This window comes from Cryptomeria japonica, chromosome 6, assembly GCF_030272615.1.
Source record: "Cryptomeria japonica chromosome 6, Sugi_1.0, whole genome shotgun sequence".
Classification (NCBI taxonomy): Eukaryota; Viridiplantae; Streptophyta; class Pinopsida; order Cupressales; family Cupressaceae; genus Cryptomeria; species Cryptomeria japonica.
This window is the reverse complement of record NC_081410.1, coordinates 619,579,745-619,651,833: the sequence shown is the minus strand read 5'-3', so window position 1 is coordinate 619,651,833 and position 72,089 is coordinate 619,579,745. Positions and strand designations below refer to the sequence as shown.

At 35.3% G+C, this 72,089-nt stretch overlaps 1 protein-coding gene across 1 annotated transcript; it reads left to right on the top strand.

Moving 5' to 3' along the window:
* The first annotated feature begins 58,963 nt into the window (after positions 1-58,963).
* LOC131037750 (cation transporter HKT1;3) lies at positions 58,964-61,495 on the top strand. The gene is made up of 3 exons (XM_057969946.2): positions 58,964-60,379; positions 60,820-61,053; positions 61,162-61,495. The coding sequence occupies exons 1-3, from the start codon at positions 59,055-59,057 to the stop codon at positions 61,382-61,384; spliced, it is 1,782 nt and encodes a 593-aa protein (XP_057825929.2). The 5' UTR covers positions 58,964-59,054; the 3' UTR covers positions 61,385-61,495.
* The last annotated feature ends 10,594 nt before the right edge of the window (positions 61,496-72,089 follow it).

Genomic DNA, 72,089 nt, shown 5'->3' with positions numbered 1-72,089 from the left:
CTTACGAACATACATAAGTCTAGGTTTGGTTCTCTGTAGATTTTCCATGTTCACATGGTTAATTTCCTGCACATCTCAATTTACACATTAGTACTTTCAAATATCCACATATAATATAATTCAAAGGAATAACAATACACATCATCACTTGCATACAATTTACATCTGAACAGATTAAATACATCTTTTATCAAGCAATTTCTCATAAGCAATTTCATCCTAATTCACGTAAACTAAACCATACATCATAGTTCTATTATCACAGTAAAGTCCTGCAAATTCAATAACGACATCTATCATCGCAATATCATCTTATATAACAATCATGTAGTGTTCTATCTCATAAAACATATAAGTAACTCATCAAAATATAGCAATGTTATCCAAATCCTGAAATCATATAAGTTCTAAGTTTCAAAATGCATCAAAATAAAGTATCCATAATAGTCAATATATAAAAATCACTGAAATGTCAGACTAAGTCGAGGTGAGGCCTCACAAATTCTTATACTTATTCTTAGTTTGTTCCCAAAGTTCCAAAACTCTACCACCATTGTTAATGTTCAAATTTCAATGCAATCATTGACATATTTTTAATGTTTATTGTAAAATTTACATAGTGTGGCAAAGTTTTATTTACAGTTGTTATACTTATTTTATACACATCCTTTTTATAATTAATTTTTTAAGTTGTATATATATTTGCATCCCACCCTGCCCCCTTCGTCATCCCCCTGTCGTCCCCAAACTTAAGCCCTTGGTATGTTAAGATATGAAAGCTCACAATAGTTTCATTTGATATGTTAATCAAGGAAAAACCTACAATATATAGCTTCCAAGATTCCAAATCCATGAGGATCATGAAGAGGTAGAAAACCAAAAAAAGAAATTGCTTATCCAAGTTTACAAATTTGTGACAAGGAAAAAGTAGAATCTCAATCAAAGAAGGAGAATGTGCAACTCATTATTTTATTCTACCTAAGTAAAAATATTACCTAATTAAGCTTTTTAATAGTGGAATATCACACTTAGGATAAAACATATCCAAGGTAAATAAAATATTACATTGATAGGCTTCTTTGGTTGCTCTAAAAGTGGTGCCTTATGAGTTATGTTCCTGGATACTAAAGTTTCCAAATTCCGGGCACTCTTGATAGCTTCTCGTAGAGATTGTGATTCAAAGGCTTTAACCAAACATTTCAATGGTTTCTGTTGATGTGTTTTTTATGCACTATGCAACACAAAATAAAATACTAAGTATTCTATCCTCTCTTGAACAAAATCCTCCCAAGCGCTAAACTACATGATCAAATGGGATGACTCCAAGATTCCAATAGTCAGGTCTTGACTTTATATTGCAGATAGACTCAATGATTGTGATGTGATATCTGCTGGAATCACAAGGGGGACTTACGTTGCTTGGGTCAAGACCTATCTATTCTCATGTTTCATGATTGATTTACACTCCATGATTTAGGTCATCCTTGAGCAACATCTCGACTTAGCCAAATTTAGTTTTTTGTACCCTAATTCTTTAATTTTGACCCCTTACTAGCATTGCCTTAGGTTTTATTGGAATTCTTGCTTCTCTAGCATGGGCACATTTCTAGGGTTCATTCGCACAAATTGCTCTTGATGAGCAAGCTAGTATCATGACCATGACTTAAACAAAATTTTAACTTAGTCAATTTATCTCCTCCAAACTTCTATGAGTTCATCGCCTTCATTCTTCATCATTTGGATGTCTTTTGTCATTGGAAGGTAATTCTTGACCACCATACCTCAATCTTGACCTATGCTATACCCTAAAACCCTAGAACCTAGTCATGTTTACAATTGAGATCTTGGTGACTTGATCACTTAATACAGCTTAATCATGCAGGTCTCATCTAACTCCAACTCCAACACTTAAGAAAATCAACCCTAGCAACCAAGTACTTTGGGAAATATCTTGCAACTTGACAACATGGGTAATGATTGAGGAATGGAAGGTGAGACCTATAGAGGTGAGAGAGAGAGAGAGGGTGAGAGGAAGAGATAATGACCTGGAGAGGGTAGAGAAAGAGAAGTAGAGAGGGAGAGAAGAAGAGAGGGATGGAGAAAGAGACATAGAGAGGGGAGAGAGAAGACAGATAGTAGAGAGGGATAGAGAAGAGAGATAGAAGAGAGATACCAATGTCAATCTTTTTCTATAAATTTTTTTTTTCGAAAAATCAGCGTATCGTCGGAATTCTGACTCGAAAGGATAAAATTCCAATAGAGGAGTGTCGTCAGATGCACAGCATCCTCATCGAAACTCTCCTGGAGGCCATCGATGTCCTCCAGGAGAGTTCCAATGAGGATGTTGTGCATCCGACGACACTCCTCTGTCGGAATTTTATCCTTTGGAGTCAGAATTCCAATGATAGGCTGAGATCGCGACGGTATTCTTTTGGGGTATGAGCATCCATGGCAGCCATCAGAAAGGTTGGAGATGATGTCAGAATTGCGATGACCACAAGGATAGTCGAAACTTCTGACACAAAGTTTTCGACAACTTTTTTTTGTCGGTAGTGCGACGAAATTGTGGCAGAATTCCGATGATTTGCCGTCAAAATTTTGACCCAAATGTACTAGTGTTTGATGAACCGATATGATGATATGATGATAATGTATGCTGTGATTGATGTCAATAACTACAAGTGAACTGGTATGAAGATTGGAAGAAATAGGTGAGCCGATATGAAGATATGCAGTGAATCGGTGTCTGGGTTTCACTAAGTGTGACTACTGGTTGGTAGTCTCAGCTCTAGGGTTTCCGGTTTGGCAATCCAGCTTGTGCGATGCAATCGGTGACATTCTGTGATGAGTTAGCTAAGAGATGAGGAAGAGATCGAGATGCCACATCAATTTTGTGCACATGAAGGATTTCCTTGAGGATCTTGCATATAAATATTGACTGCATTAAATGTATACCTCAGGAATGAACATTCTTCTTAGCAGTATGAGAAGAAAGTGTGATGGGTTACTAATTTCTATGTGCGGTGAAGAATGGATGATGCAGAATGACTTGTGATTTGTTTGAGATTGTTTCAATTTATGTAAAATGTTTAGATGGTCAGGATTGGACCACCTATAATTGTAAACCTAAGATGGTTAGGGTTTAGGGTTTATGCTACCGACCTAATTTTTGTCTATAAGGTCAATGATGTTTATTATTGTAAGTGGTTGGAAAATGTTGTGTGTGTATCTAAGTGATGATATACTTGCCAGACTAGTGAGAGAAAATTGTAGAGTGTGATTGGAGATTAGAGGAACTGAAAAGGATCTACCTTAGCATATAGTGCAGCTATTAGATCAGAGTTTTACTTGTTGTCTTCTAACCATTTCAACAGAAGGAAAATCCCTTTGCCGGGTAGATTTAATGGGCTTATTGTAAATGAGTTCTCTAAATCCTCTAGCAAGGTAACCTTTAATAGGGTTTCAACCTTTAATAGGGTATATAGCCATCCCTTAACCAGGTGATCTTTAACAGGATCGGTTCCTAGCAGAACCTTATTGTAATGTCTTTAACCGGACTAGGCTCCTAACAGAGTGAGCGTCAAGAGAGTTCAAAACAAGCTTGTGGGTTATCATCCCCACCGTGGTTTTTCACATTTGGGTTTCCAAGTGAAAAATCTATTTGTCATGAGTTGTGCATTTTTCATGTGATGATTAAGTATTCTTTGTTTGAGTGATTATGCATGCAGAGCTAATGGTTATGGTATTGCCGATATACCACATGCATATGTTTATGGGTGAAGTAGTTATCTAGTATTGATTGTAGGTGAAGTGTTCAGTTTTACTAGTTTATGTTGACTGAATTCTTATTGTGTTTAACTGGTATTTCCATAGTTAAGTTCAGTAATGAAGACAACCGGTTAGTATTGTTTTAACTTGATAAGTTACAGAGAAGTTTTTGTATGTACCGATTCACCCCCCCCCCTCTTTGTACCAGTTAGGGTATCCGTTGTTCATCATTATTCATCAATAGATTGCATTAATGATATGTTATCATTGATGTCAATTGAACCAGTAATGGTATTTATGTTATTGTTGATATTGTTGTTTTTGATATTGGCTAGTAACGGGTTGGAAGAGCTTTGTGGAAGTTGTTTGTAAAAGTTATTGGCAAAGTTGGAAAGATTTGTAGAAATGTATTGAGTGTGTAGTTTCCTAACTGGTGAATGGTTCTGCACTTTGAGTAAAGGCAGATTGAAGCTTAAAAGGATCTAATCAAGCAAATGTAGTGCTATTTAGACAGATCAAGAAAACCTATTGTTTTCTAACAATTACAGCAGAAATGAAATCCCTTAACCCGGTAAGCTCTAACAAGATTGGTTAGTTATTAAATCCTCTAACAAGGTGGTCCATTGGCTTGTATTCTTAAATCCTCCACCGAGGTTACTCGGAACAGGGTATTGTTCTTTTCATCAAGGCATATTTGTAAATCCCTTAAATGGGAGATTCCTAACCGGAATTAGTTCTTAACAGGACTTATTGTAAATCTTGAATAGGCTTGGGTCCTAATAGGGCAAACTTCAGGAAAGTTCAGATAGCTATCCTTGTGAGTCTCATCTCACCGTGGTTTTAACTATTTGGGTTTTCCATGTATAAACATTTGTATCAAGTGGTGAATGTTTTTGTGGTTATGATCTTATTTATTGATTTGATTAACTTATGGTAAGGCATGATAACTAGAAGCATTTAGAGATGAATATGTTGAGATATGATTAAGCATTGTTGATGTTTACTTGAAGTTGTTTACTGTTAAGTTGTCATAACAATCATACTGGTTAATGTCAAGTATTCTTATGAATATTGATCTTGATTGTGATAAGTTTACTTTGTGTGGTTGAGTTTGAGTTTGGGAACTTTGTATCAGTTTTTTAGTATACTAATTCACTCCCCCTCTTAGTATTCCACTGGATACTTATTCTTTCAGCATACCATCAACCAACAGCTAGTGCCTAACCACATGCGAGCATTGGTGAATAGTGGGATACATTTATTCTCATCCTTCTCTATAGTCGCACATTATCTAATGATAAAGATGTTGACGACAAGGTGGTGATAAGGTTGGACAAAGAATATTTTAATAGTATTTTCAAAGGGCCTAACCTTATAGAGTATGATGACATCACTATGGAGTCTATACAAGATTACTATGATCAAAATTTAGACAAATGTAAAAGGGACCTAAATACAATTTAGTTCACTACTTTTAGGCCCTCTACTTCAAGATGGCCTAAGACCTTGCACCACAATTATTTCAAGGAAGAGGTAAATGATATGTTAACTCTTCTTAGAAGAAATAAGGGCCCTCCAAATTCTCATGATTTTGATGAATGGATGTATCAATACATCCACATAATCAGGAAAAGAAACCATAAGACATTCTGGGGGAAATAAATCAGTGACAACATATGTGACAAGTTATCCAAGGTGACTACCAGTTTGAAATTCTACATGACATCCTATTTGGTGAATGTTGTCACCTCTATAAGGCATTTTCTAGGTCTAACCATAGAAAGGGATAGGAGGCATGTCCCTGTGTATTAGTAGTAATCCCAACTATATCACAAGAATAGCATCAAAAACTTCCATAGACTTAATGATGATTTATTTGGTACATAAAAGTTCATGCTTTATAAAAGCCTGGAGAAGGGAAGAGTGTTGGACAAGGATTGGGAGATAGTTAAGAATTCAGTTGCATATTTCTATAGTTTCCAACTTTCACCTACATTAGAGTCTACAAGTAGTTTTGATAATTGTCCCTACATGCACCCCTAGTATCCAAGCGATAAAATCATTTTGATAGAGCTATGCAAACAAATCATGGCGATACACAACAAGCATTTGGAATCACACAAATATGTTTCAAATTTTCCCTCTCCATTGGCTGCTATTCAGTAAAAGAATATTACAAGACCAAATCAATGGAGTTGAAAATATAGTGGGTAACTATGAAAAAGTTCAAGTGAAGAGATGAATTTGATTATAGAGGAGTGAAAGATGAGCTCAAGAGAGCTTATACACATGTCCATAGAATTTAAGATATTTAACATAAATGCAAGACATAAAGGATATCGAAAGATTGGATTACAATAGACTCACTCTTGAACAAATAGAGAATTTAGATCTTGCATATATTCTAGATACCATGGAAGATGATGGAGATATTCTTGATCCAATTTATGAGAATAACAAGATCAAAGAAACCCCTCTCTCTCAAATCCAATGGTCTTAGAAGGAATCTATATCCATTAGAGATAGGTTTTAGCCTATTCTAGTAAATACCAACATCTGGTTGTAGAAGAAAGGTATCAAATTGTTCAAACCTTTTAATATGGGTTGAGAAGAGAAGGACAATGCTGGGCCTAGAAGAAAGAAGTCCGAGCTTGTGACAAAACAAAAAATAAGATACTTAGACATAAAAAAAAATACCTGTCTAAATTTATAGTTGGTAAGAGAAAAGAGGGAAAACAAGGAGAAACATCAGCCCAACCTATAGAAGTAGAAGATATTGAGTGAGAGGTGAAGGAAGGAGAAGAAGAAGAGCAAGAGGAAGAGCAACCTAAGGAGGGAGAACTAAAAGATACTCAGGTAGAAACAATCAAAATAATTATGGGAGTATACATCCCTATTGCTATTATGGTATCTTCTTCTTTTGTTCCTATAGAGTAGACATTTCCTAGTTCTTCAGTTGTCCCAACCTCACTTGTTGTGTCTATCAAATCCATTCAATCCTCCACTAAAATTTCTTCTACTAAAAATGAGTCAGTTCGTGGTTCACGCTAGGACAACATCAATTTTTTTTGGTTCATTGTTCTCTTTTCCAAGTTTTTTTGAAGTTTCCACCACCATGCTTCATGCCACAATGTTTGATTTTAATAAATTCATTACTAAAACATTGCCAAGTGCATCCCTTATTTAAGTTCCTATAATAGTCATGACACATACCTCTCCCATCATAACCACAAATATTCAAGAACAACATGCTATCTCACAAGATTTGGTTATAAGTATAGGAGGAACAATCATCTACCCTTCCCCCTTGGCTAGACTCAGTGACCCCAAAGAAAGAAAAGCAAGCCATCTCCCTGTATAACTTTAAATGTGTTCAATTAGTTCCGGTGAAACTAAAGGTTGTGAAGAAGGCCAAAACTCTTTTGAGAGTAAGGGTAGATGAATCTAGAAACAAATATGCAGAGGTAGCTGTGCACCCCACAGATAATTCTATTGAGGAATTCCAAGCGTCTAACTATGTGATAAAGAGAATTGAACTGGGAAAATAGATCTATGAAAGCATAAAAGAGGATGCACAAGTTGCACTTGAAGCATTGACTGAAAGGTATGATAGAGATAAGGTTATCAAAGATAAACTCAAGCTTCATGTGGAATATCTCACTATTGTACCGATCAAAATCACTTAGTCTTCTGAAGTGATTGAGCTAATGTGGTCATTACTTGACGAAGAGGCCATACGTCAAGCTAAACAAATTAGATGATGGGGGAGGGTTGTTAGCAATTGAATTGTGTAGACACCTAAAAATGGTCAATGCTTGCGGAGTCATACTTTAACATTTGCACATTGCCTTATTTTAGGGTTTTTGCATCGCATTAACATTTCTCCTATGTCACACACTTGGTCTTTATCATTTGCGAGCATCAGGTCCTTCTTCTACATTCTTTAGTTGTCTCGCTTTCGAATTTGGTCTTGTCGATAACAATATTTGTCATGATTTTGGTCAATCTTATCATGTTGCATCAATGTGCGTATTCATTTGTCATCATTTTGGACATCGTCAATCCTAATTAGGGTTTTGTCCTCTTATCAATCTTGTCATCATGTGATCGATTTGTCATCGATTCTTGTCTTTTGATCAATTTGTCATCAATCTTGTCATCTTGTGATCTATTTTGTCATCGATCCTTGTCTTCTTGTCAATTTTGTCATTTTTGCGATCAATTTGTCATCAATTGTCATCTTTCTCAATCATGTCAATTTGGATCAATTAGTCATTGTTCCTTGTCAATTGGCGCATTTATCAATCACATCATTTATCAACATTGGTCTTTTATCAAGTCAGAATCATGATCAAATCAAATCAATATCAATTATCCTTTGTCAAGACCTAATTGTCATCCTTGCATTTCTAATTCATCTTTTAGGGTTTCATGATTTTATTCATTTAACCCTGTTTGTCATTTCTCCCTCTAGGTTAAATAATTTATTTATTTATCCTAGGTCTTCGTATCATGATTAAATGTTTAATTTAATTGGCTAACTAATTATTCCTCTTTTTGTGAATTAATTAATAAATGACAAATTATTAATTGATTTACCTAATTTCTCCTAATTCCTAATTTCCTAATTTTTCATCAATTTCTAAATTCCCTCTTTGTGAATTAATTAAGAAATGAAAAATTATTAATTAATTCACTAAATTCCTAATTTCCTCATTTTCTAATTTTCTAATTCCTATTTTCCAATTTTCTAATTTTCCTAATTTCTAATTCAATTTCCTCCTATTTTTCTCCTAATTTCATGGGAATGACATTTCAATTTGTCATAATTTGTCATAATTGACAATCAATCAATTTTGACATAGAAATTTGTCATAATCTTGTCATGAATTATCAATCAATCAATTTTGCATAGAAAGTGCAAATTTGTCATAATTTGTCATAATTGACATTCTTGATTTGCAATTTCCATTTGAATCTCTTCATGCTAATTTGATCTTTTCTCCAATTTGTCTATAAATTGGATGATTTTCTTCAATCCCAACTAATCACATTATCAACTAATCACTTTTTCGAATCACTTTGTCGAATCAATCACGCTTCGAGTATTCTTATGCTACTATCTTGTCTACTTGCTTTCATCTCATGTGTATGCACTTGTAGGTGAGATCCACAAACAAAGCTATTTGAAGAAGAAAGAAGGACAATGGAGTCACATGAAGGAGACATTCAAGTCTGCATTTGGTTTGCTTAAGTTTTCAATCTTGAATATCTTGTTTTCATATCTCTATTGGACGTAATTAGGATTGATCATTGCATTTGAGCTTTTGTGATTGAGCTATGACTAATATTGATATTTACTTTGATGATTTCCAATTTCCTAGCTACAAATTGATAGGATGATATCCTAGGGAACACATATATTGATCTCTTCAAACAAGTTGTTGGACAACTTGGAAAGTGTCAAATTCTAATTGGGCCAAACACTTGACCTTCTTATGCAGGAAATAAAAATACAAGAGAAAGCCCTTGAGGCTTGGACATTTAAAAGTAATGTAAAACTAAGGACATTTAAAATTACTAGTCAAACTTGCCCATATTTAGATACATACATTTTGGTTGAATCTTTTGAATAGAAATATTATTATCAAATCTATTTTATAAAAAATTGAATCAAACTAGATTGTATAATTGTCTATGTCCCAAACTATACTTAGAATGTGCCTTCATAGTTATTAGTTTCATAACAATAACGTTCTAGTGAGATTTTTCAGTTGGAACAAATTAAGTCACATAAATGATGTGGTAGAGTGATGAATAACTTTGTATAATTTATAAAAAAACCTTTTGTTAAGTGTGATAAAATTTTGGAATTTCACCCAATCATGAATCTTTATCAGTTTCTTCATATAATGATGAGTGTGACAATACAAACCTCCTACTTAGACTGTCTATTCAACATCCAAAACTTAGATTAGTTATTTTTCAATGTATATCATGATGAAATATCATATCTTAATTCTCTTAATTGATTATATATCTGAATTTTTATAATTATAAATAGAGGCAAGGATTGGGTGTCTTTCTGTAGTGTTATTGTTATTTATATAGATTATTTGGGGACTCTATTATCTTCCTAGGAAAGGAATATTATAAAGGTTACATTCATAAGACAATAAATCATCATAATAATCAGCTATAATGAACCTATACAAAAACATGAAGGAATTCTAAATGGACTTAACACACTCCTAATGGATTGAATGTTTGGGATTGGGTTTCTCTTTTTGCTAGGAAAGTTGTATCTACTTCATAATGATGTGGGCTAATCATTGTTCTTTGTCTTGATCCTTGTTGGGGTCATTTGTTTTTGGAAGTTTGATAGTTTGCTCAAAGATTTTTTGACTACTTTTTTTATTCTTGTTGTGGTAGCTATGACTATTTGAAAATCTTCTTCTATTATATTAAAGTCTTTTAATTAATATATTTTCAGCTTTTTTGCCAAAAAAAATATGAAGAAATGCTACATTATCATTACAAACATATAAACAAAAAATAGTAAAATAGATATAAAATAATAAATGTCACTCCCTACAAGCATCACAACCATAACCTACAACATCATAAATAACAAGAAAAACAACCTCCTAATACTAAAATATTGAACTCTCTACCCCATTGCAATCGACTAGATATTCAAACTTTATTGCATTAAGATTCTACTATACTTTTGTTAAGTTACTACCAACTATAAGATCAACTGATGGTAACCTACTTCATAAAATAAATCCTTACTATGCTAATTTGTATGATCAGACTTGCAAAAAAAAGATTAAAATTATAAAGTTGCTAGAAACCTATACGTAACACTGATCGTGAATAGACATGAAAATGGTCAACACCTTCCTACATCTACACAAAAATCATGAAAAATAGCAACTTACTAAAACACTAGTATCAATTCTTCATTGTCCATGAACATAACTCCAAAAGGAATTGAATGAATCAATCACTCGAACAGTTACAATTACCTTTCAGAAAATTCACCATTTTTTTATGCTTTGATATATGTTTGTACCTATTGGAAGTTATAATTTCTCCCTCCTCATTAGCCACCAAGGGCATGTAAATGCTAAACGAGAGAGAAATATTAAATGAATAAGAAAAAATGTAATTAGAAAATTTGAAAGGATAGAGATAAAGGTTAAAAGAGGAAAAATATTAAAGATGTGTTTTGAGACAAGTTGACATATCCTGTTAACACTTCTACTTAAAGAAGCAATTGAAATGTTTTTGAGTTTTGGGTATTAGCTGATCATGAATGGGTAGCATTCCTAGTCTATGTAATGGATTCAAGTGAATAATGGAAGGTGTGCTATAGTACACAAAGGAATTTGGTGAGTTATTTATGTGTTTGATATATCTTATAATTTTTGCCATTGAATGTTTGTTTTGTCTCCATCCACCCTAGGAGAGTGTTATCAGAGCTAGGTCAGAGGTGATAAAGCAGTCATTGTTAAGGAAGATCGCAAGGAGGAGGATTCCATGTGAAAAATGTGTTACCTGCATAGGATAATTGGAGCAAAAGATAGATTGTAATAAATTGTGATAAAGCTGCAAATGAAAAGGATTACCAAGGCCACTCGCAGGCATATATGGAATATCATAAAAAGTGATGAAAGTTGCAAACAAGGGAATGATAGAATCTACCATTATCCAAGATAAACCATAGCTCAAGAAGTGAAGATAAGGATGAATGATGAGCTGGAGAGTATGCTGCACTGCAGATTTCTTTTTGATTTCTTACAATAAAATAGCTTAAAACTAATTTTGTTTTTTTGTGAATCAGTAGTTCATATAACTGCTAGATAGAATAAGTTTTATAGTTTTTGTTATAAAACATTTTTTTTTAGTTTTATTATTTTTAGTTTTTGTTTTTCCTATTCTTAGGAAAATGATTGTCTATAAGGCAATTACTATTATTGTAATTTAGATATAGAGTTTTTCCAATATTAGTTTTATAATACAGTTTGCATATTCATTTTTAATTCTAAATTTGTGTTAATTCTCTTTTAGTTTGTGAGTGCAGTTTTAAAAATTATTTCAATCTTTCATTTGGTATCAGAGCGGGTTGCAAGAGTTCTAATTGTGCAGGTTGCAGGTTAGAACAACAATTATTTCTAGATGGCTAATGGAAAAGATTTAGCATTTCATCTTCCATTGTTTACTGGAGAAAACTAGATTATTGGAGTATCAAGATGAAGACCCTACTTTTATCCCAAGATCTTTGGGAATTTGTGGAAGGTGGATACACAAAACCTGTTGATTAGAATACATTCAATACATGGACAGCACAATAGAAAATTCAATTGAAAGAAGATAGAAAGAGGATAACAAAGCACCTTTCACCATTCAACTTGCCTTGGATATTTCAATTTTTCCTCGAATTGCCCGTTTGACAAAATCAAAGGATGCATGAGAGGCTCTACAAACTACATACCGAGGTACAGATAAAATCAAATTGGTAAGACTTCAAAATTTTTGAAGAGAATTTGAAAATTTGAGGATGAAAGAATTTGAGTGTATTCATGAATTTACTACTAGGACTCAAGGTATTGTGAATCATCTTAGGATTCAAGGTGAAACTATATCAAATTAGAGAATTGTAGAAAATATTTTGAGGTCTCTTCCTCTTAAATTTGATCTAGTAGTAATTGCTATTGAAGAAAGTAAAGATCTAACTACTTTCAAAGTTGTAGAATTAATTGGTTCTTTGAAGTCTCATGAAGAATGCATGCAACATTCTATGGAAATTTTTGTTCAATCTTTGCAGTCTTCTATGAATATTGAGGAAAAATCCAAATCTCCTCCCTCTCATACAACTAAATTTCAAGGTGAATCTTTTGGTAATAATAGAGGAAGAGGTAGAGGAAGAGGATGAGGAAATAACAGAGGAAGAGGTAGAAGTTTTGTTGATAGGAGTATACAATGCAAATATTGTAAAAGATATGAGCACTATGAATCTGAGTGTAGGAATAAGAAACCTGACTTGAATAAGTCAAGACCTAGTTATGCAGAAGAGTCTTCTGATGCAAAGAATTCTACATTCTTTGCATGCAATTTGGCAAAATAACCCCAAGAGGATGTCTGGTTCTTAAATAGTGGTTGTTCAAATCACATCACAGGTAAATATGATTTCTTTATCAAATTAGATGATTCAATGAGGAGTAAAATTAAATTTGGAGATGATAAGGAGGCTGATTTAATGGGAAAAGGTACCCTTGCATTCAAGACTAAGCAAGGAGACACTACAAATATCCATAATACTTTCTTTGTGCTAGAATTACAGCATAGTGTTTTGAGTATAGGACAACTTCTAGAAAAGAACTATAAACTTGTATATGAAGATAAATGCTGCAATATTTTTGATAAATCTAATAATCATTATCTTATAGCAAAGAACTATATGACAGAGAATAGATTGTTTCCTCTCAAATTGGTTTTTAGTAAGTTGCATGCACTAAAATCAACTATAGATGATTCATGGTTATGGCATCAATGATATAGTCATCTGAATTTTCAAGGGCTAACTTTGTTGAATAAGAAAAATATGGTACGAGGTCTTCCTCCAATCAAGGCAAAAAAAGAAGTTTGTTCTAGGTGTGCGCTTGGAAAGCATCATCGAGACAATTTTTTGGTGGGAAAATCATGGAGAGCCAAATCTCCTCTAGAGCTTGTGCATGCTGACATCTGTGGTGATATGTAAGAGCCATCATTGGGTAAGAACCTTTATTTTTTGACATTCATTGATGATTACTCTCGCCACACTTGGGTTTATTTTCTGAAGCAAAAATATGAAGCCTTTGCATGCTTCAAGAATTTTAAAGCACTAGCTGAAAAATAAAGCGGGTATCATGTCAAGATACTCAAAACAGATAGAGAGGGGGGAGTTTAGTTCTAATGATTATTCTAATTTTTGTGCTAAGAATGGCATCCAGAGACAACTTACTGCTACATATACACCTCAGCAAAATGGCATTGCTGAAAGAAAGAACCGTACCATTATGCAAATGGCACGAAGCATGTTGCAGACAAAAAATCTTCCAAATAGGTTTTGGGGAGAAGCAGTTGCCACTACAATATATATTCTCAACCATAGTCCCACAAAAGCAGTTCAAAATCTGACTCCAAAGGAAGCCTGGAGTGGTCACAAGCCTTCAGTGGCTCATCTTCGCATCTTTGGATGATTGACATATGTGCATATTCTAGATCAAAAGCAGAAGAAGTTGGATGCCAAATCCCAACTTTGTATCTTTGTGGGCTACTCTACTGCAACTAAAGGCTACAGATCGTATAATCCTAAGACAAAGAAATGGATAGTTAGTCAGGATTTGATTTTGATGAAGGGGGAGTATGCCAATGTAAGGATGACGTGCAGAAAAATCCATCAATAATCTTAAACATGGAAGATAGAAATGTTCCTCCTCCTCTCCCCACAAGCTCAAGTGGAAGTTCTAGCTCCATTTCCAGACCTCCAAGCTCATCTAGTTCTTCAAGTAGCACAAACTCGGGTGAAGATTCACCTCCACCATCACCTCTAGCATCTGTTCCATGAAAGGTACGAAATTTGGTTGATATTTATCAGAGGAGTACCAATATAAATCCAATTGTTAATTTTTCTTTGTTTAGTAAAATTAAAGTTGAACCCTCTGTGTATGAAGAAATGCTATAAATGATGAAATTATTTCCATTCAGAAGAATACTACTTGGGAATTAGTTCCACTTCTCTAAGGTAAGCAGGTGATTGGTGTGAAATGGACTTACAAAGTCAAATATCATGCAAATGGTTTAGTAGAACTTCATAAGGCCAGACTAGTTGCCAAAGGGTTTGCACAAACTTCTAGAGTGGATTATGTACAAACTTTTGCTCATGTGGCTCGACTTGATACAATCAAGATTGTATTGGCTATTGCAGCACAATACAAGTGGCCAATATTTCAGATGGATGTGAAATCAACATTTCTTAATGGTTACATAGATGAGGAAGTTTATGTAGAACAACCTATGGGTTATGAAGTTCTAGAAAAAGAACATTTAGTCTACAAGTTTAAGAAAGCCCTTTATGGGTTGAAGAAAGCTCCTCGTGCCTGGTATTCTAGGACTGACAGTTATTTCATGAAGAAATGATTTAATAGAAGCCGTTCAGAACCCACGTTGTATTTCCAACATATCGGTAATGATATTCTCATAGTTTGCCTATATGTTGATGATTTGATTTATACAGGTATTAGAAAAGCTCTCATGCAGAAGTTTCAAGAAGAAATGAAACAAGAGTTTGAAATGTCAGATCTAGGACATGCACTATTTTCTTGGTGTGGAAGTACAACAAACATCAAAAGGTATATTTATTTCTCAATCCAAGTATATAGCTGATTTATTGAAGAAGTTTAACATGGTGGCATGCAAAGCATTTGCAACCCCCATAACCCTTGGTGAAAAACTAACCAAAGAAGATGCTAGTCCCAAGGTTGATGCAACTCGGTATAGGAGTTTGGCTGGTAGCCTCATGTACCTTACAACCAATAGGCCTGATATTATGTATGTTGTGAGCCTTGTCTCTCAGTTCATACAGGATCCACATGAGTCACATTGGTGAGCTGCTAAAAGAATTTTGAGGTATGTGAGTGGTACACAAAATTTTGGCATTCAGTTTTCTCCCACTGACAAGTTTGAACTAGCTGGTTACACAGATTCAGATTGGGATGGTTCAGTGGATGATAGGAAATCTACATCTGGTTATGTTTTTTCATTTGGCTGTGGAGTTGTATCCTGGAGTAGTAAGAAACATGCAACAATGGCTCTTTCTTCAACAAAAGCGGAATACATGGCAGCTTCAACGACAAGTTTTCAAGCAGTATGGATAAGAAGGATATTGACAGATCTATATTTTGTTCCTGAGCATCCAACCACAATCTATTGTGATAACGGTAGAACTTTTGCCATGAGAAAGAATCATGTGTTTCATGCCAGAACGAAACACATCGAGATCCAACATCACTACATTCGTGACTTGGTTCAAGATGGACAAGTGGAGTTGCAGTTTTGTCCTTCATTTGAGAAATTTTCTGATATCTTCACCAAAGCGCTTCCATTAGCAGCTTTTGTTACTTTTAGAAATTAGTTAGGACTTACCTCCATTCATCATTTAGGGGGAGTTTGAAGATAAGGATGAACGATGAGCTGGAGAGTATGCTGCACTGGAGATTTCTTTTTGATTTCTTACAATAAAATAGCTTTAAAACTGATTTTGTTTTTTGTGAATCAGCCGTTCATATAACTGCTAGATAGAATAAGTTTTATAGTTTTAGTTATAAAACAGATTTTTTTAGTTTTATTGTTTTAAGTTTTTGTTTTTCCTTTTCTTAGGAAAATGATTGTCTATAAGGCAATTACTGTTATTATAGTTTAGATATAGAGTTTTTCCAATATCAGTTTTATAATACAAAACTTGCATATTCATTTTTAATTCTGAATTTGTAATTCTGAATTTGTGTTAATTCTCTTTTAATTTGTGAGTGTATTTTTGAAAATTATTTCAATCTTTCAAGAAGGAGATCGTGCATCTCAAAAGGATCCTAATTATCCATGAAAAAAGAAGTCACAACAAAAGATAGCAACGGAGAAATCATATGTCAGAGCATCAATTACAGAGGAGAATCTGCATGAAAGGCCCAGTCGCTTACAGAAAAGAAGTGTTTTGAATCCAAGACAACTGCTGGTCACCAGTAAAAGGTAAATTGCACCTTTTTTGTTTGTGAATAATTATAAGATAATTGCAAGAAATTGGGATCGTTGGTGTGAAGAAGGTAGAGATGGCAACATAAAAATTGTCTTTCTTGTTTGCTGATAGAAGTTTTGTTCAAGAGTTTAACGGTGTCAAAGTAAATAAATTTTGAAATTATATGTTTATTTTCTATAATGAATGGGGACTGCTCTTAATCAGTAGTTTATTTATGAAAAAAAAAGAAAATTTGTATCAAGCTCAAGCCAGAAAAGATAAAAGAAGGAATACAACCATATCAAGAAAGATTGTCAAAGAGAAAGAAAGGATAACAAGGAAGGGTAAAGGCACGTGAAGCTGACCAATAGCGAAATCCCAGTCAAACTGCACAAATGCACAAAGGAGATAAGCATAGATTATGTATGTCAATGGAAAAAGTTAGTGAAAGAATGGAGGAAGAGAAAAATAGTTTGGAAGAAGAATTAATGGAATTTAAGAAATGATAGCAATGATTAAAAAGATGTAAAAATATAAATATAAATTTTTGTATGATAATTATGATCTTCAAAAAGAAGAAAAAGTGAATTTTTATGATGAATATCTGAAGTAATTAAAAGAAGAGAATAGTTTAAAAGTGAAGGAAATCTTAAAATTGAAAGAAGAGAATGATCAATTAGTAGCATGCACTTAATGTATAAAGTCAAAGCTATTGGTTTGTGATATTTCATATGACACAAAATATTTGTTTTCTTCATTTGGTAAGTATGATTTTGCTAAGTTATTTATTATGAACAAGTTAATAAGTCTGCAAATCTTGTTAGATGTGATGAGAATAATAAAGGAAATTGTGAACAAAAAAGAAAAGTTTTAAAATCATAAAAAAAATGTAATGCAAAGGACAAGGATTATGGAAGCATGAACAAGGAACGAGAAAGCCTATCAAGCTATTAATGACGCCAAAGTATGAAGAACTTAGGTATGTCACAAGGAAATATGAATACAAATTTTATATGTTCAAACAAACTAGTTTAAGGAATGGGAAGTGTGCAGTGTTTACATTGTAATAGGAAAGGTCATACAAAAGATAAGTGTTGGGATAGATACATCTTTGTACCTTATGTGGATTGAATAATCATTATGAAAAATCATGTTGGAAAAAGAGTTAAATAAAGAATCTATGACAAAATACATGCAAGTGGAATTGCAAATTGAGTTTTGGATTAAATTGGAAAAACATTCAATGTATAGTCAAATTTTGTTGAAGTATAAATGATCATATGTGAAAAATAATAGAAATCATGAATGGTTTGAATGTTCAAGATGGATAAAAAATGTTTTAGGTCAAAAGAAATTATGGTCTTGCAATACATCTATAGAAAGTGAAGTTTTAGCAATTTCTAGAATAAAGTTTTGAAAGTTTGAAGGATTGTTGCAATAGTTAAATGAAACCAATAGAAAGGCATCATCCTTAAAGAAATGATCTATGGATCTTAGAGATGTTTTGTAGAAAGAACTTAAGTAAGTCTGAATACTTGGTTATGGTCACTAGAAAGAGATAGAAGGAGATTGTAGTTAATAGTAAAGAAATTTGAATGTTGAAGCATTTATGTTCAAAATTAAGGAGGAGCGTTGGAAGATGTAATTTCTACCAACTCATCAGCCACCAATGAAATGTAAGCATTAAATGAGAAATAAATATTAAATGAATAAGACAAATGATAATTAGAAAACTTTAGAGTAAAGCATAGAGAAAAGGTTAAAAAAGGAAAAACATTAAATATGTGTTTTAGACAAATTGACCTAAGTTCTGGAATCTTTTATGTAAGATCTAGAATTATCTATGTATCTTGCTAAGACCACTATTTAAAGGGGGTATTGTAATGAGTTTAAGTTTCAGGTATTTGCTAACATGAATGTCTTAGCATTTCAAGCATATGCTATGGATTCTACTGATTAATGGAAGATGTGTTGTAGCAAACAAAGCAATTTGGTGAGTTATTTATGTGTTTGATTTCTCTTGTAATTTCTAATATTCCTCTTAGTTTGTGTGTGAGTTATTTATTTCCATCCACCCCAAAAATACCTTGTTCCAAAGCTCCCATTTGACATAGGGTAAGAGGAATGGTTGTAGAGTCTATCTTTATCCTACCAGTTGCCTTTTGTTGGAAGTTTCTAAAACTTTCTTAACAAATCCATTTTGCTAATATCCTAAAATCAAGATATTGCATGAAAACATATTTCTTTTAAGACATTTTGTTAAATACTTCACGCACCTTGTCTATGCTTACACAGTTTGCACACATGATGTCTATTAGAACACTTGGAGTTACAACATCTGACAGAATTCCTCTATCGTTTATCCTATGATGGATCCCCATATATACTTTGTTCGAAAGCTTTTTCACACAGGCTATGCGAATGGTGGCAATGATTGCCTTGGGATATTTCCATTCATGAATATGCATTGTAATAACATGGTTAGTCATGGGGAAGCTTGGCAAGGCCTATAACTAATTCATAGGGCATTTTTACCTCTCACAGGCATTCGAAATCATGGCTAGGCCACTTTTTCTATTCGTTAGGGTGATTTAAACCTTGTCTAGATGTCATTCCTCCCTGCCTGGCTGTTCTTACTTGTGCGGGGCATTTTAGATATTCACAAGGCATTCTCCTTCATTAGTAGATATCTTAAACAACACACACCAATGAATGGACATGATATCAAATACTTATAGGATAGCCACCAAACTTGGGTGGGGAAATGTGTTCTAATTCAAATATTAATGACAAATTTTACTTGAATGAGAACTAATAGGAATGGGAGTTATGTGAGAAGAATGGGTCGACAGACACTTAAACACTCAAATCTTAGTGTGTTGTTTAAGTTTAGCCGTGAAACTAACATTGATGGTAGATTAAACTTTTCCAAAGAAACCCCAAACAGTGAATTTTGTTAAAAAAATTCTCCGGATCAGTGGACTGCCACTGTATTTCACTAAATCAGTTTTACTATTGCTGACAACACAAGACAAACATTAGTTACCACAAAATCTTCCAACAAGGGAACGTTCTACTGTCACGATATGTCTTTATATTCGATTAGCAAGACGAATCACATATTTGTACGGCTTGAGTTGTGGACAATAGCTTTCATCACCATCATCATTATTATACTAAATTCATTGTCGTTCAGAATATGGAATCATTTGAAAGGCCAACGTGCTGTCCTACAGTGCAACACTGAATGATTGTCTATAATGCTCATACCGTACTTCAGTTTTGCATAGTCATTCACACTTGCTATATTCTCCATCCCCACTCACACACGATTAGATGTATTACTTATCTAAATCAATATATTCCACGCCCTTATCCATGTAAAGAACAATACTGACAAAAACTCTGTATTCATTCAACGTGTTCTCCATTATAATGAAATCTTCCAAACCAGAAATTAAATTTTTTTATGATAATTATTTAGAGAAAAAGTCTTACAAACCATAATTAAAAACCGAAGAGGATTGCATTTTCTTGGAAGATGAGTGAAGTGCCAATCCCATCGATATGGTGGAATTTGTTACCTGCCTGCCATCAGATGCATTTGCTGATTGACGTAAAGAAGCACAACTCTTTATTGGAAAACTTCGATCTTCGTCGTTACTGGCCTTGTATTATATGCCTTTTGTGGTTCAATCATAGTCAAAAGATGATAAAATTCTATATACAATTGATGTGAACATCCACCTTTTTCCTAACACTGACTAAAGCTATAACTAGACTCCACTAAGAATTCTATAATGTTCATTCCACTATAACAACATCTCATAAAAGAAACCTGATTCTCCCAGATGTTGGCATGCTATTGATTTCTCATCAACTGAATTCACTTGGCTCTTCTCTTTCGCGAAAAGATGCAAGACATTTATTTCACTACAGAAACGGTGTACAAGGACAATGTGCAGGTTTTCAATCAAATGTCTGAAAAATATAGTTGATACGCTGGCTTTAATTCTCTCTGATCCCTAGTGGATCTACTTTAGCTATTTCGCTGTCATTTCTCTAGTGGATTGGATTCCTTTGAGACTTTCACCCACTAAAACAAAAAGACACTGAGTGTGCTTTATGCCTTTTACACTAGTGTCTGAACTGCAACTGTCAGCAGCTTGGGAATTGTTGCCATGGAAGATCTCTCACACTTCCACCTCGTAGAGATGATCGTACTCACGCTTCTAGGGGGAGAAGTATTGTCGTCCTTGTCCTCTGTCCAACTTGTTTGTAGATATTACTTCACTAATTTTTAAGTCTAAAAAAAATAATTAGTTCAAAATGAGATTAGTGCATCATTTATCAAGTAACACTAACCATGTAGACGTAATCAATTTTTATAAGACTGTACCCTTCAAAATAAGTTACAAATTTTAATGAAGGTTATGGATCAACTTACATTTCTTTACCCATATCAACACAATGGTTATTATTAATCAATTGAATTTCATTTAGTATTTTAGATGAACACCTACTACACAGAAAATAATACTTGTGATACTCTCATATGCATGTGTAAAAAAGGAAAACAATTATTTCAAAAGAAACGAAACCTTTCCCTTTGCAGCTAGTGGTGGTCAAAATAAGTTTGAATGAAATAAAAAAAATACATAATTTACGATGCCCCTACATAAATCTACCAGGATAAAAAAATTATGAGCCCCTACTCTAAGTGAGTAGAGATCTTTGATATTCTAAATCAAAATTAGTTGTTGTATGAACAATGTTTTTATTGCAGTTATTGCTTTGTTTTTCAAGGACGATGATCTTTTTGTTGTAGGTCAACAATCCTATTGTTATTGGTTGATTGAAATGACTCAAACTTTGTTGGGGTTAACCACATGGTATCCTCTATTGGAATGATCTTCCACTTTACCAAATATTCACTATATTACTTGCCCCTAGGCTTCCTAAATAGTCTTGATTCCAAAATGCATCTAATCTCCTGTCATTCTCTCTTTGGAAGTTGTTCCATCTAGTTCTTTGTTGATGTGATTTCCTCTTATTCCTACTTATATGATATATCTCCCTTATAGTAGATGTATAAATAAGAAACTTTAAAAGTTGGAGAGATATCCAAACCTTTATGTAGCTCCAATTCATAACCATTCGGTGAAAAATTCTTTACAATTTTGCATGGTCCAATCTTATTCCACTTGAGGCCATTCCTCTCATAGATGTGCCAACACCATGTATCCCACTTCAAAAAAACATTCTCTCCTTTTCAAATCTTCTTTCTCTTTATACTATTGTCTGCTCCCACTATGTTTGTCGCTTACTTGCTGGAATAAATATTGCATATGTTTAGCAGATTATTGTCCTTCAATGCTTCCGTTATATCCTTTAATGTTTTCTAGATCTATCAATTGTGAAATACCCCTAGGACTGTAACCATAAACAATTTAGGATGGGATCTTACCTATACTCTTTATTGACTAAATCATTGTATGCAAGCCCAACTTGAGGTAATATCAAATCCCATTGCTTTAAAGACTATCACCAACCAAACATCTTAGAAACTTAGCTAAGCTTTAATGAACAAATTTTGTTTTCCCATTCATTTTGTGATGATATGCTCAGTGAATCTCTAAATTAGTGCCTAATTTCATCTGAAGTGTCCTCCAAAAATGATCTACATACTTAGTGTATTTGTCTAAAATTATACTTTTTGGCAAGCAATGCCATTTAACAACATGCGTACAAAACAAAATTGCAATATGTGTCACATCATTGGTCTTTTTGGTAGATTCTTAAAAATGGTAATAACATATCCCAAGTAAACCAATTTTTGATTCACAAAACTATATTTCTTTAAGTTTATCAACAACTTCTCTTCATTGAGTAATTATAGTACTTTTCTAATATGTACTAAATTTTTTTGATAAAGATAAATAGGTTTTATAGGGAACTAAAACCCAAAGTTTTACAGACCAAGGCCAGTAGCCAAAAACACATTAAACATAAGCGAAATAGGGGATAAACTCCACATAGACCCCAACACCAAAAACAAAATGAAAAAGCCCCCCCAAAAAATAGGAAAAAATCACTCAACTGAGAGAGTGCACCAATTTAGTATTCTTCTGAGTAATCTTCTTGTTGATTTTCTCCAAATCCTCCATGATGAATCCGGAGGTACCATGGTCCTGGCTCTGGCTCCTGGTCCTAGTATAGGGACTCGAACTAGTCTTCCCTCTAACAGCACTCTAGCCACCCTCTGAAGCATTCTTTTTTTTTTTTTCCCCCAAGGAAGGATCACTCGCTATGGGTCTGGTTCTATAGTCGACCATCATGGAATTGGTTTTTTCCAAACCTTCAGCGCTATTAATCATCACCTCCCTACTGATTTCCACCAGATTATTTAGGCTATCTTTGATGTCATTCACACACTCTTCCATCTTTGCAATTTCGTGCTCGTGGAAGATCTTCATAGTTTTGACATCCTGAGATATCTTCTAAATCATGCTCATGATCTTCTCAATTTTGCTAGGCCCCGGGGATTCCATGAAGGTTTCAATAATTCCCTTAATCCCATCTTTCAGGGTTCCAATTTCCTTATCCACCCACTTCCAGTAGTTTTCGTGGTCCCTAGTGACCGCCAAAATCAGGTCCTCTAGCACCTTCTCCCCCTTTTTATCACCTTCATTATCCTTATTCATGGTCCCCTGTTTCTCGTTATCCACATTGATGGGGATGTCTAACCTAATCTTATGGTCCTTGTCTTCGGACTCACTTGACTTGGTCAATTTCTTTTTCTTCCTAATGGGGGTCTCCAAGTCTTGCATATTCCTGCTACTGGACTTAAATTTGCTTGTCGCCCACCTTGAAGGATTTCTTTTCATACTAATGTTAGTTCTCAAGGTTTCCATAGGCTCCCCTTCTTTCTTCGGTCTATACTCAAGGTCCTCTAAATCCTTGATATCATGCCAATCTAGGACAGTGCCACTGTCATCCTCTTCCATCTTTGTGTATGAAAAAAACTGCACCTTAGGGTAAGAAGAAGAAATGTGCATTTTATACGAAGGGGAGGGTTTCACTTCATTAGCTTTGGCATACTCCATGATTAACATGATAAGCCCCTCATGAAGCACCAGATTATCTTGGTTCTCGGTATGTTTTTCTAAACTATTTTCCAAGGACAAAACCAAGTAGAAAGGGATGGAAATAATTTTACCAAGCCTAAAATGGTTTAAAATTGTAAAATTATATGAGAAAATATTAGCATATCTACCATCAAGAGTGATATACCTCATGATGAATTCCACCATGTCAGCCTAGTGGAAATTCGGGTCTTTCTTGTTGTAGCCACCATCCACCATTTTAGTCACCCTTCGTCGTTCCTTTTCATTGTCAAAAAAAATAGCGATGGCCTCCTCACTCAACTTCCTCTCTCTATAAAATTTATTTCCCTTAATAGAAAGTCCAGTAACAGTGGCAATAAGGGTTTCATCAACATGAAATGCTGCCCCATAAATAGCCAACATACCCTTATTCCATCCTTTGACAAAGATTTCAATAACTAGGGGAGACTTACTGTGAAGTCTCTCTAGATAGGGAACCATCCCACCATTAGAGATTTCCTCCCTGGCCTCCTTATTCTTCTGCCACTTAACATAGGTCGTGGGTTCATGCCTATGCTTGTCACCACCCATTCTGTTATGCAGACAATCTAGACAAACTACAATCTAGATGCAAAACCAAGAAAAAACAGAACCAGAAACAAGGCGAGCTAAAGTTTCTAGAGCTTCTCAAAGTGGTAATCATTTGAATACCATCCCATCATAATCTTTCAGCATTAAATTCATTTGTAAGGCCATAGATATCAACATTATTTCTTGCCAAGTTGCACAGAGTTTTCGAGAAGGTTTCCTTTCCTCTCCACCATTTATCCACCACGTTTTCAATAGCTTGGTTGGCAACATGATCCGCCAATTTATTTCCTTCCCAGAAAACGTGCAAAATTGTGAACTCCTCTAGGCTGGCAATCATTTCAAGGCAATCCTTGATCAGGTTCAAAATAGTCTAGCTCGGCTCTGTACTACCCCTAAGGCATTTCACAATGTTAAGCGAGTCACTTTCCAACAAGACCTATCTAAAGCCTTCCTTGCCCGCCATGTGTAGCCCTATATAGGTGGTGTTGGCCTCTGCATAATGGTTAGTCTAGGTTCCCAAAAGGAGCACCACCACAAAGACCAGCAAACCCAAATGATTCCTCGCCACTTCTCCACAACCTATCGGCCTAGGATTTCCCTTGGCTGACCCATCAATATTGATTTTGATCAACCCTGGAAGGGGTAGATGTCATAACACATTCACTCTGCTATGTTTTATTTTATAGATTGGAACAAATATATTCCAGCAAATCTGCCATATTTTGATAGTATCCCATTTATCTTGGTTAGAGTCAAGTGGAGGGTCATTTTTCCTACAAGGGCAATAATTGAGAAAGTTTTCCTTAATACCATTTCTTGTTCTAATTGCCACCACTTGAGTTGTGGACTCCATATCTCTAAAAACCCTATTATTTCTTTCCTTCAATATACCCCATGCTATATGAGGCAAGGATATGTTCCACATAATACCAAGTGCATGGTTACCAAATGGACACTTCTGTTGGCACCAAAATTTCTGTATAGAATTAGGGGAGACCCAATTAATATTCCACATGTTGAGAAAGAAAGCCCAAATATCCCTAGCAAATGAATAATGTAAGAGCGGATGACCAACATTTCTAGCTTCTTCTTTACATAAAAATATCTATTAGTGATGAGGAGACCATGTTTACATAGATTATTAGTGGTAGAGATCTTGTTTTGCATCAACAGCCAGAAGAAGATATTAATTTTAGAAATTAAGAGTTTATTCCAAACTCTTGCCCAAAAGGGGGCAGGAGAATAGGACCTAGTAATGATCTTGAAAGTGTTCGCCACCATGAATTGCGCAGAAGTAGATCCATTCCAAATGACTAAGTTCTCCACTTGAGAGGAAGGGATGTGGTTCAGGTTAAGCAAAGATTGCAAAGGTTCCAGAGAAGCATTGAGCCTTCCGAGGTCCACCCAATCTTCATCACTGATATAATTCGCCACCCAGGCACCAATCGATCTAGTGCATTGTTCTATGAATTGGGAAGCCCATAGAAAATCAGACAGAGGACCCTCTCCCATCCACCAATCATCCCAAAACCCGATATTTCACCCATTCCCCAGAACCCATATGCATCCCTGATTGATTATGGGGTTCGAATTGAAGAAGTTGTTCCACAGATCAGAAGCCGAAGTCAGGAGGGTATAATTTTCCAGTGTCCTTTGAAAACCATGAATTTAGTATTTATCCTTGAAAATATCAATCCATTCATTGCTCTCCTTTAAACACATCCAAAGTTGTTTGGCCATTAAAGCCCTGTTGAAGTATTTCAAATGCCTAATATCCAAACCTCCCCTATTTCTGGGTAAGTAGACTTGATCCCACACAACTAAATGAATCCTACTCTTGGATTTAGTACCCAACCAAAGAAAATGCTTATGTCTTCTTTCCATTCTATCAACAAATTTGGCAAGGATTTTAAAGAGACTCATAGCATAGACCAGAAGGTTTTGAAGTGAAGCCTTGATCAATTGAAGTTTACTGGCTTGATTTAACAAAGCCCCTTTCCACCCAGCCAACTTATTTTAGAATCTATCAATTAAACTAGACCAAAAATAATCCAGAGTGGGTCCCACCCACAAGGGCAAGCCCAAGAAAAATCTGGGAGGGCACCCATCTTACAACCCAAAACATTGGCAATCTTCGTTTTTCTATGCTTAGGGCTATTCATGAAAAAATGGAGATTTTAGAAAGGATAACTTTATTCCCAAATCCTTTCTCATAAATATCCAGGATAACGTTAAGATTTTTTGCTTCTTTAATCAAGCTTTCCCCCATCAACAAGGTATCATTAACAAATTGTTAGTGGGAGCAAATAGTAGCTTTGGAAGATGGTCATAAACCCAATAGGTTTCTCTTTCTGATTTCTCTTTGGATAATTTTGTTGACAGCTTCGCTCATCAGAATAAAAAGGAAAGGGGAGAGACGATCCCCTATCTAATACCCCTTGAAGTAGAGAAGGAACTAGACATAGATCCATTGATTAGAACCAAAAATTTAAGAGTCGACACACACTGATTAACAAGTTGGATGAACTAATTTCCAAAACCAAAGGATTGAAACACTTTAAACAAAAAATTCCAATTGACCCAATCATAAGCCTTGAGAGGATCCAACTTTAGCAAAAAACCAGGCTTCTTATTGATAGATAAAGAATGGATATTCTCATGAACCACAATAATAGAATCCAAAATCTGTCTACTAGGACCAAACCTATTATGATGTTTCGAAATTAAAGAAGGGAGAATTTTATTAAGTCTGAACACAATAATCTTAGTGACGATTTTATAGACCGAATTACATAAACTAATGGGTCTAAAGTCCTAAAAAGAATTGGCATTAGGTTTCTTGGGAATAAGGACAAAAAGGTGGCATTCAACTCCTTCAGAAGTAATATGGAACCAAAAAACTCTCTCACAACATCCACAACATCAGAGCCAATAATCTGCCAAAAGTTTTGAAAAAAGAGCATAGGGAAACCATTGGGGTCAAGAACTTTATTACCTTCAAAATAAAAGACCACAACTCTAACCTCTTCATGGAAGGGAATTCTGGTTAGCTCCTTATTCATGTCCTAGGAGATGGTGCTGCAAAACTCCCGCAGGATCTCATCTTGAGCATTATCATCAAGAGGGACATCATCTAAAAGAAGAGCAAAGAAATATCTAATGGCTTCCTAGTTCAATTCCTCATGCTTATCAATCCAACAATGATCCACCAAGATTTTGTTGATTTTGTTTGATGCCCTATGTTTGAGAGTGGTCATACATGAAAAAAATTTGTATTTCTTTCACCACATTTGAGCCATAAAGCTCTAGACCTCTGATTCCAAAATTCCTCCTCCTTGGAAATGATATTTTGAAGTTTGGTTAGTAACTCAATTTATTTATCCATAATCACAGGATCATACCCAACATCTTGAATCTAAGACTGGACATCATCCAGATCTTTCTTGAGCTCCTCTTATATCTAAAAAATATTGTTGAAGGAGGCTTTGTTCCAATGTTGAATATTGGACTTGACATTGGCAAGTTTCTTAGCCACTCTAAACATCACAGTCCCTTGAATATCAATACTCCACCATTCAAAAAATGTGTCATGTATTTCTAGAGCTAACAACCACATCTTCTCAAATCGGAAAGAAAAATCTTTCCCCCCATTCAGAGGGGAAACACTCAAACTAATCGGGAAGTGGTCAGAGCCAATTTTGGAAAGCGCATTTATCCTACAAGAAGTATCCTGAATCCACTTAGGAGAGATAATACCCCTGTTTAGATTAACTTGAATGAGGTCCCTCCCACTTCTCCTGTTAGACCAAGTGTATTTATCCCTAAGGAGATCTAGGTCTAACAAACCCAAAGAGTTAATCATATTTTCCAAGTCCTATCTACTCTCATCCAAAATCGACATCCCACAAGACTTCTCCAGATTAGATAGAGGGGTGTTAAAATACCCCAATAAAATCCATTTCTTATTAGGCAAGGCCACTCTAGAATTAATAATAGAATACCAAAGAATTTTTCTAGCATTTTTCCCTTTTGCGGCATAGATATTGGATATGATCCAAGAAGAACCATCTTTAAGACTAGTAAATCTAGTAGCTATGTGATTAGGAGAGGTTAAGACAATCTTTTCAGTTAATAGTCTAGGATTTCAAAAAGTGGCGATTCCACCAGATGCCCCATCAACATCAACACAATGAGTTTCATAATATTTGAAAACAACCAATTTGATATTTTCAACTTTACAACTAGGCATTTTGGTTTCTTGAACAAGACAAATATCCGGCTTTTGATCTCTAACCAAGTTGGATAAAAGATCATGCTTGTAGGGATGATTCAATCCCCTAATATTCTAGGATATAACTTTCATTTGACTGGATAGGGGAAACCAATTCCCATGTCCTGTAGTATTCTTTGGGCTCCATTAGCAATGGATGCCCAACTGGGTTTGTCTCTGCTAATCACATTGATTGGCCTCACCACTACCTTGAAATTAGACCCACAATCCAACTTTTGTCGGTTTCTAGTTTTAACTCTACTAGTCACCAATGTTGAGTTATGGCCATTTGGGGAGTTCCTTTTTTTGTTCTTAGCTCTGACCTCCATAAACGGATTTGAGTTATCTATATCATCTTCTTGGGAATCATCAACCTACATCATAGAACCTGAAGAGTTACCGACTTCAACAACTAGGTGGAAAGGGATATCCAGCTCCCCATGAACCTTCGTCGAAGTCTCGTTCCCATAAGAAATATTCTCAAGAGTCAAAATTTCCCCTGCAACCCCATCCACACTCGAGGGGTCAAGATTTAAAGGATTTGGTTCTGGCACAACAACAGGAGCATTCAAAGAATCACTCACTCCATCCAGGCATGGAGGGGATCCCAAAGGCAAGGGTTCCACCTGATCCACTCCCTTTATCTCATCTTTCTTTTTCCAGATCTTCTTAGACTTAGACTTAGGCTTAGAGTGGAATTCCCTAGCCCAGTGACCAATTTTTTATAGTGGAAGCAAGCAAAGGGAATAGATTCATACTCCACTTTCTGAACCCATCTACCCAGTTTTGAGAACAAGTCAATCTCATTTAGCAGGTTAGCAAATTGTTTTACATTCACACATATTTTGGCATGCACCAGGCGCCTCTTAGCAGAAGTCATTGAATCAATTGAAAGGAACTCATTGAAGCACACTACAATCCCAGCAAAAGATTTCTTAACCCCAAAATTGTTAGGAATCCCATAGATACTGAGAGGGGGGGATGAATCAGTATCTAATTGGTAATTAGAATTAAGAACATCCACATGAAAAGCACACCATAACACAAGGATTTAACGAGGAAACCCGATGTGGGAAAAACCTCGGTGGGATTTGTGACTCACAATATTCACTCACTGGCCAATAAGAGAATATTACTTACAATAGGGGCCTGCACATGCAGGAAGGCCAACTGCCTAGAGCTCACTACTCAATGGGAAGTCTCACTGACTTACAATGTGGATTATACAAATCCAATATCTTGTATTGCTTTACAATAGCATCTATAATGCCAAATCCAGTACCAGTTGCTGCTCTGCTTCTTACATAAACCCTTCAACCTATATTTTGCATAATAGGTCTACCTTATATTTTTCCTTATCACTTTTTTCTTTCTATCAAAATGTCTACAATGATCTCTTTTATATATAAGAGTCATTTTACAATTTGCAAAGTCGACTTACAAATTTTTTACAATAATAAATAAAATATAATATAACAAAATCCTGTCAGCCTCTGTGCTGGTATACTTCCTTTCTTTGTGCTGGTGTCGGTGTCCTAAGTGCCGATGTAGAGTGTGATCTGCTGATGCTGGTGCACTCACTTGTCGGTTTAATGCCTTGTTGGTGCCATAGGATTGCGAGGTTTCCATCAATGACAAAACCTTCAATCACCTACAATGTCTCATTGGAGTGTGCATATGCCAACAATCTCGCCCTTTGGCATTGATGGCAACACTCATGAGAAATTTAAAAAATGTATCAAAAAATGTGAAGTCCAAAAAATGTTATAAAAAAATGTGTGTGCTCCCCCTGAGCATATGATTCCTATGATGTTGAATTTTCTCATCCCACTACCCCCCCTTTGGTATCAATGACAAAGGTTGTCAAGATGTCAGTAGAGTTTGTAGTTTCAACCTTGTAACTGGGTAGTTACAATTTGAAATAGATCCGCCAAAATCAAGTTTATACTCTCCATGAACTTTTTACTATCTCTTATTGCTATCTATGTTCTCTTAATTGTACCGGTGAGATGTTGCAAATGCTCTGCTGGTGTTTTCTGTCCCTGTATTAGTGCCTCAGATACTTCCTTCTGCAGTGATGCTAGATAGGCCAATCTTGGACTCAATTTTAATATTAGATGCTTTGCCTTATTCACTATTCTTTATTTCTCTCTTTCCAATTTAAGTAAATCTTCCTCAAAATTTGTTATCTTCTGTTCAAAAACTGATAGTGTATCAGGTGAGTTGACAAAATTATCTGCAAGTTTATTAATTTCATCCTGTACCTTGCTCATCTTCTTATCTATATCTACAATCAAAAGGTTTGTTTTACAGGTGTCTTTGTATAGAGTTTTGTACTCTTTCAATAAATTACACAATTCCGGTAGAAGTGTGTCAAAATCTTTGTTACACTTCTTTATTTGCTCATCAAAGAATTTCTACTTTTCAATTTCTACTTTATCCTTCAGTGTCTCTTCCTTTATTTTCTCAATGTTTTATGTGATATATTTACACAAGGTATCAAGTTGTCCTAAAGAATATTTATTGTCTATATTACAGTTAAGAGCAATTACCTTCAAAATTGGTATGGTATCATCTATTGCCTTATAAGCTTGTGAACTACAGTCTGTTATCTTTTTGATTGAATCTAATAGTACCTCAAACACATTAGTTGTTTTGTAGCCTGATGATGAACCAACATTTTGAGTACTGCCAGTGGAAGTAACCAAGCTTGTATTGACCTCTGGTAGGTCTGTTTGTGTTTCCGTTTCCCTAAGAAATGGTTTTTCTACTTCTCCAGATGCTGGTGGCACTGTTTCCTTATGTTCTTGTTCCTGTTCAGGAGCCTTTTGCTCTGTTTGTTTCTCTGTTTGTTGCATTTTCTTAGTCAGAGTCTTATTTTCTACCTTCTTCTCTTTGTCATCAGCCGGTTTCTCCTATGTGTTGTCAGTTTTCTCAGCTACCGGAGGCTCACTAGCCATTTCAGTCTTATCAGTTGTATCTTTGTCTACCACAATGTTGATCTTTTGAGTATCAACATCCATAGTATATAAGACTTCAGGATTAGGATTACCATCCTCTACATCCATACTTTCAACTGTTGGTTGATCTTTTGTAGCTATTGTTTTTACCGGTGGAGTAATCAAAGGAGGTGGGGGTAAGTTGTCTTTAACCTTGATACTAGGTGGTCCACCAACTTTACCTTTACCCTTGTCTCTTTCTTTCTGATAAAATTTTATAGGTTTGGGGTTCCTATATTCTTCTTGTTTTTCTTTTTCAACTAGGAATATATCCCATCCATTTTCTGTCTCCTCAGTCAACTCATTAACTCTACCAACCATTAAAGCAATGTGTTGGTGTGCAATAGAAAATACTGACCGGTTGGCTTGAGCAATTAGGTCATCAATTTCTTTGGGTGAATTCACCGGATATACAGCAAGTAGCTTTTCAATCTTTATTTTCTTGTCCAGTTCTATTACTGCTTGTCTTCTTGCTTCCAGTCTCTTAAATAATTCATCTGGAATTTCATTTACTACTTCCATCAAAAATTTCTTATACATATCCATATGCAATATAACACTATTTTCTACTTATTATTTTTCATCAATTGTCAGAGTGTCATATATTTTCTCTATATTCTTCAATTTGCCTTCTTCTGTAATTTCATTCAACAGTATATCAAGAGGGGCCAAGTCCTTGTTTGTCCTCTTCTTCCTTTTGGGTGTCAGCTTCTTCTTCTTTGGTGTAGCCTTTCTTACCAGAGATCTCACTACTTGTTGTTTTTGTCTTGTCCTCCTAAGTGAGGGTGTGGTTGCCGGTGAGGGATCTCTTTTCCTTACAACTCTCTTGAAAGTTGCAGGCATGTCACTCTCCGAAGAAGTACCTACCGGTGATAGGTGAGTTTCACGTTGTGGAGCTGCTAACTCATCCTCTATTATACCGGTTTGCTTTAACACATCTTCTTTGATGGCCTTTGCTTGTCTAGAACCTTTTCTTACAATTGCCTCAACCTTTTTCACTCTTTTCTTAGATTGTATTTGGCTTTCAATAGTTTTCGCACTACCAAATACTTCTTCCTTAGGTTCGTTAGGGGCTTCCACAAGTGCTTTAGCATATGTTTCAATTATATGATCATCTGTTTCATAACCCATCTCGGTTACCCAAATTGTCCTAGGGATGACTGCTTCCATCTAGATCTTATCTTTCTTGATTACAAAGCATATTTCATCTTTATATTTGTCAACAATCTTTTGTGATAGCCTAATTGTTTTCTTCATTTTGACCTTTAGTGCTTGAAAGAAATCATTAATATTGTTTTCCTTGTCTTCTCCCATGTTATTGAATAGTTCTGTTAACTATTTTCCTACTGGTATATCATATCCAAGTTCTTTGTAGCCTATACCGAGAACCTGCTTGGTTATATGTAGCATCAGACATACTAGCAGATTTCCAAATCTGAAAGTTCCTTTCTTGTCCTTCTTAATCTTTCCAGGATTGTCAATTAATTCATCTTTTAACCACTCACATACATCAATCTTTGCATTATCTGTGACCATATCATAAGCACTCTTAATGCAAAAACTTGAAACTGAATTAAGTCTATTTGCATGAGTAGCTTTATACCCTAATATCATGCTGATAAATCTCACATTAATGTCTGTTACATCATTTACTCTTAAGGACCTTTTATCGGATGTGGCACCAGTTAGGTTTGTAACTAGGTCATTTGATACCTTCTTAGTTTTGTCTGGTCTTTTACCGGTGGTCGGTAACCTTGTGACAACTTTCACAACTTCCTTAGTGATTTTGTGGATTGCATCTAGCCAGAAAAATTCACCATGTACCTTGCTTAAGACTATCCTAATCACATCCTTGGGGAATTTAGAATGCTAAGGATCTCTGTAAATCCTAGGGTTTCAATGATCTTGTGTTCATCTTTTACATTGCTGGATTCATCACATATCATAGTTTTAAACATGGTTTTAATCTCTTCATCTCCTAGTTTCTCAATGTTACAGTGAATGTAAATTCTGGGGTCTTCAGCATAAACAACTCCCTTAGGAATTTGAGAAAAAGCACCTAAGGTATCTATAGGCACCTAACATTGCCTAGTCTAATTAAATAAATATCTTTATTTATTTGATTATTTTAGCCTAATTCTTCTATTAATTAAATAAATATTTATTTATTTAATTAATTCATTTATCCTCTTCTAGCCTTATTTCTCATTTAAATAAATACATTTATTTATTTAAATTATCATTTTCCTAATTTAAATAAACGACTTCTAATTTTGGTATCAAATTTTTTTTGCAGGTCAAGAAAAGTATCAGAAGTGTTCAATAAAAATTTCAAATTGTTTGGATTAAAGTTTCATTTTATATGAATTTTTTATGTATTTTCTTGAAAAATTAATTTTGAGAGCAAATGAGTAATTTTTCATTTTTTCTTACATTTTTGGAAATCTCTTAGAATTATACATAGGATCTATTCTTTGTGATTTTAAATTTGATGCAAAATGATTCCTCAAAAATCAGATCTTTGAAAATTAGGGTTTTTCATTATTTTGGTCATATCTCACAAACTGCCTGGATTTGTTGCAAAAAACATTTTATGTAGGTTTGGAAGACAATAAGGACTCTCTAGTAAAAAGTTTAGATTTTTTGGATTGATTTTGCATTTTATATGAATTTTTTATGATTTTTCATAAAAAATTAATTTTTGGAGCAAATTAGCAAATTTTTTGGATTTTCTTACATTTTTGGAAATTTATTGAAATTTTACAGGTGGTATTTTTTTGTGATGAATCAGATCTTTGAACTGGTCAACAAAACACATTGTTGAAGGCCCCTATTTCACAGTCTTTTGGATCTAAAATTTACCTAACATGTGTGCTTGCAGGAAGGGGTGATCATTTCAAACAATCCAAACTACTAACAAATCTTTGTTGCATGACCTTGGAAAGAATTTTCTTTTGATCTTTATTGTGTGCCTTGTTTTCATAGATTATCAAACACTTCAATTGGTTCACTAAAATTGAACCAGTGTCTTTTGTGTCTTGGGCAATAGGCTCTTTTTGTTTCATCTTTAGAGGGCCTATCTCCCTGTGTGGTCATTAGGACTACTAGTGAGGAGAGGACGACCCAAGTGGTAGCGAGGAAAACCCACCTCTTCCGAACCACTATAAACGACTGTATTCATGGTGAAAACTATGGATAATGTGTGCTGATTAGTTCATACCGACACTATGTCTCCCCATAAACCCGTTTGATCAAATTTATTTGATCAGTTGTAGGGCATAACCCCTATCGACTGGGAGCCTTCTTTATTTATAGAGCTGAAAGTGTCGCATGTATGGCCACACGAGCGGATGCCCTTACTAGCACCTTTTTGTTTTAGAAGCCAAAATCCTTCTAGTTGTTGGGGCAGGAGGTCGGACCTCTGGTAGCAGCCCACACACATACGGTTCTTAGTAGAGATACAAAGTTTGCCACGAGGAGTTTTCGTGGGGACTGATGCTTGGCTGCCCCGAGAAGTGAGTGCCGAGGGTGAAGCTAGTGGGGTCAAGCATCTAAGTATTCACTCTGAATAGCGTAACCTCGGGGGAAACTCCATGTGGGATCAACAACTATTGTCCTGGCGAACCATAAGAATTGTGCTTGTCTTATTTTGTACTATCAAACATTCAAGACCAAACATTAAAACATTGTGTCTTTTGTGTCTTCAAGTGTATGCAAAACAAATTTTACATCAAACAACACATTTTTCTTTGAGTCATTTTGAGTCTAATCACTTGCAAACATTGAGTCTTCATCAACATTGTGTCCTCTTGTCACGAAAAATAGTCAAACATTCAGATTTGGTCACAACAAAACAACTTCACAAATTGGAAAATTTTACAGTCTAGCAAACAAGAGCAATCAGTTTCAAAATTCTTGAGCTTCCTAAGCTATCTCTTCAAGTTTTCATCTAGAATTCAATCTATCTTTGGGTCTCACAAAGTCCATCATTGCTTTACACCTTACATTACATTCACATTTGTCTAAACTTGAGTCAAAAGGTCACCTGCTTGTCCTCATCTTGCTTTGTCAACATACTACATACAACAACATTTTGCTAAGTGGTCCCTCGTCAAGGTCTCTCACCTTTGAGTCTCATTTGGTCTTACTTAGAGTCAAGGCCAACTTACCTCATCAAGAGAAACTATCATCTCTTTGGAAGCCACACCTACTCTACTACATACATACTTGGTCTTACACTTTGGACATTACAAGTACACCTCAGATTCATTTACATTCCATCCAAACTCTTGGTCTTCCATACTCTTTCCATTTTCATCTAGTCTCAAACATCTTAGTCAATACCTAGTTCATGGTTGAAACTCGTTCCCAAAAATCTAGGAGAGAAGCTAAAGAGGCTCAAGAGTCCACAAACATGAGTGCCTATGAATATGACAATGATATCTTTTTCAATTCTGACCATACTACACTACCTGACATGGATGCCTATAGAAACATTCCAAATGTTGAGAACATGGACACTACAAACAACAATGATACACACAATGACAATATGGACAACATTTCAGTGCATTCAGCAGAAGTGGAAGACTCCATTATGTATCCTTGTTTCAATCGATTGGTTGAGGAAATAATGAGGAGAGATAGACAATACTTTCTATAAGTGATGGCACAAAGTGGAGCCAAGATTCCTCATGATTTTGACATGTCTCAAATAATGGAAAATCAACCTTTGCAACAATCTCACTCCAACATGGATCAAAGGAGGCCTAATAGTGGAGGCAATAGAGGATCATCATCTTTGTTTCAAAAACTAGACGTCCCATACACACATGATCAAGCATATGATACTCACCTTTGTAGACCATTATGGAAGTCTTATGCAGAAAAATATGCTCAATCACATACCAATGCTAAGGATCAACCACCAAAGCAATTGGATATTCAAAGGCATGCTCAAAATTTGGACACAAGGAAACCCCGCGTCAAATTTGGGGGCGACACACTAGAACAAACTCATGACATGCCTATAGAGTATGGTATACATGGACAAAGCAGATATTCCATTCCTCACCATGACTCTATACCAAGTGGTCCATATACGCAACATCATTATAGACCTCCTCCATATGAACATGTGTATGATCAATATCATCCATATATGCAACATGCTCCTCCACTCGGTGCTTTAGGCATGGGGTATGGCCCAAGAAGTCGGTCTCCACCTAAGAATAGTTTGGAACAATAAATCAAGGACTTACAAAAGAAAATGGAGGACATAAATACACCGAAGCCAACTTACACAATGAGAGACATATGTCCCTATCCATTTGACAAAAGCATTCCAATGCCTCCATTTCCTACACACTTTGTGACACCTAAGTTTGATAAGTACAAAGGAAAAGAGGATCCTAAGGCACATATAAGACAGTTTTTCATAGCTTGCATTGAGGTAGTAGTAGAAGAGACATATTTGATGAGATTATTCCCACAAAGCTTAGGTGATCAAGCTATGGAATGGTTCTCCCAACTTCCACCTGGTATTAAGTCATGGGGTGACTTAGCAGAGGCATTTATCCAACATTTCTCATACAACATAGAGACAAACATATCAGTCACTACTTTGTGCAACACCAAGCAAAAGGATGGAGAATCTTTTTCATCATTTTTACAAAGATGGAGGAATCTAGCCAGCAGATGCTCTTGTGAAATTCCACAAAAATAAATGGTAGAGATGTTCACCCAAAATGTTAACAAAGACATTAGTTATGACCTAAGAAAAGCTTGTTTGTCCACTTTTAAGGACATCATTGAAAAAGGCTTAGCAATAGAGAAGGTCCTAACTGAACAAGGAGTCATTAAGATATTCAAGGAAAACAAAGATGACTATAAAGGAAAAGACAAGCCAAGATTTCGGAATAAAAGCAAGAACACAGTCAATGATGGTGTTGTTGATGCCAATACAGTGCGACCCAAAATCATTTTTTCTAGATCAAGTGAATACTCAAACAACTTCCAAATCATCAAGGAAGTATACCCCATTGGGAGAACCACTTGAGTCCATTTTCAAAAAGCTAGTGGCAAACAAGATAATCACAATTCTAGATTTTCCTCCATATGAGCCAAAGGTTAAACCAAATTGGTGGAATGATGATGAATATTGTGAATTTCATAAGAGCAAAGGACATAAAACAAGAAATTGCCATCAACTGAAGAACATCATAAAAGATCTTATTGATAGAGGTGACATTGAGATTGAAGGACACTCATCTAACCAAGAACATGAAATGTTTAAGGAACCATTCCCAAAACATGACAAGGGAAAAGATAAAGCCACAGATGACCAGACCAACTATACCAGAGCATCTTATAACTATGATTCAATTGTCAATCACATTTTGATGGACAATGATGTCTCTACCATTATCATCAAGGACAAAACACCTGAGAATTCTACCCATAGACCTAAGATTGTCCTAAAAGGCATTGGATCTTCTTCTGAACCTACCTCTGAATGTAATGTCACAACTCGTCGAGGTAAATTCACTTTGCAAGGTGCTCCAGCCAAAAACATAGCTTCCTCATCAACCAAACCTGAGTATGACCTTGTAGAACAGCTAGGGAAGACACCCACACTTATTTCCATCCTTGAGCTTTTACGCATATCCCCCACACATAAAGCTATTCTTGACAAAATCTTGAGAGACACTTCTATCCCTACTGATTTGAACGTGGACCAGTTTCAAGCCATGGTGGGATACCTTTCCATTCCACACTCACTTACATTCACAGAAGCCGATGATGCCTCCGTGAGTCAGCCACATAACGCACCGTTACACATTGAAGCCTTCCTACACAAACATCGAATAAAAAGAGTCCTGATAGATGGAGGAGCAGGTTTGAACATTTGTACTTTGAACACTATTAAACAATTGGGATATTCTAAAAATGATGTGAATGCTACAAACAAAATTACCATCAAAGCATATGATGATGAAGAACGTTCATCCAAAGGTACAGTCACCTTGCCTCTCAGAGTTGGACTAGTTACAAAAGATGTGATTTTTCAAGTCCTAGACCTTAATCTCACATACAACATATTGCTAGGACATCCTTGGATTCATGAGATGAGAGCAGTCCCATCTAAATGCCACCAATGCATTAAGTTTCCTCATAATGGAGTTGAAGTGACCATCAAAGGTGATCCAAATCCATTCATATATTGCAACAATCTGCGACCTAAATCGGAAATAGCAATCCCGGTCAATCAAGAGGTTGTTCCTTCATCAACATATGTTGATCCAGAATCCTTGAAAGATTCGATATCAAAGCAAGCAAAGATAAAAGAAAAGTTCAAAGTTAAAGACATGGGATGTGGTGAGTATATCTTTCATGTTGATCAACTCCCACTATCTCCTAAGGTATTCATTTGACAAGAAAAACCTACAAATAATTTGCAATGCCAAGGAATTAGGTACGAAGCACCTAGTGTTGTGGCTACTAAGTCTGAATGCAAATCTCCTCTAGTAGTGCAAGCAGCTCTTGATATCAATAGTCCTAAGAGTGGTTCCAGTGAAGAATCTATTGAGCGTATCTCTAGCCCTCTTGAGAACTCACATAGCTTTACCATATCAACCACTCATTCCATTTCCATTCCTCTCCTAGACTTGGATCAACAAGAATTACAAAAGCCCTTACCAATTGGGGATCAAAAATCAAGCTTTGAAAAGAAAAATCTAAAATTCAAAAATAAAGAGAAGTCGTTCAGTCCAAATCAAAATCAAAAGCTATTGGACTCTGCAAAAATCAAAGTCAAGGATAAAAATCCTATGAACATAAAAAGAGAAAGAGATGATCTCCCCTACTATCAAAATAACTGGGGCCAAAATTTTGACAATTTTAAGTCAAAAAGCATACTTGTTGATCATAAGTCTCCATCATGCTATCCTACTTTCAGTTCTTTTCGCAATCATAAGCCTTCATCACTCATTCACTTGTTCCGCACATCCTTTCCCTTCTGGTGATACAACATGGGCCTTTAATGGAGCTTCCTTGAAGGACTTTGTTATCAATGATGCCCAAACTTCTTTAGGTGACACACATATGGGCCTGTGTAGTCTACACGCTAGTAATTCTATCTCGGTTCCTTTATCAAGGAAGACAGTCGCTCGAGCTACACATCACTCAATCAAGGAACAATGCAACTACAATCATAAGATAAAGCCTCGGACACTTGAGGTGGGTGACTTAGTTCTTAAGGAGAATCCAAAAAATCAGCAAGACAAAGAGAAGAAGGGCAAGTTCGAACCAAACTGGCTTGGTCCTTACATCATCACAATAGCATATGGATCTGGTGCATATCAACTCTCAACCACAGAGGGTGAACCTTTGGAGGATCCTATCAACAACATGCACCTTCACAGGTTTTACAGATAGCTCTTCAGAGTATCCCAATCCAAAAATACAAAAAAAAATTAAAAAAATTAAAAATACAAAAAAAAATCGTTACTTGGTGAAAACCTGGCAAAAAGGTGCCTTGTGACAACAAAAAAATCAAAAAATCAAAAAAGTAAAGAAAAAACATTTTGTCCAATGGTGAAAACCACTTTGGTGGTGCCCTCGGCAAGTACCATGGTGAAAACTAGATCACCAGCGCCATGTGTAGAGACATTGCTCCTCCCTCCTTCAGGATTCTATCTCATCCTTTCACTTTGCACACACTCACGGCCTATTCATTCATAATAAAATTTACACGTTCCCATCATGGCTTGTTATTGATCTACTAAAGATTGGTTCACCATTCATAATAAACATTCCTTTTCACCCCTTTCCATCCATAATAAATCAACTCCTATCTGTGGCTAAGGAAAATCCCACATCTAGTGATGCGTGTGGAACTAAGAGCATCACATGTTTTGAGGAGTACAGTTTCTTCCACTTTTCTTCAGTCTATCCGCACACAATCCACAATAAAGCAACATTTGCATCACAAATCCGCAATAAAGTTTCATCTCCTCCACAATAAAGTATCAGTTTCATGGATTCAGTCAGTTTCAGATGAGACACAACAACAACAATGGACTTTCAACAAATCAAATCTTTCAACAGACTCAGACAACATTATGGTTCAGTGCGATCTATCATTTTTGTGAAAGTAAACATTGTGACCACAATCAAATAAGACTTATACAAGTAACAAGAGGCACTAAATTTGAGGACTTCAGTGGATGTTGGTGTTGAGTCTTTATTTTCTTTTGATTTTATCTTTTTGGTGACATGTCTTTTAGCTTTTCCAGGATGTCTTTGACTAGAGATTTTATCTCCAAGATGTCTTTGACTAGAAAGGCGAGGATGGCGTATCATCACCTATTTTTCTTTTGCTGTCTGCGGATTGTCTCTTAGTAATGCTACATGAATTGTCCAAGGATATGAGGACAGTATGAGTCTAGTATGAACTAGGGCATTCCTTGTTTGTGACTGTCTTATCTCCATGCAAACAGGTACAATGACTTTCTGGGTCGAACATATGCCTCGATTGTCATAACCTATTTTGCCATAATAAAGCTCAATGATGATAACGCATAAGAAGCTCTTTCACTTTCATATCTTCTATCTTCCATCCCCCTTTCTTGATTGACCTCCATCATCCTTCTTGAGTTCGTGTAGCCTGCTATCACACGACTGAGTATAATGAAACACCAAAAATATTTGGATTTCATGTAGTTTGCACCTTCATTACCACAAATCAGCATTTTATACATACATATGGATATCACAATTGTATCATATCTTGCACACAATACATATTAGAACATTTTACATTCTCATCATATATATAGTCATTTGCATTATCATATTCATCTGCATTTCATACATTCACATTTGCATTTGCATAACATATAAAACATAGAAGAACAAAAATATTGCATTTCATTATGTACATATTTGCATCCATAACATAAGCATCACATAGAAACATACATCACATAGGTACACACACATATAGCTGCCGCAAGGATGGATCATCTCATATATATATAATCAAAAGTGTCATGATACAATGATGTCAAAATCATATAGCTACAATCACCCGAAGGTGTCTACATCATAATACAAAATGGTACAAAAACTGATACATAGGGAGCCCTCTACGGCTATGATGAACTCCCTCCCTCGGAGCCACTTGGCCTTGACGGAGTTTGAGCCCTAGAAGGACCAGCCCCAAGATCATCTCTCCTAGCCCTTGTGTCCTCTGCAACCACCCCTTGCATCACCCTATCCAGACAGAGGAACGCACTTATCACTCATGTTGGTAGTGCCAATCCTATCATGGTCATCGTGTCCCATGCCACGTGTCCAGCCCTCATCTCCAGTCCTGGATCCTGAAACACTTGTCTCACTACATCCCTATCTTTGTCTCGATCATAGGGTAATAACTCCCCATCAATTGGTATCCTCAGTATCCTGTACACATCCTCTATGGTGATTGTCATCTCACCCATCGGCAAATAAAAACTACAAGTCTCTGAGTGCCTTCTCTTAGCCAGTGCAGTCAGCAACCCCATGTTCACCTGAAACTCAGGCACATACAGAATAAATCGCAAACCCATAACCTCAATCGCGGCTCTGTCCTCAAATATCAGCTCTGGTCATAACCTCTGAGTCGATGGGAATCTCTCTCGTGACTCTAGCATAGGTAGGTACTCCTGCAATCAAGCAAATCAATCATGTCAGTCATAGTGGCATTCCCTGTTCATCACAAAATGTTTATCTTTATCCTAGTGCTTATATTTATCATATGGCGCTATTTATCCTAGTGACACTCACTGTTCATCACAAAGTGTTGCTATTTATCCTAGTGGTACTCCCTGTTCATCACAAAGTACTACGTGTTTTTGCACTCCCTGTTCATCACAAAGTGCTGCTCTTTTTAGTAATCCATGTTCATCACAAAGTACTATGTTTTGGCATTCCCTGTTCATCACAAAGTGTCTCGATCTATCTTATCCTAGGGCCTCTACTTGAGTGTATCCTCTTGAGTAGTTTCCTAATTGGCAACATATGTTCTATCATAGAATTATCAATCCTAGCCCTATCTGCTATCCTATTCTTCCTTAAAGAACCTGCTTGAGTGTATCCTCTCAGCTGCTTATCCAATTGATAGCATATGTTCATCACAGAACTACCGATTTGACCTTGAAGACATAAACGCACTTACATATTGCATAAATGCGCCTGCTCTGCATAGATGCTCCTAAAATACACATACGCGCCTGCTCTACACAGACGCACCCATATAACACAAACGCTCCTGCATAACGCAAACACGCTCGCATTTGACATAGATACATTTTCCTACACATACGCATCTGGCACAAACACAGACGAGCCTAGCTAACCTAGACGTGCCTGGCACCAGCACAAACGCACCTTGGCATTTTTTTTTAACCTTGTTTGACATACCTAAACACACATTTATTACCCTACCTAGCATGCATTTATGACAAAATTTATTGCGGCAAAGTACAAGGATGTTTTGCAGTACTTACCAGCTCTCCTGCATCTGCTGGCTTCTGAAATCGGCGAACACGATCAAATCTATGCACCATTGCCATCGCTATTGATTGTTGCTTCTCTATTCTCTCTCTGCACTCTAATCTCTTGAAGGTGTGGATGACAATGAGATGTATTCCCCTCATGGTCTATCTTATAGACTACCCTAGCTCTCGTCTCCCGACTCAGTCTTCATTATCCCGTGACTCTATCACTCTATCCTATCCGATCAGTCTATTCTAGCCTTTATTTCTTATCGAGAGATTGTCTGCAATCTTTTCAGACATTTTCATCCAATCTCTCGAGGGGGCATATCATTCCCATCTTGGGGCAACTTTGTATTAGTTCATATTATCTTCTTTGAAACAACGCGACAAGCTGCATTGTCTCAAAGAGGGGCAAAATGTAGACACCTAACATTGTCCAGTCTAATTAAATAAATATCTTTATTTATTTAATTAATTCATTTATCCTCTTCTAGCCTTATTTCTCATTTAAATAAATACTTTTATTTATTTAAATTACCCTATTTCCTAAATTAAATAAATATCTTTTTTATTTAATTGATCCCACTTCCTCTATTAATTAAATAAATCTTTATTTATTTAATTAATTCATTAGCCTTTTCTACCCATGGCACATGTCATTCATCTCTTAATTCCTATACTACCTACCCTCTTATAATTTTATTATTTTTTCTACCTACCCTCTAATCATAGCCGACCTCTTTTACACCTCTCAATCTTATCCATCCATTTCATATAGTATCTTCTATATAAGGAGATGCTTCCTTCATTATCAAACCCTCACTATGCATTCAGCCCCGACTATGCTTTCGAACTTGCATATGTAATCAAGCCTACTTGCAACCACATTTCCATTCTTTGTTGAGCTCTTGTGCACATATAAAATCTGAGAGAAAATATATCAAGCAAGATCAATGGAGATAGGAAGAATGGAGATCAAAACCCTATTGGACATGTGATGGTATAATCTTTGTGATTTCATTTGATTTGCATTGTCTTAGGTAATCTTCATATGTTATGGTGGATCTTTGTTGTTGTTAGGCTAGGGTTTTGTGGTTGAATTCATTTAGTCTTTCAATATTGTTGTTATCCATTTTCACCATAAATAGTATCATCTTTCTTTGCTACCTCGAGAACTAATTGAAATACGGGCCTAGGTCTTTTTATCACTTCGACAACAGTAGGGTTTGCTATATATTCAATTGCAGAGGTGGATGCCATGATAAAATACCTTTACTACCTTTAGGATGGATGATTGCTTGGAGTTTTATTGCCTCTTGCTCGGAATGCCTTAGCTCAGAATCTTCACGCTCTTCATAGATTTAAAATCTTGATGAAATGGAATGGAGCCAAAACCTCAAATTTATAGTATATTTTTGCCATCTACCACATTAAATGCATGCCGGTTAAGTATTCACTTAACATTGTCTGCCAATAACAAGTAATTTCCAACTTCTTGTCTCTAACAGAGGGAATAATAGCACATGTGTCAGCCAAACCCTCAAGGAAAGTTTCTTCAATTAGATGAAGAACTTCCTATCAGTGGAGCACTGCTCTGTCCTGCCGATGAAGCATCACTCTGTCTTGCCGGTGAAGCATTGATTGGTTCTACCAGTGGAGGAGTATTCCCAATATTTAGATCAGCTTTTCTAATCCATTATTTTGAGAATTCTTGTTTAACCTCTTCAACTTTTTCTTTACCTTTCAAGCTAGAACTTTTGTTGTCTACCAGTGATCCTTTACTTCTACAAAATTTTGCAATATGCCCAATCTTGTTACATGCATAACAAGTCACATTATTCTTCTGAATAGCTTTCCCATAACCTATGCCATTTTGTGTTCTGCATTGATTAGATAAATGTCCAAATCTTCAACAAACATAACATCTTACATTCATTCTACAGTTTTTCAGAGTTGTGACCAACTTTGTTGCATTTTGAACATTGATTGGTGGGTGTGTTGATATTCTGATAATTTCTAGATCTACATTCATTTTCTCTATGACCATACTTATTACAGTTAAAGCCTTTTCCATTGAATTTATAAGCATTAGGTTGTCTTACTAGTTTGCTGTGATCCTGAGTATTTGCAGTACCGGAGCTTTCACCAACTTCAAAGCCAATTCCAGAAGTGTCACCTTTAGGTTTTTGATTCTTTAGCAAGGTGCCAAGTTCCTCTGTGCTTTTCTTGAATTTTTCTTTATGTTGATTTGTAGTTTCTAGTTCTCTTTCTAATACTTCTTTCTATCTCATCAGTTCATTTGAGTCATTCTGAGTGTGCATCAGATCTGTCTTCAACATGCCATTTTCATAGCTAAGTCTTGTGTTCTCATTTGCTACATCACTTAGTCTTCTCGTCAATTCTTCTACATTCTTCTTCCTATCCTCAATCTCTTTGTAAAATCTCATAGTCATATCCTGCATCTCATTCTTTGTTGTCACGTTCTCTTGTTTCAGCTTGCTTATCTGATCGTTAAGTGATTCCTTTTCATCATTCTCATTTTACAGTTTTTCACAAAGTTCTCTTCTCTTATTTCTTGCAACAGTAAGATTCTCTTGAAGTGCTTGAATGATATCCTGAGCTACCGTTAAATCATCTTCTAGTTTGATATTTTTCAATTTCTCTGCATCATAGTCTGAAAGAGCTCCTTCAAGTTGCTTCATCAGATTTTCCATCTTTACCACTATCAAGATCTTCCTCAAGCTATTAGACTTCTGAAAATAGAGAACCAAGCTTTGATACCAATTGTTAGGAATCCCATAGATACTGAGAGGGGGGGTGAATCAGTATCTAACCGGAAATTAGAATTTCTTAACTTAAAACGTGCAGAACATATTATAACAGTGTACCGGTATGCAAGAAATAATCTAATAAATAGAATTAAGAACATCCACATGAAAAGCACATCATAACACAAGGATTTAATGAGGAAACCTGGTGTGGGAAAAACCTCAATGGGATTTGTGACCCACAATATTCACTCACTGGCCAATAAGAGAATATTACTTACAATAGGGGCCTGCACATGCAGGAAGGCCAACTGCCTAGAGCTCACTGCTCAATGGGAAGTCTCACTGACTTACAATGTGGATTATACAAATCCAATATCTTGTACTGCTTTACAATAGCATCTATAATGCCAGATCCAGTACTGGTTGCTGCTCTGCTTCTTACATAAACCCTTCAACCTATATTTCGCATAATAGGTATGCCTTATATTTTTGCTTATCGCTTTTTTCTTTCTCACAAAATGTCTACGATGATCTCTTTTATATATAAGATTCATTTTACAATTTGCCAAGTTGGCTTACAAAGTTTTTACAATAATAAACAAAATATAATATAAGAAAATCCTATTGGCCTCTATGCCGGTATACTTCCTTTCTTTGTGCCAGTGCCGGTGTCCTGAGTGCCAATGTAGAGTGTGATCTGTTGATGCCGGTGCACTAACTTGTTGGTGTAATGCCTTGCCAGTGCCATAGGATTACAAGGTTGCCATCAATGACAAAACCTTCAATCGCCTACAATGTCTCATTGGAGTGTGCATATGCCAACAATTTCATAGGAAAAATCGATAATCGCACCCATATAGGAGCCTCATTACATTCCCATTCCTTTGGATTGAAGCTTGGTTCCCATTTTTTGAGAGCCAACAATGATTTTCTCAGCATCCAGGGGCCACCCGTCAAGACAGATCATAGGTATTCCTCACATGCAAAGGAAAAGAAGAAAAAACCATTGGACATGGCAACCACATCTATCTAACCCTTTCCCTTCCATTTTTGGGTCACCCAATTCCTGACAGCTTCAATATTAGGGTGAGGACCAATAAACTTACCAACCAAGGCAGAGGCCAGGTTAGCCATATTCCTTTCCACCATACAATCTGGAATGGAAATAGAATAAGACCTAGAGTCTGGGTCCAATTTATGGGGAATAGGCAAAATTTCCTTGCCTTTAAGATTTGACCCAAACAAAGTAGTTCATTTCCTATTGCAGTCTAGAGACACCCGAGTCCTAAGATTCTCTGTAGACTTCCTAGGACCCTACACACCACAAGGTTTATCAGTATTGTTAGCTTTTCCTTTTGGTGGAACCTGCAAAGATCCCCATCCCAAGTTCCATTGAGACGGTCATTAGTCACTTTAGATTTTGTTTCTCCCATGGTGGAGATCACGTGGGATCCCCTGTAACCTTCATCGCCCAAATTTCCCGCTCCTACTCCATTCAAATTCAAACCAGTCGCTCCTGCCTCTCCTATTGCTCCTGCCAGTTTTTAAAAAGTTGCTAAATCTATCAAAAAAGGATAATATGTACTAAATGTTCTTCTCTATTGCTACTAAAAATAAAAATATCATCAAGATAAACAAAAAAAAATTCCTAAGCTTCAATATCTCATTCATCAACCCCATAAAGGTACTAGGTGTTTCTGTTAATCCAAAGGGCTTTACTAACCATTCATATAACCCCTCTTTTGTCGTAAAATTTATCTTCAAGTCATCACCCTCTCTTATCCTAATTTGGTGATATCAACTTTTTAAATTAATTTTTGTGAAATATTTATCCTTCCACAAGTAGTCCATCAAATTATCCATTCTAGGTAAAAGAAACCTATACCAAATAGTTATTTTGTTGATGTCTCTTGAGTCAATTCACATCCCCCATTCACCATCCTTCTTTGGTGCTAACACAAATGGAACTTTAGATGGGCTAAGACACTCTCTAATCAGTCCTCTTTCCAATAGCTCATGCAATTTCCTTTTTACTTCTTCATTTTCTACTAGGGTCAATCTATATGCAATCTTGTTGGGTAAGCTTGCCCCTAGAATAAAATTAATGTAATTAATAATTCTCCTCATAGGTGGTATTCCTTTTGGAAACTCTTAAGGAAACCACTATTTAAATTCTTCTACTAGCTCCTTCACTTATAAAGGCATGTCGCTACTATCATTTGTTGTAGCTACCTGCAACACCTTAGGAGCTACTCCTAAAAATATTTTTTCATCTTTAGTCTCCTTCAAAAATTATTTTCTTGTTACAAATAGTGTCCTTGGACCACTTTCAACATATTCCTCTTTTGTTACCAAAGTGTAAGAGTATGATTTCTTCCATGTTTTCTAAAGTGTAAGTGTTTTCTATAGAGATCGATGTGCTAAGATTAATATGTTTAACTTTCCCCCATTGCACTAAAGTACCTAGTGCAGGAGCACTTAACAAAAAGGCACAAAAAGAGTCTATAAGAGGATAAAAATAAATTCATAAGTATATTCAATTACATTTTCATTTGTAATGTCATTTTGAGTCAATATGAATCAATATGTAAGGCTAAAAGAGTCAATTGTAATGAGTTGTCCAAATTGTCTTAATAAGGTCTTGAATTAGTCATTTGGTAAAATTTGTATAAAATAACCTTTGAGGGTAAAATGGTGACAAAAATATATTATTATTCCATCCTAATATGTTTTTAAGGTTCTTGTGAAGGTTTAAAGTCATTTGAGTCAAAAGTTGTAAAAGTTGTAAAATGCAACTTTTCAAAAGTTGTAAAAAGACCAAAATGGGAAGTTGCATGGTCATAAGAGGAAGTTGGGTAGTTGTAACTTCCATGTGAAGATGGAAAGACTATAAAGCTTCTATAATGGTCATTCATAAGTGTGTGTAAAAGTTGGAGAAGGAATTGGAAAGCATTGGAAACATTTTGATATCATATTTTCATTGTTTCAATCTCTTGTTTTGTGGTCTTGAAAGTTTTTTCTCTTGTTTCTAGGCCTTGTGCGGCCATGTATAGCCTGGAAGCAAGTGTATTTATATCATGATAGTGTAGTATATTGAATAATCTTTCCATTTATTTTGGTTTGAATTTATTTCATGCACTTTTGAGAAAGTTATGAGAGTTTTGGTGAAAACCATTTGGAACTACCCGAAACCCCGATTCACGGTGACCATTTTTGGAAAAATCATCATACCATTGGAGTTAACCATTGGATCTTTCTATAACTTGGCTGAAAGTTTTATAACTAGCATGTCTAGAATCTGACTAGAGCGATTGTCCAGGTGATTAATATTTTAAGAGTTATTAATGACTGTTAATGACTGTAATTTCATGACCAGAATAGAGTAAATTTCATAGTTTGGGAAAATTCTTGGTTTTCATTTGCAAGAAATGAATAGATGAAGAGTTTAAATGATTCAGGTTTAATTCATAATATATGGATTTACAATCATTATGGATTGATATCTATGGAGAAGATTTGGTAATGGTTATTTGATTGATGATTTTGTTGGGAATTATATGACAATGCCTCTAACATGTTGGAAGATTTGTGTTGATGATTGAACTTCACAAATGATTTGAGGTTCTTGGTTGGATTATCATGATGGTCTGCATCAATACCTTTATGTGTTGGATTAAATAGTAGTTTATCTATTTATGTTTACTTAAGATCAACTTAGGTTACCAACTACATTTATCATTTCCTAGGTTCATTGGTATTTGTAGCTCAGTTGTTGAGTGGTTATACCTAGCCTCTACCTATTCTCACACCTCATTGGTTCTCTTATATTTCCTTTTCCATTATCACCAAGGCTCTTGTATATTTGTACTCTCCTTCAAATACATATGTTTATTCATGAAATAATATTCTATTAGGTTGCTTCTCTTGTGTGTGAAGGATGATTTGCATATTGGTTCTTGGTTAGGTGGAAACAACTAATTTAATATGGTATCAAAGTCTCTTTTTGCAACTTCCTTCTAGTTGATCAGAGTATTTGTTAGTGAGTTTTTTTAGGTCCCTACAAGATTTCTTTGTGTATAAGGAGGATGTGATCCATTGCATGTACCTTGGTTCTTAGTCCAATGTTATGCTTGTTGGCCAGTGGAGCAGGCTCCTGAGGCTCTTTTTATCATAATTTGTCTAGATTGCCTTGGTCTTTCTTTTTTGTTTGTGCATGATCAGTGGTTATTTTCATCAGATTTGGTTGTAGAAGTGTAAGGATATGGGTAGACCTTTTCTCTCTGATCGAGTGAAGTTTGCTTTGGCCATGATCTATTTTGTAGGTGATAATCTCATTGTTATTGGCCAATGGTTGGTGCCTATAGGTTCCTTCCCTGCTAGCTTTATTATTTTCTAAGATGATTTGTCTTGAACTAACATGAGTTTCTATTTATCAAAGGTCCTTACTTTTTATGCAAAGATATTATTGGGCTAGTTGAATTCTACATCACATTGTTCTAGTAGAATTATACAGTCTTTCTTTCTAACTTAATGGTTTTTTTGTTATCATATCAAGGTTTGTGGCGCCATAATTTTTATCATAGTGGTGGCATTGGTGCTAGTGCCTGCCACCATCCCTCTTCTTAGTGCATTCACTATTCCATTGGCCAATATCATGCTTAGTCCCATATCTAGCTTAGATAAAATATGGATTGTTAATCATTTTTATTCAATTGTAGGTATCTTTTGTTGTTTGTGATTGCAATTTCAAATCATCACCCTATTTCATTTGAAGAATTTGACTTGGATCATGTGTTTGCTACTTGTCTCGTGTTTCTTGGTACTTTGAATTAGTGCAAATTTGTTTTTTGTAGAATCCCAATTCTCTTGTACATGGTTTATGGTTTGAGATCATTGTTTGCAAATCTTAGCCTTTTCTTGGTGATCTTTCATTTGGGAGCGGTTTCTTTATAATAGTTTTATATTAATCTATAGGATTTAAATTTGTAAGATAATTTGTATTGGCTCATGCCTATAGTCTGGGTGTATAAGCATACAAAAATGTATTCACCATTGATAATTGATGGGTTGAGGAATATAGAGCTCACAACTTGTGTAAGATTTGATGGGCATACCTTGTTTCCAGATAAAATCATTTTTCCTTACCATTGATTTGCATTGAGCCATGGTGATTTAAGCCTCTTTCTTTTTAGACTATAGGAACTGGGTATAGCACCCTTCTATAAACTATAGTGCATTGAGTAAAATTTTTAACATGACCAGTGAAGTTGGTAGGAAAATTCCTTTGATATCATGTGGGCTGGGAGGAGACTAGGCCTCGTAACCTCATGCTTTACCACTAGAAGCTCTCACCAATCGAGCTAGGCCCCTAGTCCTTATAGTTATTTCACCCTCTTAACAAACATTTTTATGGATCAATTCATTGACAAGATAACAATGACTGTGTATGGGCACTGAGCATATCATTGGTGATTTGTGTGAGGCTTTCAATCTTTAAACTATCTTGGATTGAGTCTCTTTCTTAGGCTAGTTCATGGATTTCCCTCACCAAAAGCACTTCTACATTTCTTTTGTGGCTTCTCAACCAGATCGCAACCCTCTTTTTTCAAATTTCTATGCACTTTGTCTTGAGTGCAACACTTCATTGGATCGAAGTTGGATTTTTACATTATGGCTCAAAAATTTGTTGAGTAGTTTTTTTGTCTATTTGGCAATTTTATTAATCACTCAATATTCCATTTATATGGTGTAGCTATCATTGAAGTAACTAATCCATTTCACAAAGGCTGACAAATTCTGTTAGCCTTGTCAATTGGTTGATTTAGGGAAGGGTCAAGCAAGTGTGTGCATTTTAGCTATTCAAACGGGTTGCATTATTGAGGGCTCCTCCTCATCAAGACCATAGGCTCTTGATATGACTTTATAATGATTTAATTTTCGAAAAGTTAATGCAAAATATGTGCCTACTTTGTAGCTTTAGGGTTTTTCCACACATAGCATTTGTATGGCAGCCCTACACTAGATAAATATTTGAATAGCTTAGTGTTGTATTGATGGTGGGAATGTTTTTAGCTCAATTTATACCTTGATATTCAAGTTCTATAGTCTAAGTTAGGTAGTCGTGACTCCTATTGGGTGCTCGAGATTGATTCGTTGGTGGTATAATTATGGGAGATGGTATTTTTTCTGACATGATGAGCTTCTAGGTCCCATGGAGTACCACACCCTTTCCCCTAGGTGCTTAATAGGGGTGGCCCCTTTTTATCACCTTTAAGCCCTAATCAACTTTTTTCTTCAACTAGCCATAACTTGGGCATACAACATTATTTATTGGCAAATGAGATATCATAGAAGATGTTGTTTTGTGCAATTTCTTTTGGTGCATGAATTTATCTTTAATTTTTTACCTTATGGATCAATTAAGCATATTTTATAAGCACTTTCCTTTGTAGATTCATTGAGATGAAGTGTTGCATTCATTTATTTTTGAGATTTTATACAAATATTATGTCATGATAGTGTACATGCACTATATTATAAATTTCCACAGGGGATTCTATAGTGCCTTCTTTACTTGACAATCATAGCTTTGTCAAGTGAGTATCCCTCCATGACTATGCCAGGATCATTAGGATTCTACCTAATGCATGTGTGTAGTTTTGGTGCACACCCTTTTTTCAGTTGTTGCTACTCTTTTGGTCACTTTAGATATTGTATCTTCTCCTCCATGCATTTCTTGGTGACACAATTTTAGTGGACCTTTCATGCTTCTCCCTAGTCAACATTATGGGGGGTATTGTACTATTCTTGATAATGCTTCCTTGGTTTCACTTCGAGTGAGTTGAGACACTTTTGCATTCCTATTTCGTGGAGGTTATCTTGTTGATCATGGTTATTTAGACTATTACACCTATATTTTCAACTATCATGGTTGAGTAGTGATGATGAGATCACTGATGAAACTTCATTGGTTTAGTGTTGTTGGGGTCACTCATGCAGAATCTTGTGCCATTTATATTTTCAATTGGATTGATATATTTTTTGCAGCTGTTGCCATCTAGTCATTATTCAAGTAGTTTCATTTGGGGTATCCATGCAAATTGTTATCTTCTTGATACTGAACATCTTGTTTCAGAGGAGGTTTCATCAATATTAACACCATATAAATCTTCTTTCAATACCTTTATGCATCTTCATGCTTCAGTGATTTTTTTCATGTTCTTCTTTCAGTGATATTGTTTGGAGGCTTCTTAATCCTTCATGTTCTCTCTTTAGGAGAGAAGCTTTCTCTCATAGGGGTTTTCTCATTTTCTCTATTTCTGAGATATTTTCATTTCATTTCATTGTAGTTGTACATGGGTACCTAATATGGTGATGTGGTTGAGACCCATAATGCATGTTGTACTCCCAAAGTTGTACTTAAGGGGGGGCTTGGAGTAAATAGTAGTTTCATTAAGGTTTCCTTAAGAACAACTTATGTAAGCAACTACATTTATCATTTCCTAGGTTCATTGGTAGTTAAAGATAGGTTGCTGAGTGGTTATACCTACCCTATACCTACTCTCACACCTCATTAACTATCTCATCTTATATTTTCCCTTATAAGAAAGGCTCTTGTACATTTGTACTCACCTCAAGGGATTTTTTTATTGTTGAAATAGTATTCTATCTGGTTGCTTCTCTTGTGTGTGAAGGATGGTTTGTAGACTAGTTCCTGGTAAGGTGGAAATTCTTACTTTAACATTATGAGAAGATGATGCCAATTTTCTCTTTGATGTTGCTTCTCCAATAGAGATATTATTGATAGGAGTATTGACTATATCCTCATGAATAAAATATATTTTAGGAGGGGTACAAAAATTCATCAATGCTTCATCTCTAGAGGGAAAGTCATTAAAATAAAAATTAGGTATTGTACCACTAGAAGAGTAAGTTATAATGTCAGCCACTTGCACCAGATAATCTTCATGGGTAACACAAAATTTAGGAAAAGGATTAACACTATCCATCAATTCTTCATCTCTAGGAGAAATTCCATGTATGGAAGGTAAGGTCACATTAAGGAAGGTGTTAATGATATCATCCTCTTCCTCTAGCATATCCTTGAAAAATAGTTCAGGTATCATCAACATGGTATCAAAGAACAACTATAGCTATGGGAAAGAAGATTGTGATTTTATATTAGGCTTTAAAAAAATCCCTTTGAGTAGTGACTTTGGGTGTGTTCCTACAAGAAGTATTATTATAGCCAAAATGATAAAAAAATAGAAGAAAGAAAATAGATTGAGGGCAACAAGATGCTAGCAAGGAGAAGAAATGGAAAAGGTAGCAATAACATGAAGGATAGATGAAGTATTAGGAGAACTCAAAGGTATGCAAGAATGGATGGATTTAGTAGAAGGTGGAATGAAAAGGGGTAGAGCACATGGAGATACTGATAGTGAGAATGAAATGGTAGTGTAGCATCGTAAATTATAACCTTGTATAATTTACAGCTCCTTTTGTTCCCCTACTTTAGCATGTCTCATCCTAGTTCTCCCCTAGGACAATTTTGACCCTTTTTACTCTAAATCTAATGCTACAATAGTATGGGTGTCATCACTTAGGGGCAATAACATGACAACACAGAAGACTCAAACACAAACATATGCTTGCATGCAAGTTGATATGATCTACTCCATGATGCTTGAAGAATATGGCAGGATAAAATTTTACCTTAAATATTTTAGAATGCTTGATTACAAATTCTTGATGAATGCACGAATGATGGGGTATATTTTAGATGCCTAAATGAATTCATAGGATGTCTTTATATAGGGTTCCCTAGATAAATTACTAATTAAGATGACCTCCAATGGTCACATTGAGAAATAGGGACCAAAATCCATTAGGGAGGGAGAGTGTCCCATCCTATTTAATTTGGGGATTGTTTAAGGGGGACTATGGTGCCCAAGGTGCCTTGGTGTAGATAGGGGTTCCCCAAGCACCCTTTTACTTCCAATAATAAGGTAAACAAGGTTGGATTCTAGAGGAGATAGTATAGGGATGGGGTCCACTCAGCCATATAGCTAGTTGACATCAGATTTGGAGTAAAAAGGGTCAAAATGAACCCAGGGGAGAGCTAGAATGGGACATTCTAATGTAGGGGCACAAAAAGAGATGTAAATTGTATAATGTTACAATTTACAACACTACTCTAGTGCTTCATCCTCACTATCAATATCTTCATGTGCTTTGTCCCTTGTCACTCCACCTACTACATCCATCCTTCCTTGCAAACCTCTATGTGCATCCAATGCTTCATCTATCCTTCATGTTCTTGCTACCTTTTCCGTCCTTCTCCTTGGTGGCATCTTTATATCCTCAATATATTTTCTTTCCTCTATTTTTTATCCTTTTGGCTACAATATTCCTTGTTGTAGACACACACCCATAATCACTAATCAAATTTATTTCCTTAAAGCCCAATAGAAATTCAAAATCTTATTTCCTAGAGCTATAGTTTTCCTTTGATACCATGTTTATGACATCCACACTATTATAGATGCCAAAACTTACTCAAACAGGACCAATAGATGCTATAATAGCCTTGTTGCAATGTAAAATATTTAGTTGTAGAAAACCAAAATAAGCTATAGAGGCTAGATCAATGCAATAGTAACAAAGATATGTGTTGCAGACACTTAATTGGCACTACAAGAGTAGAAAACAAGCTATAGAAATTTGTCGGAAGTTACAAGAACATAAAATGATATATTGCAGGGAACAATCTATGACTACATGAAGATGCCCATAAACTATAGAGCTAAAACAAATTGCTAGGGGAGTTTTTATCATATAATGACCACTCATTAAATACCAAAATGTTTGCACACATACACAAAATAACTCCCCTTTCAAACAACACAACTTATAGAATCTTACATTTATAAAAACACACACAATCCAAGAGAGAAATCTGATTTATAAGAGCAATATTTAATTATTTTGGTAAAAATAGAATATTTTTACAATCATTTATACAACATACACATTTCTTGAAAATGCTAAGGTAGATTCTAAGAACACTTTGTTCTTCCTTCTATCTCTTGACCTCACATGCTCCCCTATTACATATATCCTCTTTTCTATCTGTTGGATTGTCTCTTGTTGCTTCTCCCTATAGTCCTCTCTTCCTCTCTTTCTCTACTGCTAATCTATTCTTTCTTTTCCTTGAATTTTTTTTTCCTTCAAAATCATTGAAAATTTGGGAAACCTCTAATGAATTCCACCTAAACTAGGTGCAACAAAGAAATTTTGCCATAAATGTTCACTAACTAATTTTTGGATTGGAAATTCTTTCATAAACCTTTATTGTATCAATTGGGCTTCCACTTGGGGCATAGATGAGGTTGTACCTAGGTAGTTATTGATCCAAAAAGTAAAAAATTCAGAATTTGCAAATACCAAATTAGAAATATGAAAAATCTAAGAAGCATTGGGTTCACCAAAATGGAAGGTGGAGAAATTAGGGCTTCAATACCTAAATGGATAATAAAGTTGATTCTGATTGTCATTGTCTACTCTGCTAGATTCTCCGATTGCAACTCCTGAGATTTTTTTGCACATAAAATAAGAAGAAATAGTGTTGTCGATGGGGGTTTGCCTTAGGTCAAATCCTGGATGAGGATTTAACCTTGAATTAAATTAAAATAGGAAATGTAAATGGTAAAGTGGATGTTGAATGATACACCTCAAGTCTACAATGACTGATTGAAGTTGATGATGCAATTATCTTTAGATGTGATCACAAATGTTGATGCAATAATTACTTGCATAAAATTTAATGTGATTTTCTCCATGATGCTTGAAGAATATGGTGGGATGAAATGTTCCCTTGAATGCTTGAGAAATTTTGATGAAGAATGCTTGATGAATGCACGAATGATGGGATAGATTATAGATAACAAAATGAATTGATGTGATGTCTTTATATAGGGTTTCCTAGGTAAATCACTAATTAGGCCAACCTCCAATGATCACATTGAGCCACGGGGACCAAAATACTTGGAGGGAGGGAGATTGTCTAGTCCTATTTAAATTGGGACCTATTTAAAGGCGATTATGGTTCTGAGAGCACCCCAAACACCCCTGTCCTCCCAAAATAGGGTAAACAAGGTTGGATTCAAGAGGAGACAGTCTAGGGATGGGTCCACTCAGCCATGCAACTAGGTGACATCATGTTTGGAGTAATAATGATCAAAATGGGCCTACGGGAGAAGTAGGATGGGAAAGACTAAAGTAGGGGCACAAAAGGAGGTGTAAATTGTACAAAGTTACAATTTATGATGCTACACTACCACCTCATCCTCACTATTAGTATCTTCATGTTCTTTGCCCTTTTCATTCTACTTTCTACTGCATTCATCCTTGCTTCCACACCTTTGAGTGTCTCCAATACTTCATCGTGCCTTCATGTTGTTGCTACCTCTACTATTCTTCTCCTTGGTGGCATCTTGCTGCCCTCAATCTATTTTCTTTCTTCTATTTGTTGTCCTTTTGGCTACAATATTGCTTCTTCTAGGCACACACCCACAATCAAGTTACTCAAAGGGATTTCCTTAAAGCCCAATAGAAAATCGCAATCTTCTCTCTTAGAGCTATAGTTATGCTCTGATACAACTATGATGACACCCACACTATTGTAGATGCCAAAATTTACTCAAATCGGGCGAAAATATGTTATAGAGATCAACCAAGCTTGCTGTAGTGCAAATGTTTAGCTGCAAAAAAACAAAATAAGCTACAGAAGCTAGATCAACACAATAGTAACAGAGATATGTATTACAGACACTTAATCTAAGCTACGGGAGTAGAAAACAAGCTATAGAGATTTATCAGAAGTTACAAAAACATAAAATGATATATTGCAGTGAACAGTCTGTGGCTACAAAAGAATGCCTAGAAATTAGAGAGCTAAAATAAATCACACTAGAGAAACTTTTATCATATAATGACCACTCATTAAATATCCAAATTCTCACATACATACATAAAATAACTCCCTTTCCAAGCAGCACACCTCATAGAATCTCACATTCATAAAAACACACAATCTGAGAGAAATCAAATTTAGAAGAGCTTTATTTCATTACTCTGGTCAAAATATAGTATTTTTACAATCATTTATACAACATACACATTTCTTTGAAAATGGTAGGCTAGATTTTGGAAACCCTTTGTTTTTCCTTCTGTCTCTTGACCTCACGTGCTCCCCTATTCTGTCTATCCTCCTTTTTGTCAGGTGGATTGTCTTTTGCCGCTTCTCCCTGCAGTCCTCTCTTCCTCTCTTTCTCTACTACTACACTATTCTCTCTTTTCCTTGACTTCTTTTTCTTCGAAATCCTTCAAAATTCTGAATCCCACCTAAACTAGGTGCAGCAAAGAAAAATCTGTCATAAATTGTCACTAACCAATTTTTGGATTGAAAATTCTCTCCCAAACCTTTATTCTATCAATTGGGCTTCCTCTTGGGCATAGATGAGGCTGTAACTAGGTAGTTGCTGCTCCAAAAAGTCAAAAATTCAAAATAAAATAAAATTGAAAAACCTTTCTCTTCACAGGTAAAGGCGCCCCTGCATCAATCCCTTAAAAATATGCAGATCTAATCTCTTTAGATCTTGAAATTGTTGGATGTTTGTTTACACTGCACATTCAAATCTGTTAGCACCTTTTCCAATTTGCATAACAATGATGATTAATTCATATCATGGCAACAGAATATCGATTATGATATGGACATCTATTATATATCAAAGATGGATTTGTTTTTCAACTCAGGATAAGCACGGAACTTTGATAGCCCGCACTGATGGTAACAGAATACATTAAATTCGTATTAACATCATATAATTTTATCGAATATTGCCTAATCTTAAAAGGTATTCATGTGCTTTTATGTCGTCCAATGATAGTGGAGACAGAATAAAATTAGATAATATTGCCTCTTCCTAAAGGAATTTCTAAGCTTTTTGTCGTTCAGTAATTGTGGAGAGAATAAAATTATACCGACAATTGATGTGAGCATCCACATACAACGGCTTAAGTTTTAAGCGGACTCTAAGATCAGAATTATCCAATGTCTATTCCACCATAGCTATGCTTTATAAAAGAAACGTTGGTTTCCCAGTTGAGGGCATTGTACTGATTTCTTATGAACTGAATTCACTTGGATCTTCTCTGCCGACAGAAGATGCAAGACATTTCACCAGAGAGACGGTGCACAAGGAAAAAGAGCTGTTTTTTGTTCAAGTACCTGAAAAATATCTTTGAATCGGTGCCTCCAATTCTATATGATCCCTACTGCATCCATGTTAGCTATTTTGCTGCAATTTCTTTAGTGGGTTTGATTCCTTTGAGATTTTCACCCACTAAAAGCAAACGATACTTGAATGTGCTTGATGCATTTTATACTAGTGTGTCAGCTGCAACTGTAAGCAGCTTGGGAGTTGTTGCCATGGAAGATCTCTCTCACTTCCACCTCGTAGTGATGACCATACTCATGCTTCTAGGTGGAGAAGTTTTCACGTCCTTATGCTCTCTCCACCTTGCAAGGATTAGGCTTAGGCTCAGGATCAGGCTTCAACGTTCAAACCTGCACCACAACTCAATGAATAGTACTCAAATGCTAGAATTGCATCGTTACCAGAGCACAAGTGATCAGGGTAAATCTACAACACACCTTGATCAATATCTCCATGGAAAAGATCAGATGAGAAAAGAATCAATACTGAGACCTAACAAGGCTATGACTGGTCCCGAGGATATCATTGATGATGATTTAGAAAACTTGGAGATGAATGGTTCAAGGAACATGGCAGTAGAAGAGTGTCATAACGAGGTTCAAAGTGATGCTGACAACGTCCTGGATGATGATTTAGAATACCAAGCTCTTACTTTTCTCTGCTATTTATGTCTAGGATATTTTCTGTTTGTTCAGCTAGTTGGTTTTGTTCTCGTTTACATCTATTTTTGTGTATCCAGAGGTGGAGAGAGGATTCTAAGTGACAGAGGCGTAAGTAAGTCTCTGTTTGTAGTGTTTACAGTGATATCATCATTTGCCAATTGTGGGTTCACTCCATTGAGCGATAATATGATGCCCTTAAGAAAGCACAGTGTTTTGCTTATGATATTGGCGTTTCAGATACTCCTGGGGAATACAATGTTTGGTCCCTGCTTCTCAGCCATCTTTCTGACACTGCGAAGATTTTCAAGAGAAGAGGGTAGGAGAAAAATATACGATTATATAGAGAAAAATGGGCACAGACTGTTTGCAGATCACTTCTTCTCCAGAAGACAAAACATGTGGCTCCTTCTTTGCGCTGTGGGATTTCTCACAATTGAGGTAGTTATGATATTTGCATTGCATTGGAATACGGTAGCTCTGGATGGGCTTACAGTGGGCGAGAAGGTGATTGGTGGGGTGTTTCAATCTGTGTCCATTAGGCACTCTGGCGAAAATATCGTCAATCCACAGCTTCTCTCTCCTGCTCTCCTCGTTATCTACATCGTCTTCATGTAAGTTTAAATGCTTGCTAGTTTCATACCAATATAATCTTCACTCCAATGTTTGGACTAATTTAGAATGATGGGTGGTTCTCATATTTCTACTTAAATAGCTCATTCTAAGTTTTGATTTGTTTAGTGATTTATAAAAATCATTTTAACAGATAAGTTCTCCTAAAATAGTCAATGTGATTTTTGATGAGCTACTCAAACAAGTCAAAATTTACGATGTGTTGTTTAAATTTTACAGAATTCAGTAAAACTGTTTGTTAGATGGATTAACCTTTGCCACTTTTACTTGATACTCATACTTGATACTCATGTATATGTTCTAATTTTTTGTATTTTTTTACCTTCTTAATGATGAAAATGATATATGTTAGCAATTATTTCTAATATAAATTTTCACATTTTGATCTTTTTTTTGGATTGGATCGTAATCATGGTAAAAGGTATTTACCACCCTATCCATTCTACAAGGAGAGACGAGATATCATGAATATTAAACCATTGTCAAAGGAGGAGTCAAAGAAGTGGAGTATTCTTACACAATTTGAAAAGTTAGTTATGCATGATTCATGCTATCTTCTTATAGCAGTTATACTCATTTGCATTATAGAAAGCCACAACCTTTCTCAAGACCCACTTAACTTCAATGTTCTGGCGATCGTCTTTGAAGTTGTAAGGTAAGCATTATTCTACTTTACTTCTTTCAGACATTTAGTTTAATTTTTATGGATACAATTTTTAGGCAATATGTTATTTTTATATCTATGTTTGTTTGGTGATTGCAGTGGATATGGAAATGTGGGAATTTCTCTAGGCTACAATTGCATCCTCTTTAGCAAGATGTCTAAACATTATTGCGAAGATGTGCCTTATAGTTTATCTGGGAAATGGAGCACCAAAGGAAAAGTGATAATTATAATGGTGATGTTCTTTGGTCGTCTTAAGGTAATCAAATCATCTTTGAGAAGAAAGTTATTCATGCAAAATGTAGTTTCCCACAATTTTTAATTCACTAGTAAAACTAGCCTTATGGAACAAATTTGTAATAAAATGTACAATAAAGCCACATTAATTATACAAATTGTGGCTTCATCTTTAAGTATATTGATGAATTTTAAATATTTTGTGTTTTTATAATGCACAAATTATTATTCATAATTCACATGTTGTTTTTCAACAATATTAGAGCATAATGTGTTCCCTTTTCATTATCATTCCTATGAGTTTTCAACAATAAAGTAGGTATTCAAATAAGTATTAGTTTGAAGAAATTACATACTAGTTATTAAATATCAATGTTATAGAAGCAATGTTGAAATTTTAAATTCATTATAATACCTATGAGTTTTCATTTGATTAGATTAGATTGTAAGCAACAAAATCGAAAATAAGAAATATGAGTTTACAATCTCAACTAAAATAAAATAGAATATTATCAAACGATATCATTGCAAAGCTCAAATGGAAATATCATTTTTCTTAATGAAATGTGGATTCAAGTTAGTAACATAACATTGTTATTCAATTGACAATATACTTTCGTTGAATGGATTTATATAAAAAAGTGATCACATAAATAATAAAATGAAGTGTAACATTATTATTCAATTGAAAATATACTTTCACATAACAATTTTACATAGAGAGTGGTCACAAAAGTGATGAAAGAATGTTTGCATTTATCAACTTTCGAGGAAAAAAGAAATGAAAGATGAGGATGGTCAAAGTTAGTTAAATAAGTTGTGGAGTCAATTCAATTAATGAGTGAAAATTTATCATTTCAAACACCTGGGAAGATAGTAACACATTAAATTAAATTTAATAATTGGATAAATGAAAGGAATAAATTTTCATTTAATTTGATGAATTCAAGTGATGAGTGAAGGAGAATATTTTAAGTCAATATGAAGTTAAGTGATGTTTAAAGGAATTAATTAATGACACAAATAAAAAATAATAATTTTAAAATGGATGTGTTTTTTCATTAAAGGAAATACTAATTAATTAAATCTATAAATAATAAACAAATAAATGATTTTTGATGCGATAAATGATTTACAATGTAAAAGTTAATTAATGATGTGATATATTAATAAAGAAGCCTGATGCTCATGAAAATTAATAATTAATGACTATAATTAGGGTTTGATTATTAAGTGAAAAATATTCATGTCTATCTTTCATCTCTCTTTGAATTAATATTCAAAATGAAAATTATTTCAAACAAAAGAAAACAAGACAAGAAGAAAAATAGAAAAAGTAAAGAAAATAATGATATTCTTATGAATTTATTAAAAAAAAGAGATGATTAATTGGATTGATGTTGACACACTCAGGAGCTTGTGCTGCAAGATAAACCACAAACCTCCACAAACAATGAGAAGCAACCACAAACTATTTGACTAGTCAATGTACACAATGCATTGATGAGAATGAGGTGATTACAAATGTACAGACCCCATTCTTATAAAGTATAATTTGGGAGACTAGTGTATAGACAACAAGGAAAAATGTCCCAATCAACAATAAGAGTAGGTATAACCACTCGTCCTAAAAGACTAATATGACTAACCTGATAGCTAATGTACAACTATGCATCTAGAAGATTTCCTGTCCCTAAGAAAACTTAAGAATATCAAATTTATAAAATTTCCACAATCTATGCTATTGATTGTGATGTATTTCTAGATTCAACCGTATAAGGATTTTTGCATCAAAATGCAAAAATATGTCTATGATAGAAATTCATAGACCAACACCCCCAGTTAAGTGCGGCTTATGGATAAATATACAAGAGATATAATCAACAAATGAAAGTGAAATATGAGAAGCATTATGGGTCATGACCTCATTACCATATTGGGTACCCAAGTACAACTATAATGCAAAGACATCAAATCTCTCACAACTAGAGAAAAGGAGTAAAACCTTATTAGAGAAAACTCCTCCCCAAAAGAGAGAACAAAATAATGTTGTAAAGAAAAACTAAAAAGGAACAAGAACTCCCCAAGACCCCCCAAGCACTATTTCCTCCATGTTGTTGGACATTGTTGCTGCTAGGATATGTTGTTGTTATTGATGTCAACATATTTGTCTGATTTATTGCTCCAGTGGGTGCAGATTGGTTTATTGGGATCATGATTTGGTATATGGAGTATTTCTAGTATCGTTATATCTTTCTATATTGGTTTCAGTTATCAGGAGCTTAATTGATCATATCATATGATCTGGTTTACAGTTTGGTTCTTTTGATTAGTTCTTTGCAGAGTTCGATATTTCCTTTGATATATTCCACTGTGATCAAATCTTGAGTTGATATTTTGGGAGATTGTTTGGGATGTTCATGTGTATCTTTGTTTCAGATGGATAGTGATTTGGTGCTCTGCAAGTTATCTTTCCTTGTGATAGTTATTGTTGTTTGAGTATTCTTCAGTTTCAAATATTGATCAATGAATATTTGATAAGTGGTGTTCATGTAGTTGTTACAGATTATTCTAACATGATTTCTAGTGTTTCATAATTATGTTCTATTTGTTTTGATGATCTACATTGATCGTTGAGCATATTTTTGGTGTTTTGTTTTTCCAGTGGTGTTGTTCATGCTATATGAGACATATTTGATGGTGTAGCATGTTGTGGTTGACCTTGGAATTGATTCCGGTGGTGTCACGTGTTTGAGAATTTGGTTTAAGTCCATGTTATGACATGTATATCATAATATTGGTCTAGTGCTCGATCTTTGTATTGTGTGATGTAATTTTGTAATTATGAGTTGAGGGTTTGGCTGACCTTCTTGTCAAGGTTGACGATTGGTATATATAGATGGTATAGTCATGTAAATTTCGTATTAGTGGTGTGTCTGCATTAACTAGGAATGGTAAAGATGCAAACAAGCGAATACATCCTTCGACATTGTGTTTGAGAAGAGATTAAAGTGTTGCAAAGTAGACATATGTCCTTAATCAGAATTATCATTAGACTTTTGTAGATGTTATTCTTTCAGTTAATTTGATTTTGGATTGTTGTCTGAATATTTTTTAAGTCAGCAAGACTTCCTTGTAAGGTAGTGAAACTTCCCTGAGGGTTGTAGCCTTCCAGGTTATTGTATTTTGACGAGTGAGCTCTAGGTAGTGAGCTTGAATGCATTTGCATTCCCATTGTAATTTCACATACTACTATAGAGTATCATCTTATTTTGGGTAGGCTCCCACCGTGGTTTTTCCCTCAAGTGGGTTTTCCATGTCAAAATCTTGGTGTTGTGTGTTGTGGTATCAATTTACTTATCTTTGTTGTTGTTACAGTTAATCATATTTGTATCTAAGATTAAGTTTGTTAATCCAAAGAAAATTGATTCACCCCCCTGTCTATTTTCCTTCATTATTGTTGCCAATAATTGGTATCAGAGCTAGATCCTTTGGAAGAAGCTTGTCCGCTTGAGGTGATCCGAGATGGAAACTGGAGGTGTTATTTTTATGAAGGAAAGTCTGAGATTCGATGGAAGTAAGTATTCTAGATGGAAGAACCTGATGGAGGTGCACTTGAGATGTCTTGGAGAGGATTAATAGAAGATTACAAAGGATGCCTATTATGTTCCTTAGAATGGACCGGTTATTGTTGCTAAGATCAAGAATGTTGAAAAATAACATTAGAGCTAAGGAAGCATTGCTGAGTGTCCTGACTGATTTTGAGATGACTAAATTAATAGGACTTCAGATTGCACATGAGATATGGGAGAAGCTTGAGACTTTGTATGAAGGAGATAAATATTTCAAAGTTGCTATGTTGCAGAGTTTGAAAGGGAAGTATGAGATTCTGAAAAATGGGAGAAGATAAGAACATAAACTCCTTCATGGCTAATGTGAATGAACTTATCCTAGGTATCAAATGTGCTGGTGGAACCCTTGAAGAAGATGAAATTGTTGCTAAGGTGTTGAGATCATTGCCTCCTCCTTACAAACATATGGTAGCTTCTATTGATGAGATCAAGAGTGTGACTACTATGACAAGAGATATGTTGGTTGGAAAGATTGCTGCATTTGAACTGAGTGAGTTTGGCGAATCACATGGAAAGTCTGAGGTAACATTTAGAGTATCTGTATCCAGAAAGAAGAAGTGTGATCCCAAAGAATTCAAAATATCCAGATATGATAGTGAGAGAAGAGAGATGGAAGAGAAAGAAAGAGAATTGGATGGGCTTGAAGCATTGATTGCCTAGAGATTGTATAAAGGAGCTAGTAAGTATGATGGAAAATTGCCTCTGAAATGATTCTCTTGCAATAAGATAGGACATTTCGCTTCTAGGTGCCTGGAGAGAATGTCTAAGTATGATAGGCATGATAAATTTGATAAGCATGATAGGAATGATACATATGAGAAGCATGAGAATTATGACAAGCCTTACAAGTCTAACCAGAAGTATAAACATCAGAAGAACTGATATTATGTTGTTGATGAAGGTGTTACAGATGAAGAATCAAAAGGAGATGAAATTGTGTTTATTGTTATTAAAGAAGATGGACTAGTAACTATTGATTCTACAAGCTTCACTATTGAAGAGAAAGCTTTAGTTGCTAAAGTTGAAGAGATAGATGAATGGGTGATTGACAATAGTTGTTCACGTCATATGATTGGTGATAAAAGAAAAATTGTGAATATGGAGAGGTGTGATGGTGGAATAGTAAGATTTGGAGATGACAAAGCCTATGTGATCCATGGTAGAGGTTCTATTTCCTTTTATGGTAAGCATAACACTGATGATGTCTTGTATGTTGAAGGTTTGAAGCATAATATTTTAAGTGTTGGACAAATGGTTAACAAAGGTTATGATTTGCAATTCAAGAATGGAAAATGCAAGATCCTAAATGCATCTAGTATAGAGATTGCATCAAGAACTAAGACTAAAGATAATATCTTTTGTTTGAATGTCAGTGAGAAAAGTTGCCTGATTGCTCAGATTAATGAAAGTTGGTTATGGAATAGGAGAATGTGTCATGTTAATTTTGACTCAATGATTAAGATTAGTTCTACTCAAGTTGTTAGAGATTTACCTAAAACTGTTTAGCCTGCTAATCCAGTATGTAAGGAATGTCAAATGGGAAAGCAAACAAGAATTTCTTTCAAGAGTAAGCTATATACATCTGATGGATTGCTAGATCTTGTGCATACTAACCTATGTGGACCTACAAGTATAAGAAGTGTGCAGGGTAACAAATATTTCATAAACTATTGATTGATGATTATTCCAAAATGACATGGGTTACCTTTTTGAGGGAAAAAATAGAAGCATTAGAAAAATTCAAGGTATTCAAAGCAAAGGTTAACACTGAGACAGGATTGAAGCTAAAATGTCTAAGATCTGATAGAGGAGAAGAATTTTGTTCTGGTGAGTTTGACTAATTCTGCGAGAAGCATGGAATTAGAAGATAATTATATGCTCCTATAACCCCACAGCAAAATGGAGTTGTTGAAAGGAAGAATAGAACTATCTTGGATGCTGCAAGGACTATGTTGATTGAAGGGAATGTTCCAAAGATCTATTGGAGAGAATTTGTTAGCACTACTATTTATACACTCAACCGAGTGCATATAAAAGGTGATACTGGTAAGACTCCTTATGAGCTATGGTTTGGTCATGTTCCTACCGTGAGATATTTTAGAATTTTTGGAAGCAAGTGTTATATCAAGAGAGATGAGGATATAGAAAATTTTGATGCAAGAAGTGATGAAGGAATTTTCTTGGGATATTCTACAAAGATCAAAGCCTACCAGTGCTACAACAAGAGACTAAGAAAGATAGTGGAAAGTGCAAATGTGAAGGTCGATGAGAACTATGGAAAATAAATCAGAGTGCTATCCATATATGATGATGATCAGAATGTCATTTTAACACAAATTCAAACTGAAGAATTGAAGAAGAATGATCTGGTAGAGGCAATGAACCCAGATATTGCTACTGCCAATGAAGAGGTGTAGGAACCTGAAAATTAGAATAATCAGAAGACTCTGAGGTATGTAAGATTAAATCATTCTAAAATTCAGATCACTGGTGATAAAAATAAAGGTGTGATGACTAGAAGAAGGCTAGTTGCTGAATAGGTATGTTTGATTTCTAAAATTGAACCTAAAGATGTTGTTGAGGCTTGCAAAGTTGAAAATTGGATGAAGGCTATGGAAGAAAAATTGGATCAGATCAAAAAGAATAATGTGTGGGAACTTGTGCCTAGACCTAAAGATGAGAATGTAATTGGTACTAAATGGGTATTCAGGAACAAATTGAATGAAGTCAGTGAAGTTTTCAGAAATAAAGAAAGATTGGTATGCAAAGGAAGTTTAACAAAAGGAAGGGATTGATTATGAGGAGGCAGTTTCTCCAGTAGCTAGACTTGAAGCTATTAGACTATTGCTTGCATATGCTTCTTATAAGGATTTCAAAGTATATCAAATGGATGTCAAGTTTGTAAGGAAACTCAGGTGCGGAAACAGCTTCCTACACTAATCTCTAGAGGAAACTATTGTGCAAATTCTTTTAAATCCTTACAATTTCAGATTCTTTAACTACTTTAACAAAGATATTGCAGCCATATACCATGCATATAGAAAATAGAGAATGACACAATGATTTACCCTAAGGAAAACCTTTCGGTAAAAAACCCCAGCACTCCAAAACCTGCACAATGTATTATCTTCAACACAACGATTACAACACACTTGCAATGCAAGTTCTTTCAGGAGACAATTGACACTTTAAGACAAAATCCAGTAGCACAATATCATACCAACAATACACTCTTTTCATATCACAGTCTGTAACCCTAAAAAATGCTTATGCACTTTCCTTTTTAGGGCAACTTCCAAAGATAGCCGTATTAGGGTTTTACCATTCTCCATGAAAATAGGAAGAGTGTACAGTACTCAACTTCATCAGTTGCCACATGTCTTGCATGTCTTCACCCGTCATTGAAATCTCCTAGAAATAGCTCTTAAGTGTCATAGGAATCCGTCATAACCATTACAGCCATGATCTCCTTACACACAATTCAAGATGCTGACACATCAAGTGGAGTAACACATCAACATGCCAACTAGACATGTACACTCACACTTAATTACATTATTTTCAAGAAATACATTTTACAAAACAAATAATAAGAATAGGAATTATCCAAGGTTGAGACACCTTATTCCTAACAAAGTTGGCCTTTTTGAATGGTGATCTTGAGGAAGAAGTCTACATTGAGAAACCTGATGGATTTTCATTATTAGATGATGGAGACATGGTATGAAAACTGAAGAAAGCTCTTTGTGGATTGAAACAAGCCCCTAGAGCCTAGTATTCTATATTGGATAAGTATATACTGAAATTGGGATTTACTAAAGGTACTAATTATAGTAATCTATATTTCAAGATTAAGAATGATAACATTTTGATTGTTGAAGTTTTTGTTGATGATATTATTTTTGGAGGAGATGATGAGTTGAGTATGATTTTTGTCGGTGATATGCAAAAAGAATTTGAAATGTCTATGATAGGAGAGATGAAATTTTCTTAGGTTTGCAGATTTCACAGACTGGAAAAGGTATTTTTATATCTCAAGCTAAATATGTGAAGGAATTATTGAAGAATTTTGGGTTAGAAGATTGTTAACCAGTTGGAACTCCTATGGTGATTGGCTGCAAATTGTCTAAGAATGATGAATCTCTTAAAGCTAATTAGATCTTGTACAAATCTATGGTTGGTGGATTCCTATACCCAGCTCAGACTAGACCTTATATTATGCATGTTGTGTGCATGGCTTCTAGATATCAAGTTGATCCAAAAGAGATTCATGTCACTATTGTAAATAGGATATTCAGATACTTGAAAGGAACTGTGGATTATGGTTTTTGGTATCCAAGGAATGATAGTTTCATCTTATGTGCTTACACTGATGCTAATTGGGTTGGTGATGTTGATGACCAAAAGAGTACCTCCGGAGGTGCATTATTTTTGGGTAAGAAATTAGTTTCATGGACAAGTAAGAAACAAGATTCAGTTTCCCTATCTACTCTTCAAGTTGAATACTTTGTTGCTGCTAGTAATTACACTCCAGTAGTTTGGATGAAACAAATGTTGAAGGATATCAGAGTTATCTATGATGAGCCTACTATCATATATTGTGATAATTATAGTGCTATTAATATGTCAAAGAAATCAGTGCAACATTCAAAGACTAAACATGTATCAATCAAGTATCATTTCTTGAGAGAGAAAGTCAGTGAAGAGGAAGTGAAGTTAGAGTATGTGTCTACAAAGGAACAAATTTTTGATATTTTCACCAAGTCTTTTCCTGGAGATACATTTATCTATTTGAGAGACAAGTTAGGGGTATCTGCCCCTCCTAGTGGGAACTAGATGCATTGAGTTGTATCAATTCGGTACACTTCATAGTCTTATCTTCTTGTTTGGATTGATGAGCTTATGTTGCTCCTCTGATGGAGTAGTCTGTTGACATGGTTATAATCATGATTTTTTTATTCTAAGGGGGAGAGTGAGTTTGGTTTTCTCTTTTGAGAACCTTTGTCATTGATGTCAAAAGGGGAGAGAAAGCATGTGAAAAACTATCTTATTTGATGTTGGTGAGCTTGATCATAGGGGGAGTTTGTTGGAGATGTTTTCTTTCTTTGTATTGATTGTTTTTCACATCCATATATTGCCATCAAGGCCAAAGGGGAACATTTTTGGACATTGTTGCTGCTAGGATATGTTGTTGTCATTGATGTCAATATATTCCTGTAATTTATTGCCCCAGTGGTTGCAAATTGGTTTATTGGGATCATGGTTTGGTATATGGAGTATTTATATTATCATTATATCTTTTTGTATTGGTTTTAGTGATCTGGGAGCTTAATTGATCATATCATATGATTTGGTTTACAGTTTGGTTCTTCTGATCAATGCTTTGCAGAGTTTGATATTTCCTCTAGTATATTACAGTGTGATCAGACCTTGAGTTGATATTTTGGAGATTGTTTGGGATGTTCATGTGTATCCTCATTTCAGATGGATCATGATTTGGTGCTCCGCAAGTTCTCTTTCATCGTGACAATTGTTGTTGTCTGAGTATTCTTGAGTTTTAGATGTTGATTGATGAAGATTTGATAAGTGGTGTTGGTGCAGTTGTTATAGATGATTCTAACGTGCTTGCTAGTGTTTCCTAATTGTGTCCTATTTGTTTTGATGATATACATTGATTGTTGTGCATAGTTTTGATATTTTGTTTATCTGGTGGTGTTGTTTGTGCTATATGAGACCTATTTGATGGTGTAGCTTGTTGTGGTTGATCTTGGAATTGATGCTGGTGGTGTTGCATGTTTGAGCATTTTGTTTAAGTCTATGTTATGAAATTTATATCATAATATTGGTTTAGTGGTTAATCTTTGTATCGTGTGATGTAATTTTGTAATTATGAGTTGAGGGTTTGAACGACCTTGTTGTCAAGGTTGATGATCAGTATATATAGATGGTATAGTCGTGTAAATTTGGTATCAGTGGTGTGTGCATTATCAAATAATGGTAAAGATGTGAACAAGTGAATACATCCTTTGGCATTATGTTTGTTTAGAGGTTGAATTTTTGCAGAGAAAACATATGTGCTTAATCGTAACTATCATCAGACATTTGTAGATGCTATTATTTCACTTCTTCTGATTCTGGATTGTTGTCCGAATATTTTGCAAATCCCTGAGAGTTCCTTGTAAGGTAGTGAACCTTCCTTGAGGGTTGTAGCCTTTCATGTTATTGTATTTTGAGTAGTGAGCTCTAGGCAGTGAACCTGAATGCATGTGCATTCCCATTGTAATTATTTTCACATACTACTACAGAGTATCATCTTATTATGGATAGGTTCCCATCGTGGTTTTTCTCTTAACTGGGTTTTCCACGTCAAATTCTTGGTGTTGTATGTTGTGGTATCAATTTTCTTATCTTTGTTGTTGTTGCAATTAATAAGATTTGTATCTGAGGTTAAGTTTCTTAATTTGGTAGAAACTGATTCATCCCCCACTCTCAGTTTACCTTTGTTGTTGTTGTTGCCGACACATCTTTGATCGCAACAAGAGATAGAGAGGAGATGTTGATGGTTTAGTGAAGATGTATGCAACCTACTACTCTATAGGCAAATACTCCAAGGAAAGAATACCATCATGAATGAGCTACTGGATCAAGTGCATGTGGATCTCAATTTGCTTAGTGCACTAATGCTCCACTAGGTTGTGAGAAATATGTATGACACTTTGATTATCACACTAATGAGTAGTGGGATGATTAGCAGGAAAGCCCAACTCACCCATCAAATATCAAAGGCAAAGAACCTTCTGACTAGCCAAGACTGTTCCTCAATACTCAACCTTAGTTGATGATAATGCAATAGTAGTTTGCTTCTTGCAAGACTATAAACAAGACAAAAGATAAAGGTAGAAGTTGACTTTTTATCATCAACATCACCAAACCAATCTTAGTTAGTGAATCCCACAATTGCAGTAGAACCTGAATTGTGATGAATGACAAATTGTGTAGCCCTCTAAATGTACCTCAAAATATGCTTGTTTGCCTTTTAATGACTCTCATGAGGATCTTGAGAGAAACAAGAGACAAGACCAAGTGCAAACAAAATATAAGAATGATTGTGTCATGTAGAAATTATTGCCAACCAATTGCCGATATAAGGTAGCATCG

Excerpts from the sequence above, each read along its gene's own strand:
- LOC131037750 (XM_057969946.2), top strand. The coding sequence starts at position 59,055 with ATGCAAGACATTTCACCAGAGAGACGGTGCACAAGGAAAAAGAGCTGT. Across the intron at positions 60,380-60,819 it reads GTTATCTACATCGTCTTCAT|GTATTTACCACCCTATCCAT; the intron begins GTAAGTTTAAAT and ends TCATGGTAAAAG. Across the intron at positions 61,054-61,161 it reads ATCGTCTTTGAAGTTGTAAG|TGGATATGGAAATGTGGGAA; the intron begins GTAAGCATTATT and ends TGGTGATTGCAG.